Source organism: Salvelinus sp. IW2-2015, linkage group LG30 (assembly GCF_002910315.2).
Source record: "Salvelinus sp. IW2-2015 linkage group LG30, ASM291031v2, whole genome shotgun sequence".
Classification (NCBI taxonomy): domain Eukaryota; kingdom Metazoa; phylum Chordata; class Actinopteri; order Salmoniformes; family Salmonidae; genus Salvelinus; species Salvelinus sp. IW2-2015.
This window is the reverse complement of record NC_036869.1, coordinates 14,494,120-14,556,826: the sequence shown is the minus strand read 5'-3', so window position 1 is coordinate 14,556,826 and position 62,707 is coordinate 14,494,120. Positions and strand designations below refer to the sequence as shown.

The following is a 62,707-nucleotide window of genomic DNA, read 5'->3' as shown; positions in this document are numbered from 1 at the left end:
AAAACCATTGTAGAAGGCTTGGAAAAAGAATTATTTAAAGAAAAAAGGATTCACACGTGAATGGGACAAATACACAGTGAATGGCACAAAAAACATGTTTTGGCGCACGAATTGACAACATTTTAATTATGCATGTCAGGAAATACATTGAAATCGATCAAGCTTTCTTATCCATGCATATCAAAACCTCTTCAAAAAAAAAAAAAAACTTGATATCAAAACCCTTAAATGATTTCAGAATCCCCTTTCAATACAGACTGAATATCTGGGAAGTATTCCCCTGCCAGTCAGCGCTTTTAAAAGAACAGGAGATGCATTTTTGCTCATTAAAAAAGAAAAAAAGGAAAAAGAAAGAACTGATCTGAATGTATTTTCTCTACAAACTGGTGTGGTGTGTTCACGGACAATCCTTCAGGCGACATCTTTTAATGAAGAAAAGCTTTTGAGATCGATTGACTCGTTATGCGGCATAGAAGGCGGAAATTTTACGCTCGGTTGTTGGCTAACAACCTCCCTGCACAAGCAATTCTCAATTCAATTCCACCAAGCCTGATTTGCAAGAGCTACGGGCTAGCATACAATGAGCACGGAGGTTGCCGCGGAGACCGCCTGAATGGTCGCAGGCCTCCCATTGGTGTGGGGGATTGTCACCCGCCCAGCAGGTGGACAGATCTGAGATGAGGACTTTGAGCAAGCTAACCCTGCTATTTACATGGTGAATGCATTATACCAATTGGGAGGAAGGCAAACCTATAGGGGCCACATGCTGAAAGTTGTTAACCCACTCCTGCGTCAAATCAAATAAATCAAAATGGCATTTGTCACATGCGCCAAATACACACCTGTAGACCTGACAGTGAAATGCTTACTTACAAGCCCTTAACCAACAATGCAAGTTTTAAGAAGAGTACGTGTTAAGTAAATAAATATATAAGCAAAATAAATCTAAAATAAATAACGAATAATAAAGAGCAGCAGTAAAATACATTTTACAGCTGTCACGTTGGTATAAAGGGATCGGGAGACAGGCACAGGAATGCGTACTGGGAGTTTTATTGACCCAAATTACGGGCGTGCCATGTAAAGGCACGCGGACGAAGTTCAAACAAACACGTACAAAACACAGGGTGAAACCCAAACAAAAGAGCAAGGAATACCTTGAATAAATACAGCGGGGCAAGACCCATAACATTCAGGCACACAATGATACCACACGGGACGAGACCTGTAATCATCTGCGCAATACAGGCGGCATGAAAGCAAAACAACACAGCACAGGTACTCATAACGCACCAATGGACATTGTAACACTAATCGACAACACAATGGAAACCAAAGGGCATATACAGTTGAAGTCGGAAGTTTACATACACCTTAGCCAAATACATTTAAACTCAGTTTTTCACAATCCTGACATTTAATCCTAGTAAAAATGCCCTGTTTTAGGTCAGTAGGATCACCACTTTCTTAAATAATGTGAAACGTCAGAATAATAGTAGAGAGAATGATTTATTTCAGCTTTTATTTTTTTTCATCACATTCCCAGTGGGTCAGACGTTTACATACACTCAATTAGTATTTGGTAGCATTTGCCTTTAAATTGTTTAGTCCTACATCGACATAACCCGAAAGGCCGCTCACAAGGAAGCCACTGCTCCAAAACCGCCATAAAAAAAGCCAGACTACAGTTTGCAACTGCACATGGGGACAAAGATCGTACTTTTTGGAGAAATGTCCTCTGGTCTTATGAAACAAAAATAGAACTGTTTGGCCATAATGACATCGTTATTTTGGAGGAAAAAGGGGAGTTTTGCAAGCCAAAGAACACCATCCCAACCGTGAAGCACGGGGGTGGCAGCATCATGTTGTGGGAATTCTTTGCTTCAGAAGGGACTGGTGCACTTCACAAAATAGATGGCATCATGAGGCAGGAAAATTATGTGGATATATTGAAGCAACATCTCAAGACATCAGTCAGGAAGTTAAAACTTGGTTGCAAATGGTCTTCCAAATGGCAATGACCCCAGGCATACTTCCAAAGTTGTGGCAAAATGGCTTAAGGACAAACAAAGTCAAGGAATTGGAGTGGCCACCACAAAGCCCTGACCTCAATCCCATACAAAATTTGTGGCAGAACTGAAAATGTGTGTGCGAGCAAGGATGCTACAAACCTGACTCAGTTTTTTTAACCTTATTAACCAGGTAGGCTAGTTGAGAACAAGTTCTCATTTACAACTGCGACCTGGCCAAGATAAAGCAAAGCAGTGCGACACAAACAACAACACAGAGTTACACATGGAATAAACAAGCGTACACAATAAGGAAAAAAAGAAGGTCTATATACAGTGTGTGCAAATGGCGTGTGGAGTAAGGCAATAAATAGGCCATAGTAGCGGAGTAATTACAATTTAGCAAATTAACACTGGAGTGATAGATGAGCAGATGGTGATGTGCAAGTAGAAATAACTGGTGTGCAAAAAAGAGCAGAAAAGTAATTGAAAACAAAATAGGGATGAGCTGGGTAGATTGGTGGCTATTTACAGACGGTTAGCTGCTCAGATAGCTGAGTTAAAAGTTAGTGAGGGAAATTTAAAGTTCCAGCTTCAGCGATTTTTTGCAATCATTTCCAGTCATTGGCAGCAGAGAGAACTAGAAGGAAAGTCGGCCAAAGTAGGTGTTTGCTTTGGGATGTCCAGTGAGATATACCTGCTGGAGCGTGTCCTACGGGTGGGTGTTGTTATTGTGACCAGTGAGCTGAGATAAGCCGGGGCTTTACCTAGCAGACTTATAGATGACCTGGAGCCAGTGGGGCTAGCGACGAACATGTAACGAGGGCCAGCGACTAGAGCGATACAGGTCGCAGTGGTGCGTGGTATAAGGGCTGGGTGACAAAACAGATGGCACTATGATAGACTGCATCCAGTTTGCTGAGTGGAGTATTGGAAGCTATTTTGTCAATGACATGTCTGAAGGCGAGATCGGTAGGATAGTCAGGTTTACGAGGTATGTTTGGCGGCGTGACTGAAGGATGCTTTGTTGCTGTCACGCCCTGACCTTAGTTTTCTATGTTTCTCATTATTTTGGTCAGGTCAGGGTGTGACGAGGGTGGGTATGTGTGTTTTTGTCTTGTCTAGGTGTTGTTATTCTATGGGATTTTGTTATGTCTAGGTAATGTAGGTCTATGGTGGCCTGAATTGGTTCCCAATCAGAGGCAGCTGTTTATCGTTGTCTGATTGGGATCCTATTTAGGTTGCCATTTTTCCATTTAGTTTGTGTGTGTTATTGTCAATGTGTAGTTGCATGTCAGCACTAGTTGTTTATAGCTTCACGTTCGTTTTGTTGTTTTGTTAGTTTGTTTAAGTGTTCTTCGTTTATTAAAAGAAGAATGTATTCCAATCATGCTGCGCCTTGGTCTCTCGTTATGGCCGAACGTGACAGAATAACCCACCATAAAAGGACCAAGCAGCGTGATAAAGAGGAGTGGACATCATGGACCCGGGAGAAAAATGAGTGGAGGACATCCTGACCTGGGAGGAGGTAATGGCAGGGGACAAGACCTTGCCATGAAGATAGACAGCGGCAAGCATGAACGGCGAAACTACGAGGAGAATACCGGAGAATAGAGAACGGCGACGATATGAGGGTACACGGCTAGCACGGAAGCCCGAAGAGGCAGCCCCAAGAAAATGTTTTTGGGGGCACACGAGAAGATTGGCTGAGTCAGGTAGGAGACCTGAGCCAACTCCTCGTGCTTACGTGGGGCGTGTAACTGTGTCAGGCACCGTGTTATGCAGAGATGCGCACGGGTGTCTCCAGTTCGCATTCTTAGCCCGGTGCGCTCTATTCCAGCTCTCGCATTTGCCGGGCTAGAATGGGCATCCAGCCAGGAACGTATTGAGCCAGCTCTATGTTCTGGATTCCCATTCGTCTCCACGGTCCAGTGTATCCTGTTCCTCCTCCCCGCACTCGTGCGCCTGAGGTGCTGTCCTCAGCCCTGGTACCACCAGTTCCGGCACCGCACCATGCTTCCAGTGCGCCCCAGAGTCCAGTACATCCCGTTCCTCCTCCCCGCATCGCCCTGATGGCGTGTCCTCAGCCCGGTACCACCAGTTCCGGCACCACGCACCATGCTCTCAGTGCGCCTCCAGAGTCAGTACATCCCGTCCTCCTCCCCGCACTCGCCCTGAGGTGCGTGTCCCCAGCCCGGTACCACCAGTTCCGGCACCACGCACCAGGCCTGCCAGTGCGCGCTCCAGGGGTTCAGTACGCCCTGTTCCTGCTCCTCGCACTTCACCCTGAGGTGCATGTCCCCAGCCCGGTACCACCAGTTCCGGCTCCACGCACCAGATCTACAGTGCGCCTCGCATACAGAGCATCCCGGCAACAGTACCCAGTCCAGAGTGTCCGGCGACAGTACCCAGTCCAGAGCGTCCGAGGCGACAGTACCCAGTCCAGAGCTGTCCGGCGACAGTACCCAGTCCAGAGCTTCCGGCGACAGTTTCACAGACCGGAACCTCAAGCGAGGCCAAGTCCGAACCTCCAACACGCGGCCACAGTCCGGAACTCCAACGAGGGCCACAGTCCGGAACCTCCAACGACGGGCCACAGTCGCGGAACCTCCAACGACGGGCCACAGTCCGGAACCTCCAACGACGAGCCCACAGTCCGGAACCTCCAACGAACGATCTACAGTCCGGAGCCTCCAGGGACGATCCCCAGTCCGGAGCTCCAGCGACGATCTCCAGTCCGGAGCCTCCAGCGACGATCCCCAGTCCGGAGCCTCCAGCGACGGTCCCCAGTCCGGAGCCTCCAGCGAAGGTCCCAGTACGGAGCCTCCAAGCGAAGGCCCAGCCCGGGGTCTCCAGCGAAGGTCCCAGCCTGGGGTCTCCAGCGAAGTCCACAGCCGCGGGGTCTCCAGCGAAGGTCTCCAGCCCGGGGTCTCCAGTGACGGTGCCCCAGCCGGGGTCTCCGGCATGATCCACAGTCCAGAGTCTCCGCGATGATCTACAGCCAGAGCCTCCGGCGATGAGCCACGGTTCAGCTCAACAAAGGCGGAGGGACCAGGTTAAAGAGGCGTTCAGGTTCAGCTCAACAAAGCGGCGTCCAGAACCAGAGCCACCACCGAGGGTAATGCCCACCCGGACCCTCCCTATAAGTTCAGGTTTGGTCGGGAGTCCGCACCTTTGGAGAGGGGGGGGTACTGTCACGCCCTGACCTTAGTTTTCTATGTTTTCTGTATTTATTTTGGTCAGGGTCAGGTGTGACGAGGTGGGTATGTGTGTTTGTTGCTTGTCATAGGGTTTTTGTTTATCTATGGGGATTTTGTTATGTCTGGGTCTATGGTGGCCTGAATTGGTTCCCAATCAGAGCAGCTGTATCGTTGTTTCTGATCTGGGGATCCTATTTAGGTTGCCATATTTTCCATTTAGGTTTTTGTGTTATTGTCTATGTGTAGTTGCATGTCAGCGCTAGTTGTTTATAGCTTCACGTTTCGTTTTTTGTTTTGTTAGTTTGTGTACGTTTGTTTAAGTGTTCTTCGTTTATTAAAGAAGAATGTATTCCAATCCCGCTGCGCCTTGTCTTCCCTTGTTATGACGAAACGTAACAGTTGCGAAATAGGAACAGCGGTTCTAGATTTAATTTGGATTGAGATGTTTAGACATGAGTCTGAAGGAGAGTTTACAGTCTAGCCAGAAACCTACTGTCAACGATCGTCTATAGGAGAGAGAGATGACCAAGGCGGCAGCGTGTGCAAAATACATCTTCTTTTATTAGAAGATAGGGAAAAACACGAAAACAAACACTATACACAAAACAAAACCAAACAAACAAACGACCGTGAAGCTAAATGACGTTAAGTGCATGGACAAGCAACAAACGTTCAACATAGAACAATTACCCACAACCAGCTAAAGCCTATGGCTGCCTTAAATATGGCTCCCAATCAGAGACAACAATAACCAGCTGTCTCTAATTGAGAACCAATTCAGGCAACCATAGACTTTCCTAGACACCTACACTGAACACTAAACCATCTACCATCTACTTAACCCCCTAAAACCATACAAACCCACTGAAACAATACAGAAAACACATTACTACACCATGTCACACCCTGACCTAACTAAAATAATAATGAAAACAAAGATAACTAAGGCCAGGCTGTGACACCTACGTATATTTTGTAGTTGATCCACATATTCTAAGTCAGAACCGTCCAGAAAAGTTGATGCTAGACATCGGCGGCGGCGGCAGCGAACGGTTTGAAAAGCATGCATTTGGTTTCACTGCTGTTTAAGAGCAGGTTGGAGGCCAACGAAGGAGTGTTGTTATGGCATTGAAGCTCGTTTGGAGGTTAGTTAACACAGTGTCCAAAGGCCAGATGTATACAGAAATGGTGTCGTCTGTGTAGAGCGTGATCAGGGAATCACCGCAGCAAGAGCGACATCATTGATATATACAGAGAAAAAGAAGTCTGCCCGAGAATTGAACACCTGTGGTACCCCCATAGAGACTGCCAGAGGTCCGGACCAAACAGGCCCTCCGATTTGACACACTGAACTCTGTCTGAGAAGTAGTTGGTGAACCAGGCGAGGCAGTCATTTGAGAAACCAAGGCTGTTGAGTCTGCCGATAAGAATTCAGTGATAGACAGAGTCGAACGCCTTGGCCAGGTCGATGAAGATGGCTGCACAGTACTGTCTTTTATTGATGGCGGTTATGATATCGTTTAGTACCTTGAGCATGGCTGAGGTGCACCCGTGACCAGCTCGGAAACCGGATTGCACAGCGGAGAAGGTACGGTGGGATTGGAAATGGTCAGTGATCTGTTTATTAACTTGGCTTTCGAAGACTTTAGAAAGGCAGGGCATTATGGATATAGGTCTATAACAGTTTGGGTCTAACGCACACGCACACGCACACACACACACACACACACACACACACACACACACACACACACACACACACAAACACTGTGTGTGCACATAACAAAAACATTTACTGAATTTTCCACCTGGAATGAAAGAAGTAGCCAACTTAAAACCAAGTATCTTGCCAACTTACCCCAAAAACACTACATTTATATTTTATGAATACATTTCCAATCATAGCCTATTTCCATCCTGTCTCAGGGGTCTATAAATGTATGCAAATGAGCAGCACATTTCAGAGCAGATTTACTCTTCAAGTCTCATCTTTAATTGTTATGCACACACAGAAATTCATTAAACTGACTGGGTAATTAGACTTGCACTGAGTTGCCTAATTTATACACTAGAGACAATATATTAAATGCACAGTACTCTATTCTCCAGAGGCTGGTGGGAGGAGCTATAGGAGGACGGGCTCATTGTAACGGCTGGAATGGATTAATGGAAACCACGTTTGACTCTGTCTCATTTATTCCATTCCAGCCATTTCAGCCATTCCAGCCATTTCAGCCATTCCAGCCATTTGTTCCAATGAGCCTGTCCTCCTATAGCTCCTCCCACCAGCCTCTTCTGCTAGAGTCATAATAGTCTTAACTAAAAGTTGACTATGAAATCAAGTGTTGCTTTTTCTACCTACTCCCAACAATAGGGTGAATGAATTATGTTTGTTACTTCTAAATAAGCCCATGGCTTTAACCTCAGCTACTGTAACTCATTTATTTCAACTGGACCTGCATTGCAGGGTCTATTCTACAGTGTTCGACACAGTCTAAATTAATCAACATTTTATAGCTGAGGTATAAGGGTACAAGGAGTAAAATGACTCTTCAAGTAAGTAAGTAACTTCAAACCAAGGCACAGACATAAACATACAATACTTTGCATATGCAACAGATCCTACACAGTAATTGCTACTATCTATCTTGGCACTTCAAATTCCACCAGAAAAATGCCCCCTCTTCCAATGAATATATGTGTCCTTTTCCTACCTTCTCCTCCAGGACATGACCTAGTTGAATATAAGGGTTTTGAAGCAAACCTTTCATGAACCCGCTCTCATAATTCCATGTGCTTGGAGTGTACTGAGTTGGCTCTATATTTTCTGTGAATATGGCAATTCTGCATTGTAAATATTTCTCAGAACTGCGGGACATCACCTCTGCAGGGTATGAGATACAGTAGTTGCAGTATTCCCATTGCCTTTCTGACATAGTCAAGAGGCGAAACCGTATACAGTAGTTGTTCCACTTCAAACATTTTTCTGTACACTGTTCGCTAGTTAGTAGGCTAAGCAGAGGTACAGTAAAAAATACAATCTCGGTGAGGCAAAAAATAATAATGTGGGATGCATGCCATCAAAGCCACTACACAACACAACACTAAACAATACATTAATTGCACTATAACTGTCACATCCTGATCTGATTCACCTGTTCTTGTGATTGTCTCCACCCCCTCCAGGTGTCGCTTATTATCCCCAGTGTATATATCCCTGTATTTCCTGTCTCTCTGTGCCAGTTCGTCTTGTTTGCCAAGTCAACCAGCGGTTTTCCTTGCTCCTATTTTTCCCAGTCTCTGTTTATTTCTAGTCCTCTTGGTTTTGACCCTTGCCTGTCCTGACTCCAAACCCGCCTGCCTGACCACTCTGCTTGTTCTGACTACCAGCCTGCCTATTCCCTTGTACTGTTTTTGGACTCGGATCTGGTTTCTGACCCCTGCCTGGCCTGACCTAGAGACTGCCTATCGTCTGGTACTGTTTGGACTCTGACCTGGTTTATGAACTCTCGACTGTCCCAGACCTGCCTTTGCCTACTCCCTTTGTTATAACAAATAACAGAGCTCTACCATCTGCCTCCTGTGTCTGCATTTGGGTCTCGCCTTGTCCTTATAATAACGGTGACAAATGGTGTCCACAAACTGTTAGGGCCTACATAAAGCTTTCCCAACAGCAGAGTTCCAACAGCAGTCCCAACACCTTACCACTGCTACACCTGGCTTTCAGCGGAGCCTTGTCTGGCAGCGAAATGGTTCATTCAGCCTCATTTACTGCCTTTTAAAAAAACATCGCTGATATGGCTGACTTGCTTAAACAAATGTGGTTTCTACTGACAATTGAGATGTACAAACTACGACATAAGGGAACAACAAGGGTATAAGAGGCAATCCGTAATTTCGATTAAGGCATTAATGAGCGAGTGGCGACGGACGTAGTCAATATAACTATTTGTTCAGCACTTTTGAAATGTAAAGCGACAGAATTCAGAACATGGGCCGTTCTTACAGTGTACTGCTATCAGTAGCACTGTCAAAGTTGTACAAAAAAAGTTTGCAAACAAGCACAGACCGGTCACGAACGATGTGTTTACAATTCCGCTTTGGTGAAAACTACTACACAACATACACTTAGTATTACTTCCTTAGCTACAGTATACATATCTCTCTGGCATCCTACATAATTTATGAAGCAGCATAAGACATTTTTGGACTCACGTTGTTGTGATGGGCTTGAACAGGAAAGTGGCGTGGCGGTCCTTCATGGGCAAATTTTGTACATTTTGTCATCAAAGAGAAAGATGACGGATTTACAAATCCCAGTTGAATGACCGTTCTAAACATACTTTCCCAGTTTGTGCTGTTTATTTCTGACTTCCCAGTTGCAATGCTTGCATTTAGCCACTGTCACTGATTCCTTACAAACCACTCATTGTTGAATTTGCAATCTCCAAATTGTTGTGTAATGTTTATGTCCAATGGCCGATGAGCACCGATGCTTTATCTATATTTTCTCTTCATTATTTATCTTCGGATGACAAGGTTTAAAAAGGATTTGCCAATAGACTTGATTCATGATGATGACTGCTAGCTAATTGTGAAAGTAAGATGTTGACATGATCAGTCCAATCAAAGCTACTGTACATATATGTAACGTGATATGATGTCATTTCTGTGGCCAATGACCTTGAGCCTTCATGGAAGAGCACTTCTAATGTAACTCTATGGCAGCACCCAAAGGGCTCACATTCTTGATGTCTACCCTTACTAAAGGCAGATGACATAGTGTCCCCATGAGTGACAGAACACTGAGCCAATCACGGTGCAATGCTGAGCCAATCACAGTGCAATGCTCCTATTTTCTGCTGACCTGCCCCACCACCACAGAAAGCACTGAGCTAGGCTGAAACACCTGCATTTTGGAGCTGCCTGTTTGGACACGGCTTTATTAACTCAATGATATATGTTTTTTTTTACATTGTTTTCAAACTGATATGTGACACGTATTAATGCCAAAATAACATGCAAAACAGGCAAGCCACCCCCCCAAAAAAAATATATATACATGTTTTTTTTTGTATATATATTTTTTGGCAAAAAATGTGGGGCTCGAAACAGGTGGGACCCCACCTGCCCTGAATGACGGGTCGCCACTGGCCACTGCAACCTTGAAGGCCCTAAATGACGTCATCATTGTCCTTGATTCTAAGCAATGTTATGCAGATATGTTTAATGACTTGGCCAGAGCTTTTGATACGGTAAATCATTCCATTCTTGTGGGCTGGCTAAGGATTATTGGTGTCTCTGAGGGGTCTTTGGCCTGGTTTGCTATCTACCTCTCTCAAAGAGTGCAATGTATAAAGTCTGAACATCTGCTGTCTCAGCCACTGCATGTCACCAAGGGAGTACCCCAAGGCTTGATCCTAGGCCCCACACTCTTCTCAATTTACATCAACAACATAGCTCAGGCAGTAGGAAGCTCTCTCATCCATTTATATGCAGATGATACAGTCTTATACTCTGGCCCCTCCCCAGATTTTGTGTTAAACGCTCTACAACAAAGCTTTCTTAGTGTCCAACAAGCTTTCTCCAAAACAAAGGTCATGTGGTTTGGTAAGAAGAATGCCTCTCTCCCGACAGGTGTGATTACTACCTCTGAGGGTTTAGAGCTTGAGGTAGTCACCTCATAAAAGTACTTGGGAGTATGGCAAGACGGTATACTGTCTTTCTCTCAGCACATATCAAAGCTGCAGGCTAAAGTTAAATTTAGACTTGGTTTCCTCTATCATAATCGCTCCTCTTTAACCCCAGCTGCCAAACTAACCCTGATTCAGATGACCATCCTACCCATGCTAGATTACGGACACGTAATTTATAGATCAGCAGGTAAGGGTGCTCTCGAGAGGCTAGATGTTCTTTACCATTCGGCCATCAGATTTGCCACCATTACTCTTTAAAGGACACATCACTGCACTCTATACTCCTCTGTAAACTGGTCATCTCTGTATATCTGCTTATTTATAAAACCCTCTTAGGCCTCACTCCCCCCTATCTGAGATACCTACTGCAGCCCTTATCCTCCACATACAGCACCTGTTCTGCCAGTCACATTCTGTTAAAGGTCCCTAAAGCATACACATCCCTGGGTCGCTCCTCTTTTCAGTTCGCAGCAGCTAGCGACTGGAACAAGCTGCAACAAACACTCAAACTGGACAGTTTTATCTCAATCTCTTTATTCAAAGACTCAATCATGGACACTCTTACTGACAGTTGTGGCTGCTTCGCATGATGTATTGTTGTTTCAACCTTCTTGCCCTTTGTTCTGTTGTCTGTGCCCAATAATGTTTGTAGCATGTTTTGTGCTGCTACCATGTTTTTCTGCTGCCATGTTGTGTTGCTACCATGTTGTTCTCATGTTGTGTTGCTGCCATGCTATGTTGTTGTCTTAGGTTTCTCTTTATGTTGTGTTGTGGTGTCTCTTTTGTCATGATGTGTGTTTTGTCCTATATTTATTTTTTATTTTTAATTCCAGCCCCCGTCCTTGCAGGAGGCCATTTGCCTTCTGCTAGGCCATCATTGTCTTAACTGACTTGCCTAGTTAAATAAAAAAAATATTTTTAAAAGCTTGAAACCTTGTTTGCAATACACTGATGAAAACTACTATGCTCTTCTTCACACTCACCAACTCATCAACTTTAGAACAGCAACCCCATGAGTCTGCTGTACTGTAGCTCTCCTAAACCAGTGTACTCAGAGACCCCGAGGCGATTCAACCTGATACGCTGTGTTCTTTGGAGCTCTATTGTTTGTTGATAATATCTGCAATGGGGAAGAGGAGAGGAGGAGGGAGGGGAGAGTTTTCATTCTAGTCTGTCAGCTTGTTGCTCCGAGGCATGAATGAGCTAAAACAACTTTCCCATGCAGCGGTATTGGAAGTGGTGCTCACTGGTGGAGTACACTCAGCACACAAGACTGCAGAATACATTGTTGTATTCAGTAGGCAGCAAAGAGAAGAAAACCGAGTAAAATGGGGAATTACCTGGACTTGTCCAATGAAAAATTCCAATTTTCGTATTGTGTTGTATGTGCCCTAATGAACACGCTCCTGAATTACCCCTGACCTTTAACCCCTATATATGGGCAATGACCCAACAGGTTCAATTGCATACATGCTATAGAGTTGATTGCAATTGGGGGGGGAGGGGGGCAACGGAGGAATAGGGTGTTGTTTACTAATGGATGTTCTGTGTTCTCCTTTAAGACAGGGGCAGTCCTTATACAGGCGCTCACACACCTACACACCCCTTGCAGCAACTTACAATTGTGCGGAGGGGAACATGTCAACCCCATTCAGAGTAACTGTTATAATTTTACATTTGGCTTGGTACCACCACCAGCGTAGCTATGACAATGTATTCAAACATTCCCTACAGGCACCCAAATAATGATTCTCAACATTTTACCATCTTTCATGTACCCTCTTATTTTTAAATAACATTCTCCCTGTATTTTAACTCAAATTGAATTAAGAACTAATCCTTTCACAGCAGAAAATGCTGGGAGCTGAACCTGTGTGAATTTCCTTCGTTTGTGGCTTTTGTTTTGCTTGGTGGGTCATGCCGAGGGCCGGGACAAGCTGTGTTTGCACACTGGCACTGTCTGTGTAAGTGGAACACACTGTAGTGTGGAGACCAAGTAAAATGTGTCCATTTCAGAGTGAGTTCAAGACATACAAGATGCAAGTCTAGTTTTTGCTCCTCTTTCACGAGGAGTGAGCCTTTGAATGGTCACCCATGAGGAACATTGAGGATAAACAATTTCCGTCAAAAGTGGCGTTAATAGGACATGAAGTAGGCTTACTGGGCATTGATTAATGTACTACAGTAGCCATGACGCAATCATAATCAAGACAGTTGTTTTCATAAACATTATGATACCCTGTGAATTCTTATTTGAGTAATGTGCTAGTGGTAATAGTGAACAGTATGACATAACGGCACAATGAAGTTGTGAGGTTTGAAAATGGTTGATTAAAAGATAACCTTTAGCTAAATGTACTCCTATAGCTCCACTTTGAATAACCTGTAATAAGTAAGAGCACATCGATTTCAAACACTATACAATTAACAATATTTTTTTTACCTGTTGTTCATGAAAATACTGTAAGTATCATTATCTTGGATGCAAAAAGCAGCATTTGAAGTACTGCTTGTACATTATCAGACAGTTCTACAGTGCTGCCCATTACAAAACAAAATATGTGTTCTAATCTGTGGTGCAGAAAAGGAGACATTCTTCCTAAAGTGCAGATTTCAGGCATTTGTGCTGACTTCCAAGGACTGGGAGGGGGGACTGGGGAAGCATGCATAATTCAGTAGGGGGAGCCGCGAGGTCAGCCTATTAAGGCGAGATAATGTGGTCAGATCCGGACTGCTGCTGGGACTGTAGTGACAAACATAGAAGGATAGGGTTTTTGCTAATATTCATTAGTGGGCTCTTGGTGTGTGTGTGTGTGTGTGTGTGTGTGTGTGTGTGTGTGTGTGTGTGTGTGTGTGTGTGGCTGTTGTGTGTGGTGTTGTAGTGTGTGTGTGTGGTTGTGTGTGTGTGTGTGCGTATGTGCACGTGTATATATATGTGCTCAATATGTCGCTCTTTGTGGTTGTCTATCCTCCTCTCTGCCTGACTGCATAGCTATACCCCCCCCCCAACCCCCCACCCCCAAGGCCACACCAGCCGCAGAGTCATCTGAGGCCAGCTGTGAGTCTGTCACTCCACAATCGGCTTAAATTTCACACCTCCTCTCCATCAGGCGTTAATCCGACCAGGGACAGCAGACCCCTACAGGCCCAGCTGCGTGAGTAAGAGCTGGGCCTCTGGCGTGGACCACAGCAGCCTTCTCTCCCAGCCTCCAAGGAAGAGGGAGGGTGCAACTTTCAATACCCATATGATGGCATGGTGGTGGTAGAGTAGATAAGGTTTATATTAGTGGTTTGCCTAATAGAGACAATTAAGATGATTAGGGAAGTTATTTGATTCCAAGGTGATTATGAAATTATAACGTATGTGTGGCTACTATAAATGCATTGGTCGGCCCAAATCATTTGCAATGTCAAAATCGGTGTGATTTTTTGTCTGTCTTTTAATGGAAACTATATCAGTCAAAATGTATGAGATTAAGCAAGTTTTCTCTCGAAAATGTGATGAAAACACATACCAAGTCAGTAATGTTTGTAAGGAAATAATACTAACAGCATATCAGTGGCGTGTATACATGGATGCCAAGGGAAGTCAGGCTTCCCCAAAAAATTATCAAGGGAAAAAGAAAAGTATCTTTCCTCTCTCTGTGTTTCATAAATGTCTTCCAGTTCCGCAGAGGCTGAATGTATCTCACCGGAGAAAGCATCCAAGCGAATGAAACAGTGCCCTCTGTCTGTATGTGTAGCCCATCTATGCTGTCTGGTCAAAAAGAGTATGACATTGTTGCCGCCAGTAGCATTGAATGCAAGGGAAGCCAGCGAGCATTTGGCCTCAATTGACAAAATATATATAAAATAATAGCCAATCAGCATTGAGCTAAACTGAGAGAGCTCAGCTGTGAATGGTCCTGACACACCAAAAAAAAGTGTCAAGGGAAGCCAGTTTGGATTTGCCGTCACACCAATCAGATCACATTATAATCAAAACGTAATTGACAGAAAACTTGAATTGTTGCATCTTCTTGTGTCGTTGTCCTGTCCTAAATTAGTCATGGATGGAGATAAGGATTTGGACTGGCGATTCTGATCCAACCATACATGTATACATTGTGGCCCTGGCCTCAGAGGGTGGAAGTTCAACATGTAGCTAGATGTAGTAACGTTAGGCAAATGTTAACTATCTGGCCTGGCGCATTGTTGCCCGTGAAAGGAAGTTAGGCTAGCGAGCAAGCATTTTAGCCAGGTTGCCTAGGACAGCAAAAACTAAAAGCGTGTATGACAGAGTGGTAGACCATTTAGGCAACATGAAAGAGAAGGATGGCATTGCCGCCTCTCTACAAGTAGGGTGAGTCAAAATGTTTTTTCTACTTGCATGAACACACAGACACACACACACACACACACACACACACTCATAAATCAGTACCATTGACAGCTGCATCATATTTAGCTTACTTTGATTGGACTAAATAATTGTTGGTATCTTTTGTCACTGTATTAGACTAAGCATAGGTGATTAGATGATTTTGAAATGATGCTGAAATAGTGGAGGCAGTGGCTGTTTTCTTTGTGAATTGTGATAACTCTCCATGGTTCTAGTTGTTTAGTAGTCTGAAAATGTCGGAAACATGCTGTAAGTCATGTAACTGTTTGTTATATGCAATATGTTTTGTGGTTGCTGCTCTCCAGTTTTGTGATGAAACAAAGGTGTGGTTTAATTTATTCTGCCGCTGTGTCTTCTTATTGTCTTGGCTTTAGGCATATATATCACAGTGTCAAGGCATATAAACGAACAGGTTCCCCGGTGATTTTTACCAAGCACCTCTACTGCAACATATACAAATTGTATACCGTTTTTATTACACAGGTAGCCACTTTGAGTCAAAAATAGGAAGATTGCATGATGTTTTAAAATTCATGGTTTAGTAGGATAAAAAATAGAATAGACAAAAAATCTATATCTAATTTTGGGGACCAAATATGAACCATCTTGGAAGATTGAGAGGATCCCTAAAAAGTAACCTATCATCTGTTTCAAGGCTCCTCCCTCCGTGAATATTGGGAGACTAGAAACCGAACAGTCACACAGACAGTTGGAGACAGATAATGGCTACACACTGATAACAGACGGATTGAAAATCTCTTGTGAGTAGCCGAGCTAAATTTTGGAAGCCACCACCTCGGCAAACATATAAAGTAACGTATGTCGCCTGTCATAGGAACAGTACAGTCGTGTATGCTTTTGTTTTATCCTGGAAAATAATCCAGTCGTCTCGAGTCTGCGTGTTTACTCGCGGTTGGAAAGTGGCGTGTTGGAATTTATTTGGAATGGGGAACGACAAAGTTTGTAGGATGTTTTCCCATTGGCTGGTTCTGATTATTTTTGCACTTTTACCGCAAACAGATGGTCAGTATGGTGAGCGTGGAATGTCTGTTCCTGAACATGGCTTTTGCCAACCTATTTCCATTCCTCTCTGTACGGATATTGCCTATAACGAGACTATCATGCCAAATTTATTAGGGCACACCAACCAAGAGGACGCGGGGCTTGAAGTGCACCAGTTTTATCCGCTTGTGAAAGTTCAATGCTCTCCTGACCTGAAGTTTTTCCTCTGTTCCATGTATGCTCCCGTTTGTACGGTGCTGGAACAAGCACTGCCTCCGTGCCGCTCGCTCTGCGAGAGAGCGAGGCAGGGCTGCGAGGCTCTGATGAATAAATTCGGCTTCCAATGGCCTGACAGCCTCGCCTGTGAATCTTTCCCTGTTCACGGAGCGGGTGAGTTGTGCGTCGGGCAAAACGTGTCTGATAGAAGCGCTCCTATTAATCCTACATCGGATGTAACAGAATCACCTTATGGGCAGCATAGGACTGTAAAGGGACAGTTTAGATGCCCAGTTGCATTGAAAGTACCCCCCTATTTGAACTACCGTTTTCTTGGGGAGGAGTATTGTGGTGCACCTTGTGAGCCCTCAAAACCCCATGGCATGATGTACTTCGATGAGGATGAGTTGAAATTCGCCAAGATATGGATTGGCATATGGTCTGTGTTATGCTGCGCGTCCACTCTGTTCACGGTGTTGACCTACTTGGTTGACATGCAGAGGTTCAGCTACCCAGAGCGACCCATCATTTTCCTATCAGGCTGCTACACTATGGTGTCAATAGCCTACATCGCTGGCTTCTTGTTGGGGGACAAGGTGGTATGCAACGACCGCTTTGACAGCGACGTCAAAACGGTCGTCCAAGGCACCAAAAAGGAGGGTTGCACCATTTTGTTCATGATACTTTACTTTTTCAGCATGGCCAGCTCCATTTGGTGGGTCATCCTAGCCTTGACGTGGTTCTTGTCAGCCGGGATGAAGTGGGGTCACGAGGCCATCGAAGCCAACTCGCAGTACTTCCACCTGGCGGCATGGGCGGTACCTGCCATCAAGACCATCACCATCTTGGCGGTGGGGCAGGTGGACGGCGACGTTCTGAGCGGCGTGTGCTACGTGGGCATTAACAGCGTGGACGCTCTCCGAGGCTTCGTTCTGGCGCCGCTCTTCATCTACCTCTCCCTGGGCACCTCGTTCCTTCTGGCAGGCTTCGTGTCGCTCTTCCGCATCCGAACCATCATGAAGCACGACGGCACCAAGACGGAGAAACTGGAGAAGCTCATGGTGCGCATCGGCATCTTCAGCGTGCTCTACACGGTGCCCGCCACCATTGTCATCGCATGCTACTTCTATGAGCAGGCATTCAGGGAACAGTGGGAGAAGAGTTGGGTGAGTCGGACGTGTAAAAACTACGCCGTGCCCTGCCCCGGGCACCATCACCCGCAGATGTCGCCAGACTTTACCGTCTTCATGATCAAGTACCTGATGACGTTGATCGTGGGTATCACCTCTGGCTTTTGGATTTGGTCGAGTAAGACGCTGAATTCGTGGAGGAGATTTTATACGAGACTGGCGAGCAATAAACAGGGTGAGACGACAGTGTGAGACCTTATACTGTTTGTTATCCCCTGAACATATCACAGATCCATGAATTGAAGAAAAGGCTACTGGGACACACTCAAACGAAAAAAATGTAAATACACTTTTCTGGATATTTTTGTATGTATATTTGTATTTAAAATAGACCACACATTTGATTATCATCAATCACACTTTGATCTAAAAGGAAGAAAAGCTCTTATCTAGTTCAATGAGGAGAATTGGACTGTATGAACATTTTCATTCATTCTATTGGTGCTCCATTGAACTTTTTCATGTCATCCCTTTAGTAGCGTTTCATGTGAACTATGGGAATATCTCAATTGCATAGTCCTTGCGTTCTCTCATCTCCTTCTCGAAACCCATTGGATGAGAAAGCCAGAGGTCCCTCCCCTATGCAATTGAGATCTTCCCTATATTTGAGAAGAAGTCAACAAGGTTCTGTTGGACTTTTGCTGTATTTTATGGGTCATAATGACCTTGTTCAAAATCAGTCCGTAATCTGTCCACTATTTCAAACCTGGAAATTGGCCACTTTATAGTTTATTCTCGTTTCTATTGACATCTTTGTTTTACCATGTGTTTTCAGGGGATGTTTGAGCATTCATTTGTCTTTCCCCATGTGTGTTTTGGGGAAATTTTACCATTACAGTGAATGCAGACTGCTCCAAAGAAATATTGGATTAGGGGTTGAGATCTATATCCCAATGTGTTAACAAAAAAGGCCTGTCGCTATTGAACTATTTTGAATTTAGCACTCATTCAAAAGCCTTTTACTTATGGGGATAGCTCCAAAATGATTACTTTCTCTACCCACAAGCTATACAACTGGAATTGACTTTGACAATAATGGAATGCTCAGTCCAGTGCCTTTGTTTTAATGAAGAGTGTATGGGTGGCGTAATTGTGTTTGAAGTCCAATAAGCCAGCTGTCTACACAATTATCCAACAGCTGTTGATCAACCTCTTTCTAGTCACCAAGGGATTGTTCTCTGGTGACTTCAAGCACATTATTCTGCTTAAATGGGTGAAAATGTACTAATATGTACTAATACCTCATCCTTGAATAAAACATTCTCAACTTTAATGAGTCCTCCTCCATAGAAATCGGTCACATTCATGCATGCGTGCAGGTTGCGCATATGTCATATTCGTTATTTTATTATGCAAAGCTCGTAAGTCACAGCTCTGTAATGGATGGTGTTTTGACAAGGGTAATTTTATAGATCCTTTGTCAAAGGTAATTCATTGAGCTCTTGCTTCCCTAACGCACAGAGGGTCGTGTTCATTAGGTACCAAACAGTAGAAAACAGACACAGGGAGGGAATATATGGAGTTTTCTTTTCTGTTGCATGCCTTAATGAACACAACCATGTTGTTCACTTGTTCTCAATGGTTCTTCATCTCCAGTTACACTTTTTTTTTTTAAATCAAAGGCATCAACGCTGATATTGATTTTTCTGTTTTAGCGCTGTAGTATATTTTCTTACCCAGGTATTACATTTTCTTAATCAGAGCCATTTTTATGGCGCTACATTTGTAGATCAATCTTGTTTGTATGCTGACCAATGTTTATAAATTGCATATAACGTTCTACTAGCAACCTTTTTCATTCTACCAATGTGTATATTGAACAGATAATCCTAGCATACCATTTTAAATGAAAATAAAAGCTCCCTCCATTTTTATACACTATAATCCTGGTTTGGAATTCATCTTTCTTTGTGGTGAAAGTTTTGAATTGAAACAGTTTCAGCTAAAATCTTGCCAATTGGGAAGTGTATACTGCCCTACCATGAAAAGGCAGTAACTGCTCATAGTGTGGAATTGAGAAAAATTGCTTTTATTTACCTTGGTTTCACATTAACTTGATGCAGTTATTGCTAACATGACCCCCATTTTCTCCAAAACACAATACAATAGAGGCAGGATACTTGTCCACGTGATTAAGGATGTAGTTATATTTGATACATTAAATAACTCATTTTTGACCAAATGATCAGTTACTGCCTTTTTGCTTGATAGGGCAGTATAGTGCGTTCTGCTTCCCTGTAGCTCCTGGTTGTCTTTATGTACAGTAGATAGTGTTACACTGTGTCAAAAATGTAGGCCATCAAAGGTAACTTGAAGCTTTTAGATGAAGAGCTTTGTGACACTATTTGAAACTGCTGACAGTCTAGTTGATTTACTACTGGGCAGTGTACGTTAGACACCAAATGGGGGGGGGAAAAAGAGAAGCACTACCAAGACTTCATTTTCCGATGCATAATATGAAATCATTTTTCCAATTGTGTTCTCTAATAAACACAACCCTGGTGTGACTGAGCAGAAAAGTATACTTTGAAAGAAGATAATAAAGTATAGTGCCTATACCAGTGGTTCCCAAACTTGGGGTGAAATTGAAATGGTGTCCCCTGAGAATGTCTGTAATCTTATCAAAGAAAATGAAGAACTTCTCTTCAAATGGATATAAAATACAACCATGTAGTGTCAACCTAAGAGGCCTTTACACTATTAGATGTTTTCATGTCATTATGTGTTGGGACAGCCTGCTAGACCTAAAATGTTATAGATATGAAACTCCATGCATTAACTAGGGTCTAGTGTCAATTTCAGAACAGCCTCAATTTGTCGGGGCATGGACTCTACAAGGTGTGGAAAGTGTTCCACAGGGATGCTGGCCCATGTGACTACAATGCTTTCCACAGTTGTGTCAAGTTGGCTGGATGTCCTTTGGGTGGTGGACCAATCTTGATACACACAGGAAACTGTTGAGAGAGAAACCCAGCAGTGTTGCAGTTCTTGACACAAACCGGTGTGCCTGGAACCTACTACCATACCCCATTCAAAGGCACTGAAATCTTTTGACTTGCACATTCACCCTCTGAATGGCACACATACACAATCCTGTCTCCTCCCCTTCATCTACACTGATTTGAAGTGGATTTAACAAGTGACATCAATATGGGATCATTGCTTTCACCTGGATTCACCTGATCAGTCTGTCATGGAAAGAGCAGGTGTTCTAAATGTTTTGTATACTCAGTGTATATCAGTACTTTGACCTTCCAATGGCAGACATTTCTAAGAAATGTTAACTTTCAAAATCTTTTGCTACTTTTTAGTCAGAGAATGAACTTGCTAATGGTGTTACAAATGATGTAGGCTTTAGTCATTCATTTCTTTCACATAGTAGAATCAATGAGTAAGTCGGCTAATATTAGCAAATCAGACAGAAAGCTCTGACATTACTCTATATTTCATAGTTCACAAAGATGAAGTTGAATAGAGCACGATTTTTATTCTATATTCATTATTATTCAGGACCTAGAAACTCAAATGTTAATTCAAAGTTGTCTGGCTAGCCTACTTGTCTTACATCCTGAAATTCCATTGGGTCTGGTACTGCAGAAATACTGCTTAAGGCACTGATGTTACCAGCTGTGGTTATATTTCTCCATCCCTCAGCTTTATGGCAAAAAAGTGGCTGCAGTTTTGCTGAAAAATGAATGAATGATTGTGGCATTAATGTTCACACACAAAGCACACTTGTGCTATCACATCCATGATGAACATATTATTTCCTGATAGCACTCTGAAATGGAGTCAGTCAGTCGGACAGCCATGTTGGCAAGGCCGCCAAGGACAAGTGAGTCACTGGAAGGCTATGAAAAGAAGCCAGATACGTGAAATTGCATGGAACACGCGGCACTGCCAAACATCTGTTTCCAGAAAAGATGTTGTTGGTTTGGAAACAATGATAAATCAAGCAGAGATAGGAACCGATGGCACACGACACACACTGAATGAAACAGTGGTCAATCACCACACAGTACACCGCATAACTACATAGAATTGATTGTGTTTGGTTTATATGATGGTCTTTCTTGAAAAGTTTAGCCCCATCATTCTCCCCAAGCATTGACAAGGGAGACCTACAACTCATCTATTTTTTTAAGAAATTCAACATTTTGAATGTTGATGTGAGGCGGTGGGTAGGTTCAGCCTCCAAATGCTTCCCCCAAACGAGCACCAGCCCTCATTAGTGTTCTCCCGAGTCCCTGAGCCACTGCTTACAGATGCAGGCTACCCAACTTCCTATTCCCTGGAATTCATAGACAAAAAAGTGGGCCAACTATTTGCTTCTGGTTGGAAGCTGAGGGGAATTGAGCCAAATGGCAGTGGACCAAGTGACCAAGGCCTCCTCAGCAGACTAAACTCAGTCTTTGTGGGGGGGGAAACTTGATTAAAAAGAGTTAATGCGCTACTTCCACCCCTATAGATGCTATTACACTGAGCAAACATAAAAACGCAACATCTAAAGGGTTGGTCATGGAGACCCGGGCGCCTTTTACGTTTTGTTGTTTTAATGCATTGTATATCCGATGCACAACCCTATACCCAGCACACCAATAACATTCCCAGGACATTAACTGACAGTTCTGATTTGGTTGATGTAACATTAGGATTATAACGCCCCAAAAACAGTCATAGATAGTCTGTAAGTGGTCTATCAGTGGAGACAGAAGCTGAGAAAAGGAAACTACTGTATTTCCTAGTACCTAATATCTTTCTGTAAAGGGGAGGGGAAAAGCTGATGGGTTAAGATGAGATAAGATGGTCAGGCTGAGTGTTTTACAGGCAGGGGCAGTCCAACGCCCTGAGGCAGGAAACAAGTAACGACTGGAGTCAGTCATGTGTTTGTTCAGTCTGTCTGAGGTACTAGCATGCTCTCTCATCTCTCTATTTTTCTATCTTCTCTCGCTCCTATCTCTCTTCACTCTCTTTTTTCTCCCTTTTAGATTATTTGTTCCACGCAAATATAACCCAAAGGATATCTGTTACAATTGATCTAAATTAGTATTATTGCACTTTTATGTAACTTGAATATCTTGTCTCTATTTAAAACTACCCCATTGAACAGCATTGACTAAACTAAGAGAAGAAATAGGAAATTGTTTGAAGAAATAGTTAGCTTTCTTCAGAGAAACAAATCAATGCAGAGCCATGAAATGTGTATTCAGGTTTTGTTTATTGCATGTTAGGAAACTCTGAAGGTACAAAATTCAAAAGGCACTCGCACATCTGCGCTATCTTTGTTGCAAGTGCATGGTAACAATTGAATAACATTAGAATAAAGAAGAAACCCGCACACTGCTCTTGCTAGTATCACTGCTCTTTATTAAGCTTTACGTATCGGCCGCAAGGCCTTTGTCAGAGCCTTCGTCAGAAACTCTGAAAGTTGAAAGCATTTTTGTTAACTCTTTGGTGCGGCCCTTGTGTTCTGAACAAGTTAATATATCATAGTTTATGTTTCATATAGATTATAATTGTTTTAACGTGTTGGGGGAGGGGAATTGTGTAAAAATTAGGCTTGATCCCAGAGTTCCACGTACATGTTCATACTTAGAAATGTTAAAGGTTGCTTCATATATGCCACAGGTGTTAAACTAATTCCATGGAGGGCCGAGTGTGTGCGAGTTTTCGCTCCTCCCTTGTACTTGATTTACGAATGAAGGTCCCTAATTTGTAAGGACCTTCCCGTACCTGGTTGTCTAGGACTTAATTGAAAGGAAAAAACAAAAACCTGCAGACACTAGGCCCTCCATGGAATGAATTTGACACCCCTGCTATAGGCCTACCACTACACACCACGCCTCTGCATATTAGCCACAACTGTTATTGTAACAATGACCTGAGGAGAACCAGGAAACAGATAGTTCCTGATCAGATGTGACCTTTTTTTGACATCAGAGCAAAACATACATTTTACATAACATGCTGTGAGTAGGCTAAGGTTGTTACAGTCCTGTAGCTTATGGATTTCATTGTCTGTGTGTGTGTTCACTTACTACTGTGCTATTGATGAATTAGTGGAGCGTGTTAGGGGTGTTTGTGTTTCCATGGTGGGCCCTAACTCTATAGTTTAACCTCAAACCCGGTATTTTCCCTGCCACCATACATGTAACACTGTAACACCAATCAGCTCTCTCTATGTTTGTTTTGTTTGTAACATACCACATGGCATTAATCATCCCAGTTGATGTCGCCTTATGACATGTGACTTAATATAATTATGTGCATTTTTGCATAAACTGTTTTGTACTTTCTTCTGTCAAATTCAGTTATCGGTTTTGATAGCATAGGGAAAATGAGATAAACGGCACCGCGAATGATAACTTTGAATCATTTGTTGAACATGAATACCCAACAATCTCCTTTTTTTCCTTTTAACTCCAATGAGCCATGGCCTTCTTCAGCGTCATACCTGAGGCATTCTCTCTCTTTCTCTAGAACGCCTCTAGACTAGACAGCTACACACTGTTGTCTTGGACCAAAATTGGGATTTAGAACTTTGGCTATGATAAATTCCCATGTCTCCTTTGTCAACTCCAGCTTTGTCTGTTAACATTTGAATTGATGAAATTACAAGGTCTAATTACTTTTTCGAGGGTAATACATGTTTGGCTGTACACAGGAATGCTATGTCATGAGTCATTATGAGAAAGTATTTTTGAAATGGGCAAAAAATATGTGTGCCTGGAATCTGCACAAAAACTGGATGTAACACACTAGGAGTTTATGCTGTTTTGGGGGCAACTTTAATGAAGTTAAGTTTGCAAAGGGAGGGTATACAACTGGAAACTTTCAAAGTTTACGAGTAAACTACCAGAATTTTGCTAACTCTTTGTGTGGCCTTATCACATGAAATATCTGAAATAATTCAATAAGATTATTTAAAAATATAAAATTAGAATGACAAAGCTGTTAAACATTATCCTAAATATAAACCATCAACTTAGTGGATACCATTGGTGTTAAATATGAGGGAATATGTATTTGTTTTCAGTGTTTTGGAGTCAAACTGGTGGCAAGTGTGGAGAAAGTCATTAGTTGAAATTGAAAATTATGTCATAGTTGATATTACATGCGTTTTCACTAATTGGGCTATTTTCTCTGGAACCACATGGTCTATCGACTAGAAACTCATGGATAATGATATAAAAAATAAATACTATATGTGAATATATCCTTTCAACATTATTAAAGTATAAATTACCAAAGTAACCATAGATTGCCATAGATTTTCTGTTAATTACCAAAATTACAGAAGATTCTGTAAGTACTCCAGCTCATATGGGCCTATTGCTCACTTGAGACCCATATGAGATACGTTCAAGTAACAAACATATCCTACTGATATAAATGTATGATGTATGCAAAAGACCTGCACAGTTAGGATTAGATACAAAGAGTGGTCCAAAGAGAGCCTCTCATAATTCCAATCAGTGAACGTGGATTGCAATCTATAGCTCGACTGCCATGGTGCCAGATGGTTTGCCTTTAAGTCACTTCAAAAGTGTTTATTAGACAACAAAAGGTAATGAACTCTCATTAACACAGTTAATGCCCAGTGGGTGATGGTATGAGGCATGAGAAGTTGGATAGTTTCTGTAAGCTAACAGATGTTGACATTTCCTAAAATACATTTACAGTTCACTTTGGTGGGAATGCTGTTGTGGAAGTGTGTGCATGTGTACGTGGGCATACGTAAAGTGTTATATCCACAAAAGAGAACAACAGATGTTAATGTATCTCTACAAATAACATTGTATTCCAGATCTTCAAGGTAAATCAACAAATGCCCATTCAAAGATGGCCGCTCCTAATTGACCCATTTCTGGTCTAGAAAAGGTCAACTGCTTTGTGATAAATGGCTTTGAGACAAATGGGTTTTTCACAGGCAGGTAACTGCATGATACCAGACCCTCTGTCATCTAATAGCCGGTGAGTTATGTCCGCTTTGCTTAAACGCAGTGGTAGTGTTTGGTTTACCTTTCACTTAACCTTCAGAGTGGCAGTCAATAGGTTCAATGTACCAACCAGCTTTGGTCACAAGATAAAGGAGGGTCTGTGTCTGCCTCCTCATGCATGAATCCTTATAATTTCTAAAGTCTGCTGGTATGTGGGATTTGGTGCATAAAAGAACCACTGGCATATAATGTTGCATTCTTGTCTGGAATTTCAAAGACATTGGAAATATATGCTTATTTCCAAATGCATGAAATGTACTAATATTGCATTCTTAGTAAGATCAGTCTGTCCAAAATTAGCATCAAATGTAATTTGTTCTCATTTGAACAAGCTCAGAGGAAACTTTTATTTGTCATCTTTATTATTCGTACAGCATGTAACATCTCAATAATGCACAGCAGGAAATGAGATTGGATCAATGTATTGAACAATATAGGAAACATTATATATAAAACAAATGACCACAAACGTGAAACTACCTGTGTGTGTGTACATATTTGCACATGCATCTGTGAGAGATGATTTGTGGTTTTAGAATGTGTGAAATATCATAATTACATACAATGCGGAGACACCAACTTGACAACACGTGTCAAATAAGTCCTTTCAGTACAGTGTTTTTGTTTACTTTCCAATTTACAGTAGTAACTCCAAGGACTCCAAACTATTGCAGTATAGTAACCACGGCCCTTTTCGCAATGCCACCAGGTGGCTTCAAAACGCACCTCTCTTTGTCTCACTGTTTATCTCATGTTTTATGTTTATTGTTTTTGAATGCACACACTGTGGCACTATGAATTGGTCATGTTGCGTCTTATCCTAGTTCAGTGAATATGGTGACAGGAGCCATAGAAAGGCAATATTTCGTCCTCTGGACAACAACTCAATTTGTCAATCAACCAACAATATGCAGTGCACTGTGTCATCACCCAAGCCTAAAGCGTTACCAAGAATAGAATTAATAACATACGATATTACGGTAAAACTCTCTACATAAACAATGCTTTCAAATTACAGTGATGCAACTTTACTGTGCTCTGGGGCACTTGCATACAAACGCTTCGAAAAGTACACAGGTAGAGTTGCTTTGTCAGAAGATTATTCACTAGGCCCCACCCCGTTCCCTTTAACCCTTTACTCAATTGGGGAACAGTCCGTTTGCATTGGTACATGCATGCATTGTTTAGGTACGTTACTACTGCTTGAAAGAAGGCAAATGCGACTTTGAATTTGCTTTGCACTGTCACATCAAAGCTCTATCACAAACTGAATTAAGATGTTAAAGGAACATTAGGGCCAGGTGTTTTTCATGTCACGTGAAAAGGTCACAAAAAAAATTGTCTAAGTTAAAATAGCAGTAAGAATGAGCAACGTGTTATAATATCCACAAAAAATAATGATAATATCCACTTGCATGATAACATGTACCAAAATAAATATGGATATCTTGCACAGTTACAAAATAATATGGGATTGCAAAAAAACATTTTTGTCTTCAGAGTATTGACACTTGACAGTGGGACTGTGAAGAGGGTTAGAGCTCTTCCTGTTCAGGCTGGTTTTCGAAGAAGCTGTCAGCATAGTTCAACATCTGATCCAGAGCACTGAGTAGCAGGATATCAGTGTTCTGATTCAGCTCCAGCTCCTGGCTGTAGTTTTTCACTGGCAGAATACCGGACACAGGAATGCCCAGGGATGCACTCAACTCCTGGATCTGAAAGACGGACACACACACACACACCAAATCCAGTGTGGTTAACCACTTACTTTTGTATACATAAATAACCATCTGCTCAAGACGTAAGAGACATTAAGGAGGGTAAGAGACATTAAGGAGGGTAGGATTTAAGATTGGCAATGACAATTAAATAAAATGAGTCAAACGGCTCACCTTCCTTTGTATGTAATGGCTCGTATAAACATTCTGCAGCTCTTCTGACACTAGGGGGCAGGCCTCGTCCACTTTGGTCATTAACACCAGTTGGGGAATACCTAGGACAAACATGCAGAACAAGAAAATGAATATGTCAGGATGTTTAAGTATGAGAGTATTCCATACAGAGTTACCCATTGAAATAGGATACACACTTGGAACACCTTCTTATGAAGTGTTTCTTCATAAGGTGTTCCATATTTCTTTAGAAACAGGAGTTGAAAGCGCCTCATATTCATAGAGCATTATGAAACTGTAGAAAAAAAGCTATAAATCACACAATGCCCCTTATCACAATATACAACATTCATGCAAATGATTCCTCCCTCTCTGCGGATGACTTCGTCAACCATTTTGAAAAGAAGGTCGACGACATCCGATCCTCGTTTGCTAAGTCAAACGACACCGCTGGTTCTGCTCACACTGCCCTACCCTGTGCTTTGACCTCTTTCTCCCCTCTCTCCAGATGAAATCTCGCGTCTTGTGACGGCCGGCCGCCCAACAACCTGCCCGCTTGACCCTATCCCCTCCTCTCTTCTCCAGACCATTTCCGAGACCTTCTCCCTTACCTCACCCGCTCATCAACTCATCCTTGACCGCGGCTACGTCCCTTCTGTCTTCAAGAGAGCGAGAGTTGCACCCCTTCTTAAAAAACCTACACTCGATCCCTCCGATGTCAACAACTACAGACCAGTATCCCTTCTTTCTTTCTCTCCAAAACTCTTGAACGTGCCGTCCTTGGCCAGCTCTCCTGCTATCTCTCTTCAGAATGACCTTCTTGATCCAAATCAGTCAGGTTTCAAGACTAGTCTTCAACTGAGACTGCTCTTCTCTGTGTCACGGAGGCGCTCCGCACTGCTAAAGCTAACTCTCTCTCCTCTGCTCTCATCCTTCTAGACCTATCGGCTGCCTTTGACACTGTGAACCATCAGACTCCTCTTCCACCCTCTCCGAGTTGGGCATCTCCGTTGCGGCCCACGCTTGGATTGCGTCCTACCTGACAGGTCGCTCCTACCAGGTGGCGTGGCGAGAATCTGTCTCCGCACCACGTGCTCTCACCACTGGTGTCCCTCAGGGCTCTGTTCTAGGCCCTCTCCTATCTCGCTATACACCAAGTCACTTGGCTATGTCATATCCTCACATGGTCTCTCCTATCATTGCTATGCAGACGACACACAATTAATCTTCTCCTTTCCCCCTTCTGATAACCAGGTGGCGAATCGCATCTCTGCATGTCTGGCAGACATATCAGTGTGGATGACGGATCACCACCTCAAGCTGAACCTCGGCAAGACAGAGCTGCTCTTCCTCCCGGGAAGGACTGCCCGTTCCATTGATCTCGCCATCACGGTTGACAACTCCATTGTGTCCTCCTCCCAGAGTGTAAGAACATTGGCGTGATCCTGGACAACACCCTGTCGTTCTCAACAACATCAAGGCGGTGACCCGTTCCTGTAGGTTCATGCTCTACAACATCGCAGAGTAAGACCCTGCCTCACACAGGAAGCGGCGCAGGTCCAATCCAGGCACTTGTCATCTCCCGTCTGGATTACTGCAACTCGCTGTTGGCTGGGCTCCCTGCCTGTGCCATTAAACCCCTACAACTCATCCAGAACGCCGCAGCCCGTCTGGTGTTCAACCTTCCCAAGTTCTCTCACGTCACCCCGCTCCTCCGCTCTCTCCACTGGCTTCCAGTTGAAGCTCGCATCCGCTACAAGACCATGGTGCTTGCCTACGGAGCTGTGAGGGGAACGGCACCTCCGTACCTTCAGGCTCTGATCAGGCCCTACACCCCAACAAGGGCACTGCGTTCATCCACCTCTGGCCTGCTCGCCTCCCTACCTCTGAGGAAGTACAGTTCCCGCTCAGCCCAGTCAAAACTGTTCGCTGCTCTGGCACCCCAATTGGAACAAACTCCCTCACGACGCCAGGTCAGCGGAGTCAATCACCACCTTCCGGAGACACCTGAAACCCCACCTCTTTAAGGAATACCTAGGATAGGATAAAGTAATCCTTCTAACACCCCCCCCCCCCCCTTAAAAGAGTTAGATGCACTATGTAAAGTGGTTGTTCCACTGGATATCATAAGGTGAATGCACCAATTTGTAAGTCGCTCTGGATAAGAGCGTCTGCTAAATGACTTAAATGTAAATGTAAATGATATCCACATCCTCTTGTGCCTTTTTGTTTTATCGTACAGTTTCATAATGCTCTATGACACACTTTATAAGTATATACAATATAACAGTATGTACAAATATGTCAATTATAAGAAGGTTCATTGATTTGACACTGACTCGTCCCTTTTCCAAACATATCGTCCACCATTCGCTCACCTATCTGATTGGTCTTCTTGCGAATGGTGGCAAACTTCTCCACAATTTTGGCAGACATCAGAGAGACTCTGCAGGCGTCCACCACGTACACTACACAGTGGATCTGATCCTTCAGACTGACATGCTTACGATACCCAGGTACATCTTCACTCAAGGGCGTCATGGGATTAAACTATAAATGACAAACATGGATTTTTTTTTTTTTTGTTTGTTAGATTTGATCAATGGTTTATTCTCTCCTCCTACTGCTAGTTTGCGTTGTGCCTCCAGACAAGTCTGCATACCTGGTAACGGTCCTGAACATGGCCTTTGTAAATGTTGACTATGTCCTCCATGTCCAAGCCAGCTCCTGACGCCTCCTCCAGTCCCATAGTGTCACACAGGATCAGGGGTATAGGCTCACCACTCTTCCCCGACTTGATGGTGAAGGTACGGAACTAGGGAAAGATAAGACCGTACGTGGGTGGTTGGCAATAGTGGCACGTGGGTAAAATCCCTGGGGAAGCCAAGCCAGGGAAAAAAAAGCCATATTACAACCTATGTGTTGTGATAATTAGGCTGTTTGTTCTATAACCTGTTAGTTCATACGCCTTGTGACCGTGATATATGCCTAAGGCCGAGACAATAAGAAGACACAGTGGCTGAATAAATTCAACCACACCTTCGTTTCATCACAAAACCGGAGCAGTCCTCAAAACATATTGCATGTAACAAACAGTTACATGACCTACAGCATGGTCAATCAAGTTAACATTTCTGACATTTTTGGAGTACTAAACAACTATTGATTTAGAACAACAGAGTTACTGCAAGTCGCAAAGAAAACAGGCGCTGCCTCCACTATTCCAGCACCATTTTAACTTCAACATTTTAACAATCTAATCACCTATGTTTAGTCTAACACAGTGACAACTAAAAGATAACAAAAAATGATTTAGTCCAATCAACATAAGCTAAATATGATGTGGATGTCCATCGTAGCCTAGTGATTTGACTTACCCTACTTGTAGAAACGCCAATACCATCCTCCTTTTTCATGTTACCTAAACGGTCTATGACTCTATCATACAGTACACACTTTGTTTTTTGTTGTACTAGGCTACCTGGCTAAAATGCTTGCTACCTAGCCTAACTTCCTTTCATGGGCAACGATGTGCCAGGCCAGCTAGTTAACATCATTAGCCTACTACTACATTTAGGTACATATTGAACTTCCATCCTCTCAGGCCAGGGACACAATGTCTGAATTTATGGTTGGATTAGAATCACCGTTATAATCATTGGCCAGTACAGAGAATGATGTAAAACCACAAGTCCAAATCCCTATATTCACCCCTGGCTAATATAGGAAAGGGACAATTTTAGCTAGCTCTGATGCTTTCTCTGGTGAAAAACATTCGGCCTCTTGCGAAGTGAAGGAAATGTTTTAAACACAGAGAGATGAAAGATACAGTATTTTTGTATTTTTTTCCTTGGTCAATTTTTTGGGGAAGCCTGGCTTCCCTTGGCATCCATTAATACACGCCAATGGCACGGGACCAACACACACATACAAAATCAACACACAAATACACAATCAACACACACATTAGATGTGGTATCTGGTCAAACTGACATAAGAAAGCACCCACCCACCCATGCACACACACACACACACACACACACACACACACACATTTTACCTGGGTGGTCAGGCTTGTGCCTGCGCTGCCACAGATGGCCTGACTGGTCATGTTTCCTCTGAAGATAGAGTTGACAGAGTTGAAGAAGCTGGACTTGCCAGCCCCAACAGGACCCACGAGGAGAACCCGGGCCTGACTCACTGACTTGACATCAGGCTTATAGTTCTTGATTTTCTCCTTCAACTGCCGTTTCCTCCTGGAAAGTCGGAAAGGTGCAGGGATAGTTAAGCACAATGTAATGTGTGTGTGTGTGTGTGTGTTTACAGTTATGCTTAAAGTCAGCATTACATACTCAGAGGTCCACTGCATGTTTCTCCAAGGCTTTGTCAAACAACCTCCCAAGTCTGAATGGGGAGAAATTAGTTTGAATGATCTTTTACAAAGGTAGGATTATTTACATTTTTTGGGCATAGTAATTTCAGAAAATGTCCAGACTATATCTGCAGTAATAGTGGAATGATAGTGTTTCACAAAGAGATTTGTTTTTAATGCAGTCTAGTGCTAGGTGAATTGCAACAGCACTAGGCTTCATTCAAAACAAATCTCCCCCTTCTCCGCATCCCATTTCCCGTAACATGGCGGAGACTGGCGCTTGAGCCTTTAACCTTCGGTTTTGGTCCACCAGGTTTAAACTTCTGTAAAAACTATATTTGTTGTTATTAAAAAGATATTTCACAGTGATTTAGATGGTACAATATTCCCTACACTATTCAGTGCTTGATTTCTCTCATAAAGTGAAATGGAGCGAACAGTGTAGAATTTTAGCAACCAGGAAATGTTAGAGCGGTTTCCACTAGATAATACAGTCACAAAGTCAGAACAGCCTTCCCATTTTGACAACAGATGCCGCTCCGGTGAGAGAAATCAATAGGAGAATATCACAGCCAATCACAACACTGGTGGGTAAGTAATACTGTGAAGCACTATAATTCCACTATTACTATATTATGGATTTTCTTTTAAATTACAATGCAAAAATAAAAATGGAATGTGTAGCACCTTTAAAACATATAATGTTTGTTATTACAACAACCGTAGACATGTAGGTGTGACATTGTTTCAAAATGTAAAACAAGATTGTGCACTGAAATATCTTCTGCGGTTAGGAGCCGCCATACTCCTAAGTAGGTATGTAAATGTCACTCACCCTCCACTCTGTACACCTCACATTCAGTCAGCTGCAGGTCGTCACCATGCATATGTGCTGCATCAAAGTTGTAGCTGTTCCCTGCGTTATATTGGACTGTAGCGGTGTCATTGAACAGAAAAACCAAGGCACCAAAATTCGGGCCAGTGTTTTCATCTGTGAAACCATACTGGCCATTGGCACTAGACACACGCAGTGGATTTTTTATTTCGTCATTGATGCTGTAGAGCATATATGTCAGAGTCAAGGCCCGCGGGCCACATCCGGCCCGCGAGAAGGTTTTTTACGGCCCCTGGGATGATCTTGATTTATTATTAGAACCGGCCCGCAGACCGCAGCAAGCCGGCAGCCCGCAGATCTTTTACACGCACCAATACTACATTTCCCACAATGCAACGGTGACGCACCGATGTCTGTGTGACATTACGAGTCATCTGAATGCAATGAACTTGCAGCTGCAGGGTCGGGATCATGTCATCTCTGATATGTACAGTACAGTGAAGGCATTTAAAACCAAACTGACTCTGTGGGAGACGCAGATGCGGAAAGAAAATTTGAGCCACTTTCCCAGCTGCCAGACCATGAAAGAGAAGCTCTCTACCAGTGCGTTCCCGAGCGCACAGTTGGCTGATAAAATAGGTATGCTTGCCGCTGACTTTCGACGCCGATTTGCTGACTTTGAAGCACAAAAAAGCAGGTTGGAACTGCTCGGTAACCCATTTGCTGTTGACGTGGAAAGCTCCCACGCACCAAACCTCCAAATGGAGTTGATTGACCTCCAATGCAATGATGCACTGAGGGCAAAATATGCGGCAGTGGGTGCTGCGGAGTTCGCCCGTTTCCTCCCCGACACAATGCCCCAGCTGCGCATCCAGGCTGCTCAAACGTTGTCTATGTTTGGCAGCACATACCTGTGGTGAACAACTGTTTTCTTTGATGAACCTGAACAAAACATCACACAGAAGTCGACTTACTGCTGAACACCTCCACTCAATTCTGAGGATTTCCTCAGCTCAGAGCCTTACCCCGAACATTGATGAACTTGTGGAAAAGATGGGACACCACCAAGTATCACCCTCAACCTCAAACAAGTGAACATTACTGTGCAATCACATATTTAGAGTTTTTACTCAGTTCAAGTTTAAAAAGTTAAAGTTTAATATTTGTTTTCACTGCATGTTACTTCTCCTTAAACAAAGTGTTGTTTTTGATTAATAGATTTTTGCACTTTATTTTATTGTATTTCAATCCAATTATATTTTTAAAAATATTTCAGTTGAGTGATGATAGAAAATTGCTATTATTGTTTTTTTTCTTTGAAGTAAATTTAGCCCACTTTTGCTAAAATAGAAAATATAGGCTACTGATGGTGCCTTGAAATACCGGTTTCTTTCATTTAATGTTCATGTTATGGGGATTTTTATATAAAGGAAATTTGTCTTTTGTGTCTGTTGAAAATTAAAGATTACTGACAGAGCCATAAGAAAATATTGCTTTATTTATCTGATCATATTGGAATATATTTGTTAGGTTTTCAGTAGGTTCAATTAGGTTCACTAGACTATATGCGTCATTTAAAAAATTTTCAATGAACATTCGAACAGTCCGGCCCTCGGCTTGTAGCTAAATTTTTTATTTGGCCCTCCGTCCATTTGACTTTGACACCCCTGCTGTAGAGGAAGGCTTTGTCGTCATTAATAGGCTGTCCATTCTGAGTGTAGTCTTTGCTGGTGTAGGCTCCGAACAGGAAGCCAGCCTTGTTGTAGGCAGCGACTACAGTGGGTCCCTGGCTGTTGCAGCGTGCGTGAAAGGCAGCTGCCGTGTAGCCTTGGACACTGGCTTTGTAGAGCAGACTGAGTCTGACATGGCCGAACAGAGAAAGCAGCTTCTTCTCCTGAACACCTGATAGACTGGATGTTACCACACTCATGATGACACCCAGGAGGTTTGGTAGGAAAGACTCCTGATAGGAAAGACATAAATAAATAATGTGCAAGGTTAAAAGAAAAACATCAAAATCCTAAGTCTGGTTCTGCTGATACCTTTCCTGGCCATGTGGCTTGACCATACAGGACAGCCTCTGCCCTAGTTATACAACCAGGGCAAAGGCTTTCCTGTATGGTCAAGCCACATGGCCAGGAAAGGCGACAGCAGAACCAGACTTAAGATGTTGGTGTGACATTGTTTCAAAATGTTAAACAAATATATTTTTTCACATTATGTGTGGTTAGGAGCCATCATACTCCTGAGTAGGTTGGAAAATGTCACTCACCCTCCACTCTGTACACCTATTTAATTAGCAAGGCCTCATGGCAAGCTTGAGGTTTGTTCCAGCTTTTACTTTCAGTTCCAGATTGTACAAGCTGGAAACGAAAGTAGAACAGATTGTACTTGAAAGTAAAAGATAGACCCGAAAGTAAAAGCTGGAACCAACTTCAAGCTTGTCATGTGGCCTTGCTAATTAAATCAAAGCTGCTAAATGGTTAAAGGTGTATTTTTATATTATTTAAAGCTGTTCAATGGACAGTTCAACATACCCACTTATTCTAAAATCATATAACTTAGAAATGCCTCATGAGCTCAGGACAGCTGTCTTAATCCATCATAACCCATAAAGTTGTTTCAATGTTTGCAAACAATATCAATTTATAGTTTCAAAGCACTATTTTAATATAACTTTTATCGCATGGTCTACCCTCCATAGCTTTATCTAAGAATGTACATTCTTCAGCCCCGTCCTTCAGCTTTATAGCAAAACAAAGGCGGGCTACCATTTGACTGAAAAACGAATCAAGGATTGTTCTTTCAATGTCAGCTAACTATATGTTTAACAGCACACTGCGAAATTAACACACAGAAGGGAATCAGGTCCTTGACCAACTTACCTGCAAATTATCCAGATGGACGGTATGTCTCTCCGTTTAGGAAAACAACCAGAGTAAAAATGAAACAATCTATCCTTGTCTTATGAAAAGGAGGCTGTCTACATTTCAGGGACTTTCCAAAAGAGGAAGAAACGGTGCAGGATTCCCCACATGCATAAACGCCCCGAATTGCGGGCTGCAGTTGCACACGATTGGGAGTCCTCTGGAGTCTTACGTTTCACTTTCACAAGTTTAACTTCTAAAGCTAAAACACCCTGAAAAACTGCTAGTAGCCAAGCAGCGCCTGCTGTCCCAGCAGTGTGTTCAGGGACCACCTTGAGTGGTGGCCTTTTCCAATTGTGAAGGATGGTTTTGTTCTCTTATTAACAAAAATATATGCCTTATAGAAATAGGACATGTTAATCACAAAACATAGTGTGACTGCATGTTTTGCTGAATAACCAGAAAACAGGAACTGAGGAATGTGTAGCCACCGACAACTCAGCTCAATCTTCACAACAAACACTTCCGGATATCTGGATCCTGTGTGCTGTGAGGCTGGGGCCAGCCTGGGCACCACCGATAGGCTAACAAGTTTAAACCACGCTAAGCCTCTACTGTGACAGGCCAACTCTAAAGTTGGAACTACCTCTGTCACAGTATAAAAGAAGATGTCTGTACTATTTCAGTCAGTTCTCTGCTTTACCCTGCGTGGTGATACAGTGAACCAGTATATACGAAAAATGCATTTGCCATTTATCGCTTGTGTTAAATAAAAATACTTAAAGTATATTCGGTGACTCTGAATCACATGTTATCCTGATACCAGATTTGATTGACGCAACCATTTACACAATTCAACATGTTGATTCTTGTCACGATCGTCTTTCAGTGAAAGAGAGGACCAAGGCGCAGCGTGATATAAATACATATTTTATTTGAAGATGAAAACGAACACTAATACAAACTAGACAAAAACAACAAACGACCGTGAAGCTACAAAACGAAAGTGCAGACACAAGCAACTAACGTCAAGACATAGACAATTACCCACAACCTACCTAATGCCTATGGCTGCCTAAATCTGGCTCTCAATCAGAGACAACTAATGACAGCTGTCTCTAATTGAGAACCAATCCAGGCAACCATAGACATACATAAACACCTACACTGAACACAACCCCATGAAATCTACAAAAAAAAACTATACAATACAAACATCCTATACGAGACAAAAACACACAAACATCCCCCATGTAACACCCTGACCTAAAATAATAAAGAAAACAAAGATAACTAAGGCCAGGGCGTGACAATTCTTGTCCCCATCTACCCAGTCCCCAGAGTGCGTGGCCGGCCGGTGAACAATATTGAGGGGTTGCTGATATGGAAGTTGCACAGACCCATGACCGTCAGAAAGCCTCTATACCATCCCCATCTAAGATGCTAATGAGCATTAACAGGGCCTGATTCGAGGCATGTGCGTGTCCCTGAAAATCTGTGGGCAGATATTCGGCAATGGGACAGACAACGTGCAGAAGAAAAACACAGCTTGCTCTTTTGGTTTTGTCGGATTGGATTTGCAATTTGTAGAAAGCAGTTTACAGATGCCCAAAAAATGTAATAGAGCACGACTTTGAATTAATGCTCATATAGTGCGACGAGTGACAGCACTGTTTTTCATTTACCCTGATTTTTCAATACAGAACACTGGAACAAATATAGTATTAACAACAGCTCAGTAATATTAATATTGTGTAAATTACCACTTGCGCTTGTTTAACATTAATTTATAATAATAATAATAATAATACAAGCCATTTAGAAAATGCTTTTATCTGAAGCTAATGTATGGGTGCAGAATAAGCTGAAAGACCTTAAAATGTGTCAATTTCAAAACGCTTTGGAGCTGTGGTGGATGGAAGAATGGAAGTTACATTGTGTGCTTGTTTTTGTCAGAATGGGGTTTTCTTTGAATAACTCATCAGTCGTTGGCGAGGACTGTTTATCATTGTGTTGGAAAACAGGGCAGTTTGGCCGAGGGTTGCACATTCAGGAACACAGAGCAGTTGTAACATACTGCCACCTACTGGGCACAGAAGGCAAACATCCTAGAGAACTAAATGGAAGTAATCGTACAATGTTTCAGAACACCAGGTTTGGTACGTCTTGGGTATTTTACTGTAAAAGCTTTGAGGACAGAGGATATAATAAAGGTAATATACGAGCCACATGCATTTCTATTGATAGCAGTTTTGATTTGGACATAGAGGATGCATTAGCAGATGTGAACTACGGTGCCTTCAGAAAGTATTCATACCCCTAACTTATTCTATATTTTGTTTTGTTACAGCCTGAATTAAAAAAAAAAATATCTCACCCATCTACACACAATACCCCATAATGTCAAAGTGAAAACATGTTTTTACAAATGTTTGCAAATGTATTGAAATTGAAATACTGATATATCTAATTTTCATAAGTATTCATACCCCTGACTCAATGCATGTTAGAATCATCTTTGGCAGCGATTACAGCTGTGAGTCTTTCTTGGTAAGTATCTAAGAGCGTTGCGAACCTGGATTGTACAATATTTGCACATTATTCTTTTTTTTTATTCTTCAAGCTCTGTCAAGTTGATTGTTGATCATTGCTAGACAGCCATTTTAAAGTCTTGACATATATTTTCAAGCCGATTTAAGTCAAATAGGCCACTCAGGAATATTCAATGTTGTCTTGGTAAGCAACTCCAGTGTGTATTTGGCCCTGTATTTTAGGTTACTGTGCTGCTGAAAGGCGAATTTCTGTCCCAGTGTCTCACGGATTCCCCTGGAACTTTCATTGTGCACACCTGGCCCCTATTCCCACTGATTGTATTTGTATATATGTGCCCTTTGTTCACCATGGTGCTGTCGATTATTGTTACTATGTTCGTTGGTGAGTGTGAGTACCTGTGCTGTCGTGCCCTTGTGGATTGTGCAGATGATTACGGGTCTCATCGTGCGCTTGTGTTATTTATTCAAGGTACTCCTCGCTCTTTTGTTTGGGTTTCAACCCTGATTTGTTATGTGTTTGTTTAGTCTTCATCCCTGTGCCTTTACACGGCACACCGTAATTTGGGATGAATAAAAACCATATTACGCATTCCTGCGCCTGTCTCCCGAATCTTTGTTACCAACGTGACACAGTGTCTGTTGGAAAGCAGACTGAACCAGATTTTCCTCTTCGATTTAGCCTGTGCTTAGCTCTATTCTGTTTTTTTTTATCCTAAAAAAAACTCCCTAGTCCTTGCTGATGACAAGCATACCCATAACATGATGCAGCCACCATCATGCTTGAAAATATGAAGAGTGGTACTCATTGATGTGTTGTGTGAGATTTGCCCAAACATAATGCCTTGTGTTCAGGACATAAAGTTAATTTCTTTGTCACATTTTTTGCAGTTTTACTTTAGTGCCTTATTGCAAACAGGATGCATGTTTTGGAATATTTGTATTCTGTACAAGCTTCATTCTTTTCACTCTGTCATTTAGGTTAGTATTGTGGAGTAACTACAATGTTGTTGATCCATCCTCAGTTTTCACCAATCACAGCGATGAAACTCTATAACGTTTAAAAGTCACCATTGGCCTGATGGTGAAAACCCTGAGCAGTTTTCTTCCTTTTCGGTAGTAACTGGGTGTATTGATACACCCTCCAAAATGTAAATAATAACTTCACCATGCTCAAAGGGATATTCAATGTTTGCTTTTTTAAATTTTTACCCATCTACCATTAAGGGCCCTTCTTTGCGAGGCATTGTAAAACCGCCCTCGTCTTTGTGGTTGACTGTGTTTGAAGTTCACTGCTCGACTGAGGGACCTTATAATTGTATGTGTGGTGTACAGAGGTAGTCATTTCAAAAATCATGTTAAACACTACTATTATTGCACACAGAGTGAGTCCATGCAACTTATTCTGTGAATTGTTAAGAAAGTTAAGGTTTGCCATAACAAAGGAGTGAATATTTACTGACACAAGAAAGCTTTTCATATTTAATTAATTTGTCAAAATGTCAACAACAACAAAAAGGGGGGTATTGTGTGTAGGCCAGTGACACAAAATCTCAATTTAATACATTTTAAATTGAGGCTATAACACAACAAAATGTGGATAAAGTCAAGTAGTGTGGATACTTTCCGGCTCTGTATATTAGGATGAGCTGTGTCTAAAATACAGTACATACTGTACATATTGAGTAAGAAACTATATGTAAACAGTATAGGAAGTGACCAGTGAATGTGAATGTAGTTTTGTGAATGTAGTTGTACGCTATATGGCTATATTAACAACCCATACAATGTCAAACAGGAAAAGCTGAAGCTGGACCTAAAGTCTCTGCAGGACAAGCTGAAGATATTATGGAGTGAGAGGAAATATAAGCATATTGTTCAACGCACAAAAGGTAAGTGTATTGTAAATTGAAGAACAAAAATAAAATAAAAATATAGTCCTTTATCTGAAATAAATTGAACATACTTTTTTGCTTTGAGCTTTTAAAATGTGTGTTTTCTATTAATTGTTCTAAAATGTTCTATCTATTCTTCTAGTTTTCTACCTTTCTACCAAAATCAGGATATTTCCAGCCCCAACCAGGTTTGTGCGTTAATTAAGATGCTTCATTGTCATAGACACAATTGGTGGACACTGAGAGGCAGATAAAGTTGGAGTTTGAGAAGCTCCACCAATTTCTGAGAGATGAAGAGAAGGCCAGACTAGGTGAACTGAGGAAGGAAGAGGAGCAGAAGAAAGATAGTATGACCACAGAAATGAAGATCATTCATGACCAAATCTCAGCTCTTACAAAGAGTATCACTACTTTGGAACAAGAGCTAAAGAAGCAGGATTTGCGCTTTCTGAAGGTATGTACACAGTAATCCCAAAACTAGACTACAAACATTGTCTGTTAGTTAGGAAAACAGACATGCAATGCTTGCAGTTCAGTTTGAGGGTAAGGATTAGATAATGTTATCACCACAACAATATGCAGTGCAATCAGTATGATTGTGGATAACCATTTCCCCCAAAGAGCTGGTGGTGATTAGAATAGAGGGACATTGCTGCAGCTGTTTAAATAGGATCCATTATGATGATGGCTTCAGATTTGTTTTCTTGTCTAAGGTTGTTATCGCCGTAGGATATTCCTATGTGTTCCTGACTATATTCTAGCATAATATCATTACAATTGTGTGTTTTTCTTATCATTCCTAGAGCTACAAAAGCATCAAAATTAGGTATGTCCAACGTCTTTTATTTCCCAAATGTCATACAGAATCTGTTTGTTACTGATGTAGAGACTCTTCTTACACATAAACGATATGGCCTAAAAATCCCATCTCAAAATGTTAATGGATGGTGTTCATGAATTGCTGGAAGAAGCTTGGTGCCAAGCTCAACTCGAGTACAATTGTACTGGAACACACCAATGTGCATCATGAATGAATGCAATGATCAAGCAGAAATGGGAAATCAAGTGGCCATATTGGATTAGCAAAAAATCAAAGCATACACTTAATTGATAAGTGCTACTCCTAATTTGATCAAAAACCATATGGACAGTAAGTACAATTATAAACAAAACAAACTTTCTGAAAGGATTGTGTAGCTCAATGACTTGGTTTGAAGTATCTCTGAGATGATTTGGGCACTGATTTAAAACATGTTGATATCGGGTTCATTGATTTCCATTGTTTTTTGGTTAAAATGCTAACATTAGTGGTTAGGACTCTTTCCTTGTCCATTGACTCCTTACAGTGTAAGGAAAACACTCACCCATTATTATTCTTTATAGTTGTCGGGCCCAGCTGCAGTGCACACCACAGAATCCAAAGATTATAACGGGAGAGCTCATACATGTGGCCAAAAAAGTCCTGGGTAACCTCAAATTTAGACTCTGGGAGAAGATGCTGGTGATTGATAACCACAGTGAGTAACACTGAAAAGAGAATATGTTTGTGATTAATATGATGTATTGTCGATGATAGAGAAGGTTAAACAACATTTTATTTGTGTCACAACTTGTCTTTATAGTCAGTTTTCATGATGTAGCTATACCAAAGACAAGTTATACACTATATGGAACTGACAGTGTATTTCCTTATCTTTACTCTCCTGTGATTCTGGACCCCAATAATTCTCCCAGCTTTCTCACTTTGTCTGATGATCTGACCAGTGTGTGAAACACAGGCACGCAGCAGAAGCTGACAGAACATCCAGACCGATGCACATTTAACGCAAACGTTTTGGATTCTGTAGGGTTCACCTCAGGAAAGCACAGCTGGGAGGTGGATGTGGGGAACCAAAGAGTCAATCAATAGAAAAGATAGGACATTCGCAAAACCAAAATATGGAATCTGGGCTCTAGGTTTGGAAAATAGTGAATATACAGATCCAGAGGCTAAGCTTCTTGCTCTGAAGTGGAGACCCCAAATGATTATGGTGCAACTAGACTACAGTGGAGGGGAATTGTCCTTCTATGACCCCCGTGACATGTCAAAAATCTACACTCACAAAGACACATTTAATGAGAGACTCTTCCCATACTTCTCTATTGGAAAATGTAAAGACGCCAGTGAACCTGGATTCATCCAGATCTGCCCCTCAAAGGTGTCTCTAAAAGTGATGTCATTGTGTTAACGGAGGTATTTAACGGAGGTATTTTTCAAATATGAAGTATCTTAGAAAGCCTTTCTAGTGGGATACGGGATGTCATTCCTTGTAAAGATTCAATAAAAATTTGATGAAATGTAGTATTTCATATCTAGTAGAAATTAAACAAATTCATCATTTAAAGTAATTGAGGAATATCATTTGAACGTTTGAATAATTCAAATATGCAGAGTTGGTGTCATTTGAAAACTTACCAAGTGCTTCAAAAGAGTCGTATGGTAATTCAACGTTAATGACAATCTATTCTAGTTTAATGACAATCAAAAGGCATGTTTTAAAACCCTGTGTGTCATGATTGACTCATACCCAGCTAGGCTTTTAAAGTTTCTGATAGGTAGTGATGAAGTCCTTATAAATTTTTCTTGATCCAATTTTTCCTTGTGTTCTCAGAAATGGCCATGCAAAAGCAATCAGAATAAAGAGTTACTGTAGTACCTTATGCTAACTGCCTACCATTAGGAGAAATGTGTTCTATTCTCTGGCTTTTTATCAATTAGATTTTGCTCACCTCCTGCGTCCTCTCTCGCCTCCTTTTGAAAAAGGTCACAGTTAATTAAGGAGAGTCAACGTGGATGGAAATGTGCTTGCTTGAAATGAGTCTCAAGTCATTGGGCAAATTCGGTTTAGAGTGGGTGGATCCCAAAATAAATGTGTAAAGTGCTCAAAACAAATTAAGTTAGTAATGCAATACATTTTATAGATAAACCAATAAGTAGCATATTGTTTTTAAACGTGTGCATGTTTTTCCTCCTCTGTCAAAACAAAAGCTGATTCTAAGGGGTTGTGGCAGATTTCAAAACTTTTCCAAATACTTGAGTATCCTCGATGAATGGTGGCTATGGAGGGGAGCAATGGTGTAAAGTACTTAAGTAAAAATACTTTAAAGTATTACTTAAATAGTTTTTCTACTTTACTTTACTATTTATATTTTTGACCTTTATTTCACTATATTCCTAAAGAAAATCATGTACTTTTTTCTCCAAACATTTTCCCTGACATCAAAAAGTATTCCTTACATTTGTTATACTTAGCAGGACAGGAAAATGGTCCAATTCACACACTTATCATGAGAACATCCCTGGTCATCCCTACTGCCTCTGATCTGGCAGACTCATTAAACACACATGCTTAATTTGTAATGATGTCTGAGTGTTGGCGTGTACCCCTGGCTATCCGTAAATTAAAACAAGAAAATGATGCAGTCTGGTTTGCTTTATATAAGGAACTTGAAATTATTTATACTTTGAGCAATTACATTTACTTTTGATACTTAAGTATATTTAACACCAAATATTTTTATTGAAGTAGTGTTTTCCTGGGTGACTTTCACTTGAGTCATTTTCTATTAAGGTATCTTTACTTTTACTCAAATATGACAACTGTGTACTTTTTCCGACACTGGAGGGGAGGACACTTCCGTTTGCCTACTAATGAATTGACACTCTCTTCGACCACTCAGCCATTATCGGTTTCCGGAGGACGGAGGAGAGAGGATGTTCTTTTGCCCAAATGAGAATCTCCCTCTCTCATTCTCTTTTGTTAGGAGACTGCTCAATTCAATCAAAATTGCACTGTAGCCTTTCACTGTAGCATATGCATGCAACATTATATTGAATACCGTTAATAGCAGGTAGACACTCTCCACAGGTTGATGTTTTCATATAAATGCACTCAATTAGCCATAAATACTAAATCAAAGCATTACAGGAAAATATCACTCCAAAACAATCTTTTGGTATTCATTTCATTAGTCCAGTGTTAATACAGTCCCAAAATGTTTTGCATTTCAGCAATCAAGTTTTCAAAATACAGAAAGTGACATTTTGAATTCTTAGGTTTAATTAAAGTATCAACTGTCATATTTTATTACTGTTTATTGGCATACATTTGTGTGAAACAGAGCACATACATAAATATTACTTATTGTAAACCTAATGCATCATATTTTGTTGTCCATTTCAAACACTAACCTTCTCCAAACCTTTTGTTTGGTAAAAATGATATCCTTATTTTTCACATTCATTCACTAAGGCAAATAAGCTAGGAAGAAAGGGTTTGACTGATTTCTCATTGGACAACTCATCTGGCAAATGAGAAAGAAGTTTGAGAATCGTTCATTATTCGGACACAGTAACAACAGTGTCTTGATGCCTCTTGGCAGTTGACAGTTCTGTAAAACCATTGGTAAGGGTGGTGTTTCCTCTGAACTGAAGGCATCGAAGTTCACTAAGCTGCCACATAACCGGAGAAATGCATTGACACAGTACTATAATACATAGTTCGTCAGCAATTGTAAAAATCTAAATCATGGGTCAAATACGATTACACTACCTTACTTAGGCTTACTCTTTGTTTTCCATAAAAATAAGGTTTCCTGATACTGACATGATTCTCTATATGATTGAGTTGTTTTTACCTACCATATACATTTGAAGCTATATACAGTGGGGAGAACAAGTATTTGATACACTGCCGATTTTGCAGGTTTTCCTACTTACAAAGCATGTAGAGGTCTGTAATTTTTATCATAGGTACACTTCAACTGTGAGAGACGGAATTTAAAACAAAAATCCAGAAAATCACATTGTATGATTTTTAAGTAATTAATTCGCATTTTGTTGCATGACATAAGTATTTGATCACCTACCAACCAGTAAGAATTCCGGCTCTCACAGACCTGTTAGTTTTGTCTTTAAGAAGCCCTCCTGTTCTCCACTCATTACCTGTATTAACTGCACCTGTTTGAACTCGTTACCTGTATAAAAGACACCTTCCACCCACTCAATCAAACAGACTCCAACCTCTCCACAATGGCCAAGACCAGAGAGCTGTGTAAGGACATCAGGGATAAAATTGTAGACCTGCACAAGGCTGGGATGGGCTACAGGACAATAGGTAAGCAGCTTGGTGAGAAGGCAACAACTGTTGGCGCAATTATTAGAAAATGGAAGAAGTTCAAGATGACGGTCAATCACCCTCGGTCTGGGGCTCCATGCAAGATCTCACCTCGTGGGGCATCAATGATCATGAGGAAGGTGAGGGATCAGCCCAGAACTACACGGCAGGACCTGGTTAATGACCTGAAGAGAGCTGGGACCACAGTCTCAAAGAAAACCATAGTAACACACTACGCCGTCATGGATTAAAATCCTGCAGCGCACGCAAGGTCCCCCTGCTCAAGCCAGCGCATCTCCAGGCCCGTCTGAAGTTTGCCAATGACCATCTGGATGATCCAGAGGAGGAATTGGAGAAGGTCATGTGGTCTGATGAGACAAAAATAGAGCTTTTTGGTCTAAACTCCACTCGCCGTGTTTGGAGAAGAAGAAGGATTAGTACAACCCCAAGAACACCATCCTAACCGTGAAGCTTGGAGGTGGAAACATCATTCTTTGGGGATGCTTTTCTGCAAAGGGGACAGGATGACTGCACCGTATTGAGGGAGGATGGATGGGGCCATGCATCGCGAGATCTTGGCCAACAACCTCCTTCCCTCAGTAATTGCATTGAAGATGGGTCGTGGCTGGGTCTTCCAGCATGACAACGACCCGAAACACGCAGCCAGGGCAACTAAGGAGTGGCTCCGTAAGAAGCATCTCATGGTCCTGGAGTGCCTAGCCAGTCTCCAGACCTGAACCCAATAGAAAATCTTTGGAGGGAGCTGAAAGTCCGTATTGCCCAGCGACAGCCCCGAAACCTGAAGGATCTGGAGAAGTCTGTATGGAGGAGTGGGCCAAAATCCCTGCTGCAGTGGTGCAAACCTGGTCAAGAACTACAGGAAACGTATGATCTCTGTTAATGGCAAAACAAAGGTTTCTGTACCAAATATTAAGTTCTGCTTTTCTGATGTATCAAATACTTATGTCATGCAATAAAATGCGAATTAATTACTTAAAAATCATACAATGTGATTTTCTGGATTTTTGTTTTAAATTCCGTCTCTCACAGTTGAAGTGTACCTATGATAAAAATTACAGACCTCTACATGCTTTGTAAGTAGGAAAACCTGCAAAATCGGCAGTGTATCAAATACTTGTTCTCCCCACTGTAGCTATGCACAATCAAATCGTATAGGTTAGGAGTAGGACAGTCATATGTAGAGGTCATGCTTCAGGCAGCAATGGCAAACATTTGTGCAAAAAAAAATCGGATTAAATTCTAATCATAACCCAAATGTTGACACAACTCATTCCTCTGACGAGAGAGCCAGTCTTTCCGACTTGGGGTCGTATCTTTATTGGCTTGTGTCCAGAATATTGATGCCGTTCTTTTCAAAGTCATACCGGAGCTTATGCAGCTCCTCTAGTCGCCCTGTGATGATCATACTTCAGGACTTTCTCCAGTATTCTCCAGTATCTTTAACAGACAGTCAGTCAAGTTTGGAGCTCAGCGTATCCGGCCTGATGAACAGCACAGTGGGGTAGCAGACCATCAGTTTCTTGATGTCAACTTACCGACAGCCGAGAGACGCCAGCTTCTCCTGAAGCCTCTTGATGTTTCTCTTCAGGTACTCGTTAGAGAGGTCCAGGATTTTTGCCCAGGCACCCTGCAGCAGAGCCAGCAGCTCCGGGTCACTCATCTTGAAAGAAGCCTTAGGAAGTCAATGTTTGCCTTCACCCTCTTGGTGCTGTGGATGAGGATGTATAGGTTTCGAGAAACCACCGACTTGGCGAACTGCCCAGGGTCCTACCCACCCAACTCAGTGCACACGTCTTCCAGGAACTCCACCGGGGGTGGTTGAGCTCGACACTGTTGGAGACGGTCCGCAGCGCCGTGGTCAGTAGGTGGTGGAGGTCCTTGGCGTTGAGGCCCAGCGAGCCCAGGAACACAATGTTCTTCAAATCAAATCTCCAGGTTGTTGTTGCCGCTCGAGGAGGACTCGGGCGAGCGGTCCAGAATGCTGATGATCTCACTGTCGCTCTTGAAGACACTCCGCCACATCGGCCAGTGTTGCTCCAGGTGCTCGCCCGAATAAGTGATGGCGCATGGGTACCAGGGGATGATGCCTGTCACCACTTTCCGGCTGGCGCCTTTGCCATGGAGGAAGTGAGCCAGACCTTGCTCATTGGTGATGACCTTGTGGAGCACACCCGGTTGGCACTGGTGCCCCATCTTCACGTCCACCACATGAAGGTCAAGCTCTCCAGCAGGGACTCATTCTCAAGTCCCACTGAAGGCTTTGAGTCGCTGACATTTGGAGTGACGGTGCAAAGACCCCTGGGAAGACCGACAGAGGTCAGCTGGGCAGGAGATGCAACAAAGTGGCTAAAAGCTGGTACAGGGTTCTGTGAAGGCCTAGCAGAGCCTGGACTCCCTGCATTAATGTAATCTTCAACACGGTCGAGACATGACATCAGACCTAAAGGAAAAAATACAAGATAATATATCAATCAATTCTACCTCCAGACCTCCAGTGAAATAATAGTAGACAACCAAAGTCTACTGACATCATTAATGATTACACTGATCAAAGTCAAGCTACTTTGCGCCTTCTCTAAGCAGGATGAGAGATCATAAAGATGCAAGCTGGTTTCGCCAAAGAATTCATTCACTTTCTAGGCCCTCAGTTTGTGGGCTGTTCATGGCATGACAAAATGGAATAGTGAAATGCAACCAACCAGGATAGAATAGCAACAATTCATAATTTAAAACAGGGCCTCACAATTATGCACCATTGCAGTAGCTTCTAGTTATGATAAATCTGTATTACATTTTTTAGTTAACCTTTATTTAACTAGGCAAGTCAGTTAAGAACAAATTCTTATTTGCAATGACGGCCTACCTCATCCAAACTCTAACGACACTGGGCCACCCTATGGGTCTCCCAATCACGTCCGGTTGTGATACAGTCTGGAATTGAACCAGGATCTGTAGTGACACCTCTAGCACTGAGATGCAGTGCCTAACACGGAACCCAAACCGTGTGCGCCATCGTGCATAAATTAATTTTGTCCCCCTACACCAAACGCAATCACTACACGCAGGTTAAAATATCAAAACAAACTCTGAACCAACGACATTAATTTGGGGACAGGTCGAAAAGCATTAAACATTTATGGCAATTTAGCTAGTTAGCTTGCACTTGCTAGCTAATTTGTCCTATTTAGCTAGCTTGCTGTTGCTAGCTAATTTGTCCTGGGGTATAAACATTGAGTTGTTATTTTACCTGAAATGCACAAGGTCCTCTACTCCGACAATTAATCCACACATAAAAACGGTCAACCGAATCATTTCTAGTCATCTCTCCTACTTCCTGGCTTTTTCATTGTTTAATTTATTTGGTGATTGGCATCTGCACTTTTACCAAGACAACCGGCAAAACATTTTGTCTTTCAATCACCCACATGGGTATAACCAATGAGGAAATGGCACGTGGGTACCTGCTTCTATAAACCAATGAGGAGATGGGAGAGGCAGGACTTTCAGCACGATCTGCGCTAGTGCGCGATGAAAAAAGGATATCCCTGCCGGCCAAACCCTCCCTAACCCGGATGACGCTAGGCCAATTGTGCGCCGCCCCATGGGCCTCCCGGTCGCGGCCGGCTGCGACAGAGCCTGGGCTCGAACCCAAAGTCTCTGGTGGCACAGCTAGCACTGCGATGCAGTTTACAATATATTTTAATTGTTTCTTGGAGACAACTAAAGTTAGCTTGCTGTAACTTAACATAGCTCGCTAGCTAGCTGCTTTTTACAATGCTGGAATTAGCTTGCAAAAAAACTGAATAATTAAATACAATTACATTTCAATTTACTCTGTCCTTATTCATGGGTGAATTTGAGAGAAAAAAATCTAATGGAACATAGTATAATTAAACAGAAAATCCAAACCCGGGTCTGTTGTAGAAACATTCCTCAGCGAGGTCAATTCCTCTCTGCTTACCTCATATCAAAATTAAAGATCCCCCAAGTTCTTGCTTTTTTTTCAAGGTATGCCACACCTGCAGGACTTTTATTTTGACATGAGGCAAGTAACCGGAGAGAAAGTGAGTCTACAACAGACCGGTCCCACGTTTGGAAAGTCTGTATAATTTATGTTCTATTAGATTATTTTTCTCAATGTCCCCATGCATAAGAACCAACCCTACGGACAATCAGCAGGGTATAAATTGAAATTTGAGTCTTATTTAATTTATGGCAGGATATTCCGTTTTTTTGCAGGCTAATTCCTAGTAACGCTCATTTATACTGAGCCAAAAATATAAACAGAACATGCAACAATTTCAAGATATTACTGAATTACAGTTCATATAAGGAAATTAGTTAATTTAAATAAATTCATTAGGCCCTAATTTATTACCGGTCTAAAGCACTGCATCTCAGTGTAAGAGGCATCACTGCAGTCCCTGGTTTGAAACCAGGCTGCATCACATCTAGCTGTGATTGGGAGTCCCATAGGGCGGCGCACAATTGGCCCAACACCGTCGGTTTGGCCGGAGTAGGCTACCATTGTAAATGGCATTGTACATTTTAGAGTGGCATTTTATTATCTCCAGCACAAGGTGCACCTGTGTAATGATCATACTGTTTAATCAGCTTCTAGATATACCACACTGTCAGGTGGATGGATTATCTTGGCGAAGGAGAAATGCTTTTCTCCTATGCTTTTTGTGCATATGGAACATTTCTGTGATCTTTTATGTTGCATTTATATTTTTGTTCAGTATAGTAGTATGTAAATGCTAGCGTTGCTAAGAGCAGTTACCAGCTAGCTAGCTAACTACTCTCCCATTGACAGTGCACGCTTTGTTTGTACCACATTGTAAATGCTTTTTCAATAAATGTATTTGATGTGTAGCTAACTACCTAAACAAGAAATTATTAAAGCAATAAGAGGGTGTGGTATATGGCCAATATACCACAGCTAAGGGCTGTTCTTAGACACAATGCAAAGCGGAGTGCCTGGACACAGCCCTTAGCGGTGGTAAATTGGCCATATATCACAAACCCCTGAGGTGCCTTATTGCTATTATAAACTGGTTACCAACGTAATTAGAGCAGGAAAAATACAGATTTTCTCATACCGATGGTATACGGTCTGATATACCACGGCTGTCAGCCAATCAGCATTCAGGGTTCAAACCACCCAGTTTATAATGAAGAGTTTGGTTTCTCCTCTACCACACACTGCATGCCATTTCCCAATTACCAAAGAAGGAGGAGTAAGCAGGCAGTTTGTTTACATTCAATTCACTTCAGCGCTCTATCACTGTGGGTGGACGTGCAGTTTGTAATGCCATGCAATGTATAGCAATACACTAGATGGCGCCATTCACTTTCCATAAGAGGTTTATTGGTATAAACTGAGAATATTTGTGTTATTCCTGCCTCCTTGGCGGGTATTTATACACATTTCTGTAATTCACCCTGCATTTGTCAGACTTATAGGCTATAGTTGGCTTTCTTTACCATATGACAGAGTTGTATAAGCGTAAAGTTATGCTGCTATATGTTTAAAGGCCCAGTGCAGTCAAAATTGTGATTTACATGTGTTTTATGTATATGTCCACATTATGAGGTTGGGATAACACTATGGAATTGTTAAAATTATGATAATGCCCTTTGAGTGTAAGAGCTGTTTGAAAAGACTGCCTGAAATTTAAGCCTGTTTTGGTGGGATGGAGTTTTGGCCTGAAAGAGTTTCAAACCTTTGAAAGAAAGAAACTCTTTCTTTCAAAGAGAAAGAGTTTCAAACCTTTCCACCAATAACAGCTAGTTTTCAGATTTCCCCTCCCCACTCAGATCACTCCCAGACAGACCTATCAAAATTCTTGCTTGAAAAATTGTTCTTTGCTAAGAAGCTATTTTTGTTAATCTGTGACAATTTTAATTGAAAACTATCACAATAAGGTACTTAATTGTTACCTAGAAAATGTTTTGATATTGATCAAAACTGCTGCATTGGACCTTTAATAACTAAATTGTGTCTGTAGCCCCAAGGAAACAAAATAGGCCTGCCTTGGACCAGCTTTTCAGTCATATACAAACACTTTGCAAGTACATTCACTTGACTCTCTAAAGAGAATGAAACAGGAAGGTCCATCCTTGTGTCCTTGCCTAGGTTATACTCATCTAAATTGGGGCTCCCTAGTAGCACAGCGGTCTAAGGCATCGCATCTCAGTGCAGAGGCGTCACTACAGACCCTGGTTTGATTCAAGACTGTATCACAACCGGCTGTGATTGGGAGTCTCATAGGGCGGCGCACAATTGGCCCAGTGTTGTTAGGGTTTGGCTCGGGTAGGCCGTCATTGTAAATAAGAATTTGTTCTTAGCTGACTTGTCAAGTTAAATAAACAAACTATTTTAATAAATTCCATGTTTGAATGATTCAAGTGTTTTACTCTTGATCATGGTGTTCAAGGGGTACAATGGCTGGAATGCACTTGAGATGGTCACCTAGCCTAACCACAGATTTATTATTATAAGAATATATTTGATAAATGTCAGAAACTCCTTGTGTATTAATGGCCATCATGACCCATGACCTCTCCAATCAGCCCATCTCAAGGCTGGAGAATGAGAACTACAAAGGTGTTGTTTGGTATTGGACGATGAGGCACAAAAGGCCCTTGTACTTTATTCATACCAACTTTCCAAGTTTCTATTGTCATGTGCACAAGTACAGTGAAATGCCTTTCTATTCCATTACCGCAGCACGCCACTGTCAGCTGTCCACTTCAGTTCCAATCGATGAAGCTCAAGGGTGCACCAGCAGGAAGAAGTATCAGCCTCCAACTCTTCACCTAATTTATTTTGGGATTTCCACCAGATACCTTTTGGTTACTGACCCAATGCTTTTTACCACTAGGCCGCCTGCCAGCCCAGTGAAAAAGGTTGGAATTCAGTTCATAGAGAGCATAGAGAGTTTATTTCTGTTTGCTTGATGTATGGCTTCTGTATTGGTGATCCAGAAATGCACCACATCAATACATTTGGTTCCAAGATGGCGTAGCAGTTGGACGTGTGTTTTGTCTTGTCCTGTCCTGTCCTATGTAAATATTGTTTTTCCGTATATATATTTCGTATATATTTTTATCTCACTTTCCATCTACGGACTGAATATACTCTCCTACAACCCACCTCACCCAATGTGGTACGGATCTGCTATTTTTATACTTTAGAACTGGAACCCCCATCAGAAGCCACTGCTAGCGGTCTTCACTGTTAACTCGGACACCAGCAAGCCTCAGCTCGGTAAATACCTACCAGTCTGCACAGCGCGATATCAACCCAGAGCGGATTCCTACCGCAAGCTCTGAACCTTTACACCGGATCATCGCAGCTACAGTGGTTCCTCCTTTAAAAGTTGCGTCAAACTGCGGCACACCTTGCATGCTGCTGGAGCATACTGTGGCACGTCACTTAATTCTCAGCCATTTCTTCTGTTACTGCAAGTTATTGCTAGTTTGACCACCAGGGGGCATCTTTGAGAAGCATTTGATAGAATTCCGTATTGGCATTACCAGAGAATTTAAAACCTTTTTTGTAATAACATAGTATATGGGATTGATTTTAAGAAATTTGGCTTAATGAATTTGATTAATATTATGGTGTTTCCATTCAGAGAAAAATTGTCAGTTTGTAAATTCAGACCGTTTCGCTCTCGGAGCGCACGCTGGACGTTCGGGCCGAGGAGTAGGGTTTATTTGAGCGTTCTGGCCATACAACGGCAGTCAAGGACCCAAGCTAACGTTGGCTAGCTACTTCCAGACACAAATGAGACCAGTCTGACCATTTTACTCGCCCTAGTAGAGCTGGTAAGGCAGTTCTCGTGTTAACCAGAGCGTTGGTGACTGTAAATGTGCTGCTGGAAACAATTTAATTGCGCCTTTTTTCCGACATTTACTGACACCAGCCATATCCAACGGGTGTTGAGCGCTCGTAAAGTAATTATTCTGCGCTCTGGTACACTCAGACGAGAGTGCTCTGAAATCCGTATAGATAGTAGGCTGGACACATGACATTTTTAACAACGTTCTTTTCTGATAAAAACTAGTTCATTGCATCCGCCGTGGAGCCCAGTTTCATAATATGACCATATTTCCCAGCTGCTTGCCGTCGTTTTGAAGTAATGGCGAAAAAACAGGCCTTATTTTAGTGCATTTTTCACCCTGCCAGCTCCTATTAGTTCTATTGAGCACCGTGGCACCAACTCGCCTTCCGAACGTTCTATTCCCAGCTTATTGTTCAAAGTCACAATGCCTGCTTCGCTATTGTTGGCAATGAGACATGCTCACTTTGTTTTATAGTTAAAATGTAAACAAACACAAATAATATTGGAACTCTGCGGCCTTCCCATTGTTTTCTATGGGGGAAATATAGGCATGTCTGTCTATTTCATCAAATATCTCGCAATGTGTATATTTAGATTTTTTCAAGTCGGGTGTAACCGATGTGAAATGGCTAGCTAGTTAGCGACACAAAGGAAGTCAAAGCTACACCTACGAAGATGGCATCTCAGGTAAGCAGCACTGGGCTGTATTGACGTATCCTAAAAATCTGCTGCTTTAGATTGAACGGTCATATCTCAGTTATTGTGTTCATATCTTTACTTCCAGAGAGCGAGCTGATCAATGGGTCGAAAATATAGATATTGCCAGATGTTCACTGTCCGAGGAACAGGCCGTGGAAGCTTTATTGCTGGCAAAAGTGTCCATAACCAGAGGTAATTAAACTGTTTTGTGTTATTTTTCTCCATCTCTGCCTGTCTTGTTGTAGCTGTCTCACATGCATTAATTAAAAAACCCTTAATTAAGATGTCAGCTGCTAATTTTCAGATTTTACACCACATGAACACAGCCATTTTCACTGGACTATCTGTTGCTGCCAAGTCATGATTTCCCTGGGGGTTAGCCTCGCAATAACCAAGTGGTGAGACACATAGCTCTCTATATTTAAATGTTTCAGGTAGGTGTCTCCATCACATACAGTATCTTCTATTGACATTATCTTCTATTGTTTGTCCTCATGTGTCTGTTTTTCAGCATAAAGTACTCTGTAGCCACTTAGTGTGGACACCAGGTGAGACCACACACACAATAACAGTCTCTCTTCTTCACTTCATCCCTCTCCCCCTTCTCCCTAAATCCTCTAGGTTAAAATGATATGCATCATTTTTTTCCTGTATATATGTATTACAAATCAATCATGTTTCTAGTCTATTGCATTGTTACCATGTGTAATCATTGATGTCCTTGGAGCAGGAGTGGTAAACACTGTTGAAGTGTATAATTGTAATACATACATGCAGACACAGCATCATTCAAATAATGTAGTTTGATATGACTGAAAAAGAATGTCTCAGAGGTTCATACCTGAACAGCACCTTTATTTGCCAAGGAAGAGTACATGATCAGTGAATATATTCAATGTACAGGCTACAATGTGGGAATCTCATGCGTTGTAATAACTAAAGTACACATGTATATAGGACTTGCATCCTTGGCACAATAAAGTTATTATACTATACTCTATCCATAGGATTCATTAATGCCATTCAGACTTGAAGTTGATACAACAACTATGATAGCTGAGGTTCATAGATTGGTATGAATATTAGATCAGAAACTAACGTTTTAGGGTCCATACACAGATCGGCTACATACTGTAGCAAGCTACATATCCATAGGCATACAGTTATTTTTATCCTCCACTACACAATAAGCAGGTAAATAGTTAGCTAGCTATGTTACTTTAGCTGCATTGCAAGGCAAGCTTACACAATTGTACATTCAATTTGCAGTAAATGCTCTAGCTAAGTAGATTCTTTACATCCACTGTTTCACAAGACGACAGCCTGGTTTGATGGTTTTCTCAGGAGTCCCTAAAACATTAAACAACACAAATTACAAATTCATTCTCCTAACACTAGCTAGCTGACTAATGTTAGCTAGTCAGATAACTTGCTAAATAGCGTTTTTCGTAAATTAACTTCATGACAAAACAATATGCACAAACGTTTGTCTCTACATTAACGAACATATTCCTCTCAATTGTAAATGTTTTGCTTGACTCGTTATGATGTTATAACAACTTACATCTGGTTCCACCGTAATGTTTTGTCAGCCATCTTTGTTGAAGAACGCCACAACGCCACACGCTGTCCTACAATCTAAGCTAGATGCCCTCAATCTCACACAAATTATCGAGGAACCTACCAGGTACAACCTTAAATCTGTAACCATGGGCACCCTCATAGATATCATCCTGACCATCCTTGCTCTCTAAATACACCTCTGCTGTCTTCAACCAGGATCTCAGCGATCACTGCCTCATTGCCTGCATCCGTAATGGGTCTGCGGTCAAACGACCACCTCTCATCACTGTCAAACGCTCCCTAAAACTACCTTCAGCGAAGCAGGCCTTTCTAATCGACCTGGTTAGGTATCCTGGAAGGATATTGACCTCATCCCGTCAGTAGAGGATGCTGGTTGCTCTTTTAAAGTGCTTCTCTCACCTCTAATTAAAGCATGCCCCATTCAAAAAATTGAAACTAAGAACATTATAGCCCTTGGCTCACCCCAGACTTGACTGCCTTGACCAGCACAAAAACATCCTGTGGTTTCTGCATGAGCATCGAATATGCCCCTGCGTATATGCAACTTTCAGGGAAGTCGGAACCAATATACACATCATTTAGAAAGCGAAGGCTAGCTTTTTCAAACAGAAATTTGCTCCTGTAGCCTAATTCCAAAAAGTTTTGGACACTGTAAAGTCCATGGAGAATAAGAGCACCTCTCCCAGCTGCTCACTGCACTGAGGCTAGGAAACACTGTCTACCATCGATAAATCTACGATAATCCGATCATTTCAATAGCATCTTTCCACGGGCTGGCCATGCTTTCCACTTTGCTACACCTACCCCGGCCAACAGCTCTGACCCCCTGCACGAACTTGCCCAAGCCAAGCCCCCCCCCCCCCCCCTCCTCCCTCCGCTTCTCCTCACCCAAATCAGACACTGATTTCTGAAATAGCTGCAAAATCTGGATCCCTACAAATCAGCTTGGCTTGAACAATCTGGACCTCTCTTTCAAAATTATCGCCGAAATTGTTGCAACTCTATCACCAAGCCTGCAACCTCTCTTTCATATCGTCTGAGATCCCCAAAGATTGGGAAGCTGCCGCAGTCATCCCCCTCTTTAAAGGGAGAGACACTCTAGACCCAAACTGTTATAGACCTATATCCATCCTGCCATGCCTTTCTAAAATCTTCAAAAGCCAAGTTAACAAAACAGATCACCCTTCTTGGGACACTGTAACAAACCTCCAAACGAGCTCAACGCCATACAACACTCCTCCTGGATCCAACTGCTTTTAAATGCTAGTAAAACTAAATGCATGCTCTTCAACCGATTGCTGTCGCCCTGCGCTGCCCGACTAGCGTCACTACTCTGACGGTTCTGACTTAGAATATGTGGACAACTACAAATACCTAGGTGTCTGGTTAGACTGTAAACTCTCCTTCCAGACTCACATTAAGCATCTCCAATCCAAAATTAAATCTAGAATCGGTTTCCTATTTAATAACAAAGTCCCTTCACTCATGCTGCCAAACACACCCCGTAAAACTGACTATCCTACCGATCCTTGACTTCGATGTCATGACTGCGATGTAAATGACTGTTAATGACTTGACTGCGATGTAAATGACTGCGATGTCATTTACAAAATAGCCTCCAACACTCTACTCAGTAAACTGGATGGAGTCTATCACAGTGCCATCCGTTTTGTCACTAAAGCCCCATATACTACACCATCACTACGACCTGTATGCTCTCGTTGGCTGGCCCTTGTTATCATATTCGTTGGCCAAACCCACTGGCTCCAGGTCATCTATAAGTCTTTGCTAGGTAAAGCCCCGCCTTATCTCAGCTCACTGGTCACCATAGCAACACCCACCAGTAGCAAGCACGCGCTCCAGCAAGTATATTTCACCATGCATCCCCAAAACCAACACTTCCTTTGGTCTCCTTTCCTTCCAGTTCTCTGCTGCCTATGACTGGAACGAATTGCAAAAATCGCTGAAGCTGGAGACTTATATCTCCCTCTCTAACTTAAAGCATCAGCTGTCAGAGCAGTTTACAGTTCGCTGTACCTGTACACAGCCAATCTGAAAATAGCACACCCAACTACCTCATCCCCATATTGTTATTTATCTTCTTGCTCTTTTGCACCACAGTATCTCTACTTGCACATCATCATCTGCACATCTATCACTCCAGTGTCAATGCTAAATTGTAATTATTTTGCCTCTATGGCCTATTAATTGCCTTACCTCACTACATTTGCACACACTGTACATCGATTTTTTCAATTGTGTTATTGACTGTACTTTTGTTTGTGTAACTCTGTGTTGTTGTTTTTTGTCGCACTGCTTTGCTTTATCTTGGCCAATTCGCAGTTGTAAATGAGAACTTGTTCTCAACTGGCCTACCTGGTTAGATAAAGGTGATATAAAAATGTTTTTTGTTTATTATTGTAAGCAATGGTTATTTATTTAAGCTTTGAATGCATTTTTTATTTTATTCAGTCCAAATCACAGCCTTTTAGTATTTTTTGCTCAAATGCATTTGTTAGGGAATTCTGTTGAGACCTCATAGGGCAGCAGTGGTCATCTGATACGACTATGCATTGTTGTCATTCATCAGCCCGGCTTTTAGCAGGCTTGGGATCCTCAAGACTAAATCAATAGGGAAAAAGATCTGAGTGACCAACACTAATGTTCCATAACCTATTTATCAGCCTCTTCTCAGCTTCACTTATTCTTTATTCCAAGAAACAAACAATCTCAACCAAAACAACCCAACCACTATAGTTTTACCTTCAAAATGCTTTTGTGTTTGTGGACTCACTGTGTTACAGTTTCCTGATCTATTTGTTGATGCCCTGCAATTGTGGTGGTGCTTGGGTTACTGTGCCACTGACATAGTACTCCTCAGAGCCATCCATTATTAAAGGCCAAAAACATTCTGATGGGTAGCAGGTCTTGCTGAAGGTACTGCACAGACAACAAAAGCTCACAGGTGGGAGCTGAACACCTTTATTTGGGATTCAAAGTGGGTAGCTAAAGATGTCAAAGAGAAGATGGGTGGAATTCAAGATCTGCCAGACCATAAGCTGCACAGCTCCCATCAGCCGAAGACACAGACCACCTTCTCCTGCTGCTGCCGGTATGTAGGTGTCAGTCTGTATAGAAGCTTCAAAGGTTTGGTTTTTCTTTTCTGTGAGCTTTCTTGACCTAAATCACATTTACAATGCTGAATATCAGGGGTTGCCATCATGGCTTCCCAGCACAATGGAGAATCCAGAGAATTTCCCTAAATGCTATAAGTGGTATAACTTGTGATTGGGTTGGGGTGGAAGCAATGAGCGTAAATGTCAAATAGACATGTTCTATGACTGTGACCCAAATCAAATTTTATTGGTCACATACATGTGTTTAGCAGATGTTATTGTGGGTGTAGTGAAATGCTTGTGATTCTAGCTCCAACAGTGCAGTAATAACTAACAAGTAATATCTAACAATTTCACAACAATACACACATCTAAGGAATGGAATTAAGAATATATACGTAAATATATGGATGAGCAATGTCAGAGCGGCATAGACTAAGATACAGTTGAATAGAATACAGTATAGACATATGAGATGAGTAATGCAAAATATGTTAACATTATTAAAGTGCCTAGTGTTCCATTTATTAAAGTGGCCAGTGATTTCAAGTCTATGTATATAGGCAGCAGCCTCTAATGTGCTAGTGATGGCTATTTAACAATCTGATTTCCTTAAGATAGAAGCTGTTTTCAATCTCTCTGTCCCAGCTTTGATGCACCTGTAACCTCACCTCCAGGATAATAGCCGAGTGAACAGGCAGTGGCTCGGGTGGTTGTTGTCCTTGAATATATTTTTGGCCTTCCTGTGACATCAGGTGCTGTAGGTGTCCTGGAGGGCAGGTAGTTTGCCTCCGGGGATGCGTTGGGCAGACCGCACCACCCTCTGGAGAGCCCTGCGATTGCTGTACCAGGCGGAGATACAGGATGCACTCAATTGTGCATCTGTAAAAGTTTGTGAGGGTTTTAGGTGTGCAAAGTGTGCTCTCATTTTGTATTTGTTTTAATACCACAATTTCAGACATAATCATATGGAGAGACCATATTTCATTTGATTTAAAATAGATCTGGTCATTTTAACTGGGGCAATGTGAAATGAATCCTGATGTGCGATTGTGCAACCCAGTGATCTTGTTTGCACCTCCACAGAAAAGAGAATATGTATTTACTCATGCAAATGATTTCAATCTATAATCAATATATATTTTTACTTGTGTACGCACAGTATGTTTCCCTCTGTAAAAATAAGAATAAAATAAACATTTTGAACTGTGAGTGACATTCCGACGTTCCCAAAGGGGCGTAGCTGAGGAAAACAGCCACCTACGTGACGTCATCACAATCAGTCTCGTGTTTACGTGGAGAACATGGCGGCGGAGATGTGGCTGTAGCGAGGAGTCTGCTCCTAATGCGAGTTCGTCGCAGTGATTTGACACCATTACCAAACAAATTTAATGTCAACAGACAGACACTTTCCCCACAGACTCTGGGCGTATTCGCTGACACTTCGCATGAAGCCCCTTTCCTCTTCTCTCAGCCACAGGGACAACGGTAATGGAAGACGAGGAGAGGCAAAAGAAGCTCGAGGCCGGCAAAGCAAAGGTATGATAGCACTATTAGCTAGCTAGCCGTGGTCAATTCTTTCTCTGTGTTTCAAACGTTTCTACTAGTCAACCTTGGGAACAACAGTTATTGCTGCGCGTGCTCAGTAAAACATTGTCTTGTATAGTTTCATTTAGTAGCTGTTTTGGGAGCACCTTCCGTGTTCCCGTCCTTGTCAGCTGTCACTACTAGAAAACATGTCCCCCAATGTGGATGACAGCCCGGGAGCTTGGGTGTCTGGGTTAGCAAGCTAGCCGGACTTCCTTTGTCATGCGACCCAGCCATTGGCATGTCATAGAAACGTGCTGTTTCCTCCTAAAATCTACCAGTTTTGAAGAAAAGTATGAATGTTAGCCAGCTAACCAGTTCAGCCTTTACGTCAACGTCAGGTTTTATTAGTCACGTGATTTAAAAGGTTGAGATGATTGTGACAGGTTTTTCAGGACATGCCCCAAGTTAGCTTGAGCAAACTCAAATGGTCTCATACATACTTTTTTTTATAGCATACAAACGTTACACTGTAACAACCAGTGTTATTAATAAGTTTAACTGAATAATGTAAAACAACTTTTCATGTCATGCAGAAGGGATGGATGTCACACAAACTCTGCATACTGTTTCAATGTATGTATTATTTCAACCATCATTGCATTTTCAATACAATTTCGAAGTATCCAGTGAACTGGTACAGTATTTTATTAGGATCCCCATTAGCTGTTGCAAAATCAGCAGCTACTCTTCCTGGGGTCCACAGTAGCCTACTTGTAAGATGATACGATAACACACTGTCATAGTCAACTGAGAAGGATGATGAAAATCACTTCCCTGCTTTAGTCTAAAAATATATAAAGGTACTTGGAGGCAGATGGAAGGAAAGTAGACTGGACTCTTACGGCAGGTCCTTTCAGAATTTGAGGTTACTGACCTTTGCAGTGTCATTCCTCTGCCTTAATCCCTTGACGAGTTTAGGCCCTAATGCACAATAACATGACTTGACACCACTCCACCACCCATACCTATGACGCCAGAGGTTTATGTTGAGTCAGTAGTATTTATGCAGTATTTGAAGAGAAGGCTAGATGCTATTGAAAGGGAAATCACTTTGTCACCACACCTGACACTATTTTGGAAGGTGCTAATCAAAACTAGCCTATAAATTGACTAGATTATATTTAAATGCTCAGTGATGTTAGCAGTAAGGATTTTGAATGAGACATGTCTTTCTGTAGCCAACCTGTGATGATTCAACTCCGACTACCGTAGTAAGCATAGGAAGGCCATATGGCTCTTTACCATAGTCAAACAGAGTTTGGGAACAAACATTCAATAACAATCTAGCTAGGCTAATTTGCATTCTTTATGATGTAATTGTCTTGCAATGATATGTGTCAATATGACCAAACTGTTTGTACAACCCTGTGACACTATGACTGACCTGGTCACCCACATGTAACTTGGTTTTACTCCCTACTGTCATCACTTATCCACCTGTCTTTGATTTGCCATTGACTTAACTTTACTCTTGATCATTGATAATCATTGGCATGAACCTTGAACAAAAATGTCAGATTTATAGGCTTTCTCCAGCCAGGTGAACTGTATGGAATTAGCAATAGATGAAGAGGATTTAGGCCTACTGGTCCTATTGGTTTAAATGTGTTCAGTTGTTTGTGATGGGTCTTGGCATACGAAGTCTGATTATTTTGTAAGTCAGAAATTTAAAGTTGACCTCTTGTCTATCAAATCCGAACACCAATTTTTACTTGACTGGCATTAAGTTCTTCAGGGGGTGGTTGCAAAAGTATAGGCCTAGGCCATCTAAGATTCAAAGAAATGTAATGACTCAGATTCTCAATTGGGAAAGGTCTGTCCTCTCCTCGGCTCATCTGTCCTCCTCTCCTCCGTGACCCAGAAACCGATAAGTGGTCAAATGATTGAGGAGTGTGTTAATTCGTTAGTAGGCTAACGGAGTGTTCTCCCTCCTCGATTACCTACTTCGGTAGAGGATACACGAGTATCATCCCGGCGGCTAGCGAGGAAGAGTTTTAAAATCCGCCACACCCTCTTTGAATCAGCTGTTGTTTTCTCGAAGGAGAAAAACATGTACACATTTAAAAAATGATACACTACTTATCCTTTTATCTTTATCTATCTCTATTGCACAACTAGATAAATTCGTTTTCATCACATTACACATTTATTTTTAAGATATGATAAATATAATTTGCCTGATGACGCACGAGTGGAGAAGGATTCTCATTTCATACGAGCGCATTTCCTCGCCTCCGCTCCTCGACTATCTTTTTCAAAAGGAGGAGAGGTCGGACCAGAGGAAACGAGGAGTCGAGCAATACCAATTGAGAGTCTTCCTATAAACCATGGATGGGCAACTACAGTCCTCTGGGGCCTGATTGGTGACACACTTTTGCCCCAGCTAACACACCTGACTCCAATAATCAGCTAATCCTGATCTTCAGTTTAGAATGCAATTAGTTTAATCAGTTGTAGGGATGAGGATAAAATTACACCACTCCGGCCCCTGAGGACTGGAGTTGCCCATCCCTGCTATAAACCAACATGCATGGCATTTAGACTTCCATTCATTGAGAATGTCCATTCAAAATTGCATCTTGTC

The 62,707-nt window shown here is 42.0% G+C and overlaps 3 protein-coding genes and 1 pseudogene across 9 annotated transcripts in view; 2 read left to right on the top strand and 2 right to left on the bottom strand.

Annotated features, from left to right (window-relative positions):
• The first annotated feature begins 15,959 nt into the window (after window positions 1–15,959).
• Window positions 15,960–19,568, top strand: LOC111955260 (frizzled-1). 2 transcript variants are annotated; one of them, XM_023975435.1, is made up of 2 exons: window positions 15,960–16,047; window positions 17,202–19,568. In XM_023975435.1, exon 2 carries the CDS (start codon window positions 17,203–17,205, stop codon window positions 17,884–17,886), a length of 684 nt encoding a protein of 227 aa, XP_023831203.1. In that variant the 5' UTR covers window positions 15,960–16,047; window position 17,202; the 3' UTR covers window positions 17,887–19,568. The 2 variants fall into 2 exon arrangements, with proteins under 2 accessions (XP_023831203.1, XP_023831202.1); XM_023975434.2 differs by having other exon boundaries at window positions 15,968–19,568.
• A 6,655-nt stretch (window positions 19,569–26,223) lies between these two features.
• LOC111955263 (interferon-induced protein 44-like) lies at window positions 26,224–36,176 on the bottom strand. Its single transcript, XM_070436082.1, has 9 exons — window positions 35,679–36,176; window positions 34,430–34,756; window positions 32,794–33,004; window positions 31,939–31,990; window positions 31,647–31,842; window positions 30,249–30,401; window positions 29,965–30,136; window positions 27,587–27,687; window positions 26,224–27,409 (listed from the first exon to the last, which is right to left on the bottom strand). The coding sequence occupies exons 2-9, from the start codon at window positions 34,721–34,723 to the stop codon at window positions 27,230–27,232; spliced, it is 1,359 nt and encodes a 452-aa protein (XP_070292183.1). The 5' UTR covers window positions 34,724–34,756; window positions 35,679–36,176; the 3' UTR covers window positions 26,224–27,229.
• A 10,636-nt stretch (window positions 36,177–46,812) lies between these two features.
• LOC111954824 (transcription termination factor 1, mitochondrial-like) lies at window positions 46,813–52,694 on the bottom strand (annotated as a pseudogene).
• Window positions 52,695–59,820: 7,126 nt separating this feature from the next.
• The window catches only part of LOC111954823 (A-kinase anchor protein 9), a 126,213-nt gene continuing 123,326 nt past the window's right edge, over window positions 59,821–62,707 (top strand). For all 6 annotated transcript variants that reach the window (XM_070436176.1, XM_023974735.1, XM_070436178.1 and 3 more), the window contains exon 1: window positions 59,821–60,072. In XM_070436176.1, the coding sequence (XP_070292277.1) occupies window positions 60,025–60,072 (48 nt within the window). In that variant the 5' untranslated portion in view covers window positions 59,821–60,024. The remainder of the gene's footprint in view (window positions 60,073–62,707) is intronic.

Bases quoted from the DNA above. Each gene is read 5' to 3' on its own strand.
- LOC111955260 (XM_023975434.2), top strand. From the start codon at position 16,231: ATGGGGAACGACAAAGTTTGTAGGATGTTTTCCCATTGGCTGGTTCTG.
- LOC111955263 (XM_070436082.1), bottom strand. From the start codon at position 34,723: ATGAGTGTGGTAACATCCAGTCTATCAGGTGTTCAGGAGAAGAAGCTG. The intron at 33,005-34,429 runs ATAAAAAATTTA...AGCATCAATGAC, and splicing joins TCAAATGGACGGAGGGCCAA to GAAATAAAAAATCCACTGCG. The intron at 31,991-32,793 runs GTGAGTGACATT...CTCCCCATTCAG, and splicing joins TGAGGTGTACAGAGTGGAGG to ACTTGGGAGGTTGTTTGACA.